The sequence below is a fragment of the Macrobrachium rosenbergii genome, chromosome 40 (genome assembly GCF_040412425.1).
Source record: "Macrobrachium rosenbergii isolate ZJJX-2024 chromosome 40, ASM4041242v1, whole genome shotgun sequence".
Taxonomy (NCBI): domain Eukaryota; kingdom Metazoa; phylum Arthropoda; class Malacostraca; order Decapoda; family Palaemonidae; genus Macrobrachium; species Macrobrachium rosenbergii.
In genome coordinates, this window is record NC_089780.1 from 26318737 (window position 1) to 26390825 (window position 72089).

At 38.7% G+C, this 72089-nt stretch overlaps 4 long non-coding RNA genes across 4 annotated transcripts; 3 read left to right on the plus strand and 1 right to left on the minus strand.

Moving 5' to 3' along the window:
* Nucleotides 1–11453: 11453 nt before the first annotated feature.
* Nucleotides 11454–13368, plus strand: LOC136826270 (uncharacterized). The gene is made up of 7 exons (XR_010849575.1): nt 11454–11813; nt 11948–12040; nt 12180–12432; nt 12558–12649; nt 12766–12848; nt 12943–13009; nt 13133–13368. It is a non-coding gene; the product is annotated as an uncharacterized lncRNA (long non-coding RNA).
* A 6771-nt stretch (nt 13369–20139) lies between these two features.
* Nucleotides 20140–41786, minus strand: LOC136826272 (uncharacterized). Its single transcript, XR_010849577.1, has 2 exons — nt 41558–41786; nt 20140–20531 (listed from the first exon to the last, which is right to left on the minus strand). It is a non-coding gene; the product is annotated as an uncharacterized lncRNA (long non-coding RNA).
* LOC136826271 (uncharacterized) lies at nt 25523–33122 on the plus strand. Its single transcript, XR_010849576.1, has 2 exons — nt 25523–25696; nt 32227–33122. It is a non-coding gene; the product is annotated as an uncharacterized lncRNA (long non-coding RNA).
* Nucleotides 41787–62415: 20629 nt separating the features above from the next.
* On the plus strand, nt 62416–68746 carry LOC136826273 (uncharacterized). Its single transcript, XR_010849578.1, has 2 exons — nt 62416–63078; nt 67598–68746. It is a non-coding gene; the product is annotated as an uncharacterized lncRNA (long non-coding RNA).
* Nucleotides 68747–72089: the final 3343 nt, after the last annotated feature.

Here is a 72089-nt window from a genome sequence, read left to right on the forward strand (position 1 = left end):
TACATTTAACAATTTAAATGTCATTGAAAATAACAATTTATTGAAAAAAAAGGGGGAGGGGGGCTCAAGTGAAACCTCTCCACCCAAAATCTCAAGACATTTCAGGCGATAACCATACTTTCTCTCACTGCTTGTAAATTTGGAGCAGGGTGCCACAATAAGCACTCACTGGCACACGGTTACCAACTTTAAGAATTATGAGAGAGGTATCATTAGCCAGGTTGAAACAACTTCAACCTTTCGGTTGTAATGAAAAATTGAAGGCCAGAGGCTAATATTATCCCTAATTCCTTTATATTTATAACTGGCAAGAAGATGGAAGAGCCATCAATCTGACCACTAACTTGAAGTGTATGTCCTAATTGGTCATTATATTCCCACATGGGGGAGAGTTTACCTTGCATAAACGTCATTTAAGGTGGACTCTTTCACTTCCCTGCCTGCTACCTCATTACCACAATCTCTCCCATGAGAGGAAACCCAGAAGTTTTGTGCCCACAAAAACAAGCTTTTTTAACTGAAGGTTGGAAACTTTCAGAAAATGAAGTTTTCATAATAAAACTAATATTGTAATGCTTACCTGAACACCTGAATTAGCCCTGGTCACCTACCAGCCCGAACTACATGCCCATAACTGTCAGCGTTACCAACGCTTACAGGAAAATCTTGTCAAATGAGTTCCTAGCATACCGCTGGCAACGCTGCTGCAAGTCCCAGCCAAGTGTGGCCGAGATCCCCAATTGCGTTATTCACTATTCAAATTGAAGTGGGGAAGAGGGTGGGAATCATTCAGGTGTTCAGGTAAGTATTAGAATATTAGTTTTATTATGAAAACTTAATATTGCAATACACTCCCTGAACATCTGAATTAACCTGATTAACAAAATTTAGTGGAGGTGGGATCAATCTAAGTCAGTCTGACCTACCAACAAGGAAAGCAGGTAACTCATTATTCGCCTACTATTATATAGAAATGAATCCTCACCTGGTTATCCACTCAGCAGGTGGGGATGCCTATAGAGAGAGAGTACCCTCGACATCAGTCTCATGTCACGGTACTTTCTGAGTCGAGCTACCTCTCATGAGGTATTCAAAAAACCCTCCCATGGATGGACAGAAGACAAACTCCCATGTGGCTAATCAGAGCCTCCCATGTAGTGAAGAATGACGAACCTCCCATGTGGCTATTCATAGCCTCTCGTATGGAGGAGTACAATGAACCTCTCATGTATGGAGGATAAGTTGCGTGTGCAGTCTCTTCTAGTTCATCGCTGTCCGTTGTCACCGATGGTTGTGCAGAATGGGTTGAATAAATTGAATCTGAAACCTAGATTTGCCTAAATCCACCGTACTAATGTCAAACTTTATACTCCCAATATGGATCCTGATCAACTAATAGTTCTACTTTCCTATACTATATTGCCTAAACATCGCCCTCCCCCTCCCTAACTTTACCCTTAATTATAGAATTGAGTTGGCCGCCACAAAAGGACCCAGCGAGTAACCCTTCTCCAACGAAAACTGGATGTCCCTAAGGTAGAATGACGTGAAAACAGAAACTGACTTCCAAGTGGCTGCTTCTAAGATTGCTGACACCGAAAAATTCCTGAGGAATGCCGAAGATGTCGCCACTCCCCTAATACTATGTGCCCTTGGACACTCAAAGGAGCTCGATAGTTCCGAAAGAGATGAATTCTCCGATGCTTGCTCAATCACTTCTCGTAGAAAGAAACTAATTGCATTCCTAGGGATAGAACGCGAGGGACATTTAGGGGAAACGAATAGTGTTCTCAGGCGAGGTAAAAGCTTTTCTGTACACGACAAATAAACCTTCCAAAGACGCAACTTTAAACGCTCTGGGGAGAGGATTCGTTTCTGATTTTGCCACAAATTCCGGCAGGTAGGAAAGAAAAATATCTTTTGCCGAGAACGATACAGTCCTCGAAACACCTCGAATTTCTCCTACTCTTTCAGCTGTGGCCAGCGCAACTAAAAACAATAACTTTTCATCAAATGCCTTAGTGACAGTGATTCTAAGGGTTCGTATGCTGATGATCTTAGGAGACCTAACACAGCTGCTAAATCCCACGAAGGGGCCCGAAGCGGAAGAACTGGGCGTTCTATTTTAAAAGACCTTAGAAGATCGTGAAGAATTCTGTTGGTCACCAATTCCGGGAGATGGAAACGGAACGTACTACTAAGCATCGACCTGTAACCTGTGATCGTAGAGTAGGATAGTTTCTTTTCCCTCCTTAGGAAGTCTGCTACCTTCGCCACTGATGGAAGTGAAATACCATGTCCTTGTTTCCGGCACCAACTGCGGTACATCGCCCACCTGGCCTGATACAGTTTCCTGGTTGATCTTCTCAGACAGAAAGATAGTTGTCGAGCCACTGCCTTAGAGAGTCCTGCATGACGTGCTGCTCGCTGGACAGTCTCCACTTAGCTAGCTTCAGCACACGGAGGTTCCGGTGGAAGTAATGGAAGTGTGGCTGTCTGAGAAGATCTTTCCTCTCTGGGAGGAATACCGGGACTTCCGTCAGCAAGTCCAGAAGGTCCGGAAACCAAAGTCTTTGGGGCCAGAAAGGGCAAATCAAAGTCATCTGGGTGTTGTTGGAGTTCCTGAGCTTTACCAACATTTCCTAATCATCCCGAACAGAGGGGATGCATACATTTGCATGTCGTTCCAAGAGTGTAGCATGGCATCCGTCCCGCAAGACATGGGATCTGATACTGGCGAGAAGTAGACTGGGAGGCAAAAATTTAGCCTTGTGGCAAATAGGTCTATTGTTGCTGGCCATCTCTTCAACAGAAGTTGTACCTCCTCCTGAACTAGCGTCCATTCTCCCCCCCGAGAACTTCTTGCGACCGACTCAGAACGTCCGCCAAAACATCGAGTTTTCCTGACACAATTTGGGGAATGAGAGAAACTCTGTGGACTCGCACCAACGGAGAATTCTCTGTGCTATTCCATTTAATTCTTGCAATCTTGTTCCCCCTCCTCTCTTGAGATAGGACACTGCTGTTACATTGTCGCAAAAGAGCGCTACCGCCCTTAACTTCCTGTAGGTTATGGACTCCTTCCGATCCAGATCCCTTCAAAGGCCTTAAACCTGACATTCCTCCAGGGTTGCACCCCAACCCTGATCTGAGGCATCTGTGTACAGATGAACGTCTGGAAGGGGGGAGTCCAATCTTACGCTGATGGTCAGATGATGATGTTCTGACCACCACCGAAGATCCTTCAGGCAAGAATCATCCCAAACTATGAACGCGTTCTCCTACCAAAAGTCCCAGCGATTCCTGAGACATACCTGTAGAGAACGCATCAGGAGACAAGACCCTGGAATTAGAAGTGAGAGGACCCTGGAATTAGAAGTGAGAGGGAGTTTTTCCACAGGCTCACAGGTTGGGCTCTGTCCGACAGAAATGTTTCCAACTGACTCAGAATCGCCAAGACCAACTCCCCCATCAGGAAAGCCCTCAAAGACGCGTCTGAATTGTTATCCCCAAATACGTCTTTGTTTGTGCTGGAATTAGTGAGCTCTTTTCTAAGTTGATTTGAATTCCTAACTCCTGACCTAAGTTCAGTAAGAAAACCCTTGCCTGCAAAACCTTGCCTACCGACGAAGCCTGAACTAACCAATCATCGAGATATCTCCTCATCTGGAAACCCCGACGATGCATTATGTCTGAAACAGGAGACATGACCCTCGTAAATACCTGAGGTGCTGTGGTCAGACCAAAGCAGAGGACTTTGAACTGGAATATTCCAGTTGGACCCGAGAATCGAAGGAACTTCCGAGATTCCTGATGAATCGGAACCTGGAGATATGCGTCCTTGAGGTCCACTGAAATCATCCAATTGTCTCTCCGAACTGACCGCAGCACCGACTGCGAAGGTTCCATATGAAACTTCATCAAGACGACGAACCGGTTGAGACCTGAGAGATCTATGATGGGTCTCCAAGATCCTCCCATCTTTGGGGCTACAAAGATCCGACTGTAAAACCCCGGGGAAGGGGGAGCAGATTCTAATGCTCCCTTCTCTAAAAGGGCTCAGACTTCTGCTGCCAAAGCTATTCCCCTGATGAAGGAAGGGGAATAACTGGGAAGATGAACCAGTGAGCTGGATAGAGGAGGAAGAGAGTGGAAAGGGACTCTGTACCCCTTCCTTAACACTTCCACTACCCAACTCTCTGAGCCCCACTCCTTCCAGATGTTCCAAAAAGGAGCGAGGCAACCTCCTACAGGTGCAGGCAAAGGAATGTCTCCTATTTCCGAAAACCATTCTTAAGGACAGAAGGTTTCCGATCCAATGCAGGGACAGGAGACTTAGATGAGAAACGGACCTTCTTCAGAGACCTAACTGGAGATCTGGAACGTGTACGCTTAGACGGTGATGTCATTCTAGAACCCTTAGGTGATCTGGCACTCTGCGCTGCCACATGAATCATTGCCTGTTGTGACTCGACTGCCGATGAAGAGGAAACAAAATTTACCATGGCCGACACATCTTCCTCCCTAAACAGACTGTTGCCGAGCGCCAATGGAGCCCTCAACAGAACCCTCTTGCTGATGTCCGGATAATGGGGAGGCAGATGATTCAGAAAGAAGTCCCTCCTCTTACCAAAGAAAGTCATACAGCCTGCAGAACTGTTCGCCTGGTAAGCTAGGCCCATTGACACCGAAGTGATGAGGTTGTTGAATAACATCGGATCCGAGGGAGAATACCCATTCTGCTTAAGGAACCCCATTAATCCAGATAACATCCACATCAAATGGGATAAGGCCTCCAACTGACTGCGGAAAGTGTCTTCCAAGATACCCGCCTCTCTAGCCGTGACGAATACCAGGCGATTCGAAGGAACCCTAGATAGGAGAGCTTCCACCGATTCGTTTAGAGGGACCCTGACACCCGCAGAAGGGTTACCCGCAACCTTATAAAATCCCTTCCGAATAGGAAGGAAGGTTGAGTCCTGCTTACCTGACCCTAATAAAGCCGCTACCCTACTGTCCACCTCCCCCAATGCCTGCGCAACACGGCCAAACCAAACTAGATTCTTTGATGATTGCGCAACAACTGGTTTTGTCGCAAACAACAACTCGAACATTGCCTGATTCGGTTGAATAAGCTCCTCCGGAGCCTTGGACTGCAGATAAAGCGCATGAATGAAGTCCACCATTCGTCTGTACTCATTCTCATTCGTTGAAGGAGAACTAGCTTCCGGTACCGGATCCTCTTCTTCGCAAGAGTAATCCTTGTCAGACAGGTCCGACTGAGTCGAGACTGAAAAAGAGACAGGCTGACTTCCTAGGAAACACTGAATCCGCCAACCCGGAACACAATACACCTGGTTGCGCAAGATAAACACGTGGAGAATCAGCTGCGATCATACTGGAGGCAACCAAAAAGGATTGCATAAACCCTGCACCCTCCAACGACGATGACGCAACGCTTGGGCCAGCCACACCTGAACAAACCACGCCAACTTCTGGAAGCGAAGAAGCCGCAACACCCGAAACACACGGACCCGGATGCACCAGGGCTGCATGCAAATGGGGGACCGGAACAGACGCTCCGCTATTTGAGGAAGAAGAACAAGGGGGGAAAAACCCCTGATAACCTGAAACCAAACCCAATCCTATATAAACCGCCTTAGCTGGAGGAACAGGAAAACCTGTCGGAAAGGCTGAGAAAGAAGGCACCGAAGGAGGGAAGAGAGAAGAAGTCACACTCCGGGTAACCACCGGAGTTCCTGCCGACAACGTCAGGCAGGTGGAGAATGTCCCAGTTGGACCGAAACTCCTTTGAGTTTCGAAGGGAAAGCTACGAGGTACCGAACCCAAAGTGATGGCGGAGGATAAGTTACCAGTCATCCTAGCTACTGGAGCGATTGTGGAGACTAACGGTACCGGAACATTGAACGCAGGGGACAGCCGCACCGCCAACTGCCGCAGCAACTAAATCTGGAGCCTGAGAAGCTATGAGATTCGCCGAAGATTGTCCCAAAGGCAAGTCCGCTAATGGTAAGGAACCCAATGAGTGAGTGAAGAAACCAAAAGTTTCCCCGAAGAGTGACCCGAAAAGGAAGGTTGAGAAGGAGCAATGGAAGAAGATTCAGAAGCCATAGGAGAAAGAGAGCTGTTTGTAGATACAGAAGAGGCCATAGATTTTAAAGAAAGAAAATAGTCTGATTCTGTTCCCCCCTAATAGTCTTGTAAAACATCATTAGTGAATTCCAGGAGATTCTTTAAGACGTGATCATATATGTTAGAAAAACCTAGATTGAAACAATGTCTGACTAATGATCTGTAACCCTTAGGAAGACCCAACAACTCAGCATTATATCCTGCAATATTTAGCAACTGATCGACAGAATTAGCCTCAATGCAGGGCGAAGGTTTGTCCCTGAAGGAAAAGGAATCTTCAAAGAAGAAGAAGGGATATTCTCCAACCTTTCTGAACGTGAAGAACTAGCAACTAAATTTGAATTATCCTCCACCGATCTAGCAACCCTTTGTTGCAGAGAGCCTACTGCCGGAAATAGAATCGCTGCTGGATCTAGCAAGGGAGCCGAAACCTTAACCACACCTGACTCTGAAGCCGACTGCACCTTCAACTTATCTTCCTGACTATCTACTAAGATACTATTCCTACTTGTCTGAGTCAAACCTACATTTGAATTCACCTTAGAACTTATGTTACCAGAAGGAAAGGGGAAATCTGCTGCTAACACTGCCTGCTCTGCAGATCCTACCTTTGAGGTTTGCGGTTCTCCATGACCCCCGGCACCCGTTAGGGCTGGTTCTGGAACAGGCAGGGGAGCTGAAGGAGAACGATTAGATTCTATTTCCCTATTACTACTGTCCTGATCTCTCATTTCCATTAATTTAGACATGAAACTAGAAAATAAACTCGACATATTAGCTGATAATTTATCTTCTAATTTTCTAAACAATTCTAAGGCATCTTTATTAAAACACTGTGTCTCTACCGCTGGTTCCTTACGCTTACTTTTAGAAGCTACAGATCTCCTATGCTTCACATAATCCCCCATTTGCTCTATCGACCATGACCTACATTCGTCACATCTCAAAGTGACATTACATTGAACCTTCCTGCATGCTATGCACAACAAATGTCTGTTATGTTTGAGAGTACTCATCCTTCTCTTGCAGGCTGTGCATGAACGATGGGCTGCAGTGTCTCCAGCAGTAGAGAGCTCGGTCGTAATGGCAGCAGCAGAGGTGGAAGCAGCGGTGTTGTCCGAGGGGGGCGTCTTCGTGTCTAATTTATCCATTTCAATTCTAAAATCCAGGCCAAGTCTAGATGGGAGAGAAGATCCAAAACCAGGCGAAATAGTACAATCCAGGAGAAAGGGGCGAAAATCCAGTCCAGGTCGTTATCCAGAATAAAAAAAAAAAAAAATATATTATGGGGGTTGGGCTGAGAACCCAAAATTTGCCTGATGTAGGACAAGTCCTAGCAGCACAGTGAACAAAAAGCAATTGGGGATCTCGGCCACACTTGGCCGGGACTTGCAGCAGCATTGCCAGCAGTACCCTAGGTAACTCATTTGACAAGATTTTCCTGTAAGCGTTGGTAACGCTGAAGTTAATTACCCACCTAGTGGGTAATGAGTTATGAGGATGTAGTTTGGGCTGGTAGGTGACCAGGGCTAATTCAGGTGTTCAGGGAGTGTATTGCAATCCCTAATGTATTGTTGCAGTTTCTGACAAAGCATTTTCCATTATGATCTAGAAGTACTGTACCGTAGTTCCACAACCTTAACTAAGTATTCAAATCTGCAGTGAATGTGACCTGTGGCTTCAAGTTTATAGTATTTCTATTATAGTATTTAAATTGGGATTTATCAATCATGAGAAAATTTAAAAAATAGTGTGCAAACATTATGACTGCATCTATTTTATATGAAACAAGCCAAAAATAACAAATTTTTTAGTAATTTGTATTACCCCTAAGTACACTAACCAGAGCCTTTTACATAGGCTAGTATTCCTCAGCATGAGGTGGAAATTGTTGTTGAACTTGGTAACAAGGTGGTAACAGGTGGTTAAGGGGAATGAATGGGGGAATAGCCCTCACTCATCTGCAATACCAAGCATCTTTAAAACTGAGCATAAAGACTTGATGCTTGATCATGTAGTTACAAGCATCTTGGTAAAATCTGCCAGGTTCTCACCCTCAGTTGTTGCTTTGCATATGACAAATAGAAAGAAAGGAGAGAGACCAGTCACTCCTCATTCAACCCCAGAATTACACAAGACAAGTATTTTGGTGAGGTAGTTTCCTGTCCAACTGGAGCTGGGTTTCTACACAACTTGTTGAGCAGCCACTACTGGTACCAAGGAAAAGGTGTCCAGGGAATTGTGGGTGACATCTCTCAGGTAGAATGAGGTAAAGGTTGTCAAGGGTCTACTGACCCCACTCAATTACCTGAAATGCTGAGAAGTTCCTCCAGAAGATAGGGACAGTCCCATGCCCCTGACTCTGTCAGCTCTTGCTCATACTAAGACTTGTCCTCACCAAATGAGTCATAAGCTCATTTAATTACATTGCAAAGCCAGAAAGAAGGATGTTCCTGGAGACCAACCTCTTGGTGACAGCTAGTGAAAGAGGAGTATCTCTTTATTGTCACCCCTTGACCACCACTTACCAACCTTGTCATCAACTTCAACAACTGTTTCCAGCTTGTGCTGAAGAATACTACATTAAAGTCAACTGTTTGTATTCCCATAAGAACGATATCTGAAACACCTTGACATTCTCAGATGCTCATATGTATTCTGCAGAATAAGCATCACATACTAACCCTAAAAATAATGCACATCAAAGGCATTAGCTGAAGTTCTATTTTTCCCATTCCACTGAAAGATGGCTGATCTTCCAGTTAAATGATGTTCAAAATCACTCTCTTCATCACTGCATAAATAGAAAAAACACCTTCAAATAATGTTGCCTAGAAGATTCCTAAGATTCTACTGACAATCAGACAAAGTGATTTTCCAACATAATTATAATAAATCCCTCATGAGTATTGTTTACAGTGTATGACTGCAGGCTCCTTCAGCCAGTAACCACTCATGTAAACAAGATTCTAACAGAAATGAATAAGTACAAGGGTATTTGTAGCTGAAATTATCTCACACATTATTCTGAGACTTGGAAGCTAACCTCCACTTCATGGTGACTAAAACTAAAAGGTCTGGCTTGGAATTCCCCCTGACTGTCCTGTTTCAGATTTGTCAAAGATCAAGCACCATAATAATGGCCCAAAATTAATTTATTTGTTAATGCATATATGTATCAAATATAATTATAGGCGGTCCCCGGCTTACGACGGTTCCGCTTACGACGGTTCCGGCTTACGACGTTCGAGTTTACGACGGTTTTTCAGATATATTCATTAAAAATCCAGGCCGCTTACGACGTTTGTTTCGAGTTTCTGACGCAGCCCGTTCTGACGCAGCCTGTTTACGACGCTTTTCAATTACGTATATTTATAAAAATCCGTTTCTGGTTTAACAGTAATCATCAAAAATCAGTTTCTGGTTACAATTATTAAAATACATTGCAAGGTTATGACTTTTTTTCGGCGCTTTTTACGCCGCTTTGTAAGCGGAACTAGTTTCGTGAGCGTAGCTGCGCTCTGTATGTAACTGCATTGGTACTGTACAGTAGTTGACCGGACAACGACCTTCCTGGGTCGATCACGCAGGCGCGTAACAATACCAAACAACCCTTTCCTCACTCACGTGTTTGCCTCCGCAGAGTTAGGTACGTTGCCTCATTGTTGCTTTTCTTTAGCTGCAGTTTTTTCGTGAATTGTGCCTTCACTATGGCTCCAAAACGGCAGAATTTATCATCTGATGCTAGTGCATCCAGAAGCCGAGGAAGAGCATCACCATGGAAGTCAAGCACGGCGTAATTAAGCGTTCGGAGAAGGGTGAAAGTAACACCGAGATAGGCCGTGCCTTGGGCCTTAGCAGAACGACGGTTGTTACCATAGTGAAGGACAAGCAGCGTATTCTGAAACATGTGCAAGACGCTGCACCAATGAAGGCAACGGTGATTAACGTGAAGCAACGTAGCCAGAACGTAGTGGAGATGGAGAAGTTATTGTTGATCTGGCTGGAAGACCAGAACCAACGGCATGTTCCAGTGAGCCTGAGTGTGATTCAAGAGAAGGCTAGGGAGCTGCATGCGGCAGTGGTGAAGAGTGGGGAAGGCAGTGCTAGTGAAGAATTTTCCGCCAGTAGGGGTTGGTTTAACCGCTTCAAGGCTCGTGCAAATTTGCACAATGTGAAGTTGCAAGGTGAAGCTGCTAGCGCTGATGACGTAGCAGCAGAAAGTTTCCCTAGTGGTTTGGCTGAGATAATTAGGGAAGGTGGTTACACTGCTGACCAGGTATTTAATGTAGATGAGACAGGGTTATTTTGGAAAAGAATGCCAAATCGTACATACATTTCCAAGGAGGAGAGGTCAGCACCAGGCCATAAAGCTGGTAAGGAGAGGCTGACTTTACTCTTTGGGGCCAATGCTAGTGGCGATTTGAAGCTTAAGCCCTTGCTAGTGTACTTGGCAGAAAATCCCAGGGCTTTTAAGGGCATTTTCAAGAGTCAACTCCCCGTCATTTGGAAGTCCAATAAGAAAGCAGGTTACCTTGATGGTCTTTGAGGACTGGTTCAATGACCACTTTGTGCCCGCAGTGGAAAGGTATTGTGCCTCAGAAGGGTCTGCCTTTTAAGGTCCTGCTTGTCTTAGACAATGCCCCTGGTCACCCGGCTAATCTTAGTAATATGAACCTAATGTGAAGGTGGTGTATCTACCACCAAATACTACATCCCTCATACAGCCGATGGACCAGGGAGTCATTGCTAACTTCAAGGCATACTACCTGAGGAGGACAATACGCGCTGCTTTACGGGCCGTTGAAGGTAACAAGGAGTTGACTCTGAAAGATTTTTGGAAGGGCTACAACATTGCAGATGCTGTGACGAACATCGCACGTGCTTGGGACGAAGTAAAGGTGTCGACTCTGAATGGTGCGTGGAAGAAACTGTATCCACAGTTTGTGAATAGTTTTAAGGGGTTTGAGCAGGCAGAAGATGTTGAGGCTGTGACAAGGAAAATTGTTGGGCTAAGCAAGAGGCTGAAACTGGACTTGGAAGCTGAGGATGTCACCGAGCTGCTGGCATCCCACGGAGAGGAATTGTCATCGGAGGACCTCATTGAGCTGGAGAAGCAGATGATCGAGGAGGAGGAAGAGGCACCACAACCAAAGGTCAAGGAATTAACAATCAAGGGCTTGACAGAGGTTTTGCTCACCTGGAGAAATGTTTGGCAGCATTTGAGGTGAGGACCCTAACATTGCCAGGTTTGAGAGGATTCGCAGAGGAATGCTGGATCTTACACGATGCTACAGGGAGGCGCTGAAGGAGAAGCAGCTGAAGAAGAAAGTGCAGTCTAGGCTAGACTCTTTCTTCGTGAAGAAGTCTTCAGCACCACCTGCCACTCCTAGTCTAGGTAAGGATTTCTCAACTTTATTTTTATTAACTGCTGTAATATAAATTGTTATAACTTGTAATAATATTTATAAAAATGTTACTGCAATTTATATTTACATACTGTAGATACACAGCATAACCCAATAAATTTTATCATTTGTATCATTGCAGAAGTGACTCCTAATCCAGATTCCCAGAACCTCTACCTGGCTATGAATCAGAACCTGAGCCTGAACCTGTACCTGCAGTAACCTCCCCAGCAGCTTTTCCAGCTCTATCAGGTAAGGAATTCCTAAGTGTTTAATTTTTATAATTTTCATGCATGAAATCATTTGTAATACAGTACTGTACATATGGTACAAATTTTATATTTACTATCGCATAACCTAATTTATTTCATTATGTGCCATTCCAGATCTCTTTGGTAGTGATGACAGTCCTGACCCCCCTGAAGAATTCCAGGGTTTTGAAGTTACGGGACCTCCTGTCTCCTCTCCAACTTCACCAGGTAAGGAATTCTTAATGTTTTTTTTAATGTTTTATAAATTTTTATAAATGTTACAAAAAGTGTACTGCACTTCACCCACTGTACAGTACACTATTGCTTTAGTATTTGCTGTAACTTTACATAATCATTATCATTCCAGATCCACATGTTACAGCCTCCTCCCGGCCCAACTCAGCTGACCTTATCCCTCTCCAGCCCCATCAGGTAAGGATTTCATGACTTTTTTTCTTTCAAATCACTTTATAAAACTGTATACAGTACAGTAGCTTATTGCATACATACCCCTGTGTGGTAATTTCTATCTTTTATCATTCCACAAATGACAGGTGTCCCCTGCTCAACTCCAAATTCACCTGCACCAGTAGCACCTGCACCCATTTCATGTCCACCAGGTAAGGAATTCTTCACTTTTTAGAAATTTCTATTAGCCTACATTGTTTTAAATTGTGTTATTATACTTATACAGTACAGTACAGTACTGCTGTGTACAGTATCATTTCTATCTTTTTCATTGCAGACTCCCAAGCACCTGCAGATGCCACACCATAGCCCCCCTGTTCTCATCTACCATATGCCCATCCCAGTAAGCAAGCCAACCACTAGAATTTGGTAAGAACACTTTCTGTTTTATAAATTGTTATACATTTTATAAAAATTAGTGTACTGTTTATGAAATCCACAGAAGTACTTTATTCTAATCTTTATCATGTACATTATCATTCCAGACTGACATGCACCTTTAACCTGACCTCTACTGGAACTGTACAAAACCTTCCTCATGTAGCCTACATCTTTCAAATCACTCAAGGTATTGAATTCTTCACTGTTTTTAATGTTATAAATGGTCATATGTACAGTACATTTGATAAATATAAAGTAACGTCTTCATTCTAATATTCCAGACTGCCCAGCACCTTTACTAGAGCTCCCTCATCCTCGCCTCCATCTTCTAAAAATCACTGAAATTAGGTAAGGCATTCATATTTTTATTTTGTACTGTTGAACATAGGTTTGTGAAATACCTGAACTGATACAGAACAGTGTAACACATACAGTACAAACTCTGCAGCAATTTTATCCTTATCATTGCAGGCTCCCCACGCATACAATCTCCATCTCCCCAACCTAGCCTGCGGTTGTAACAGCTTTGACAATCACTGAATGAGGTAAGGAATTCCTAACTCTTTATAATTTTTATATATTTATTATTCTACTGTAAAATACTGACTGTTCTGTATTTATACAGTACAGTACTGTACTTTGTTGCATGCAGGACTACTGTACAGTATTATACGTACACTAATACTAAATTTTACATTCCAGAATCCCCTGAATCATGAGGCCACACCATTTTTCCAGGGTTAAGAAGCACGGGGTTTCCAAAATAAAAGTAAGGAATTCACTTTTTTTTTTATCTTTTATAAACTCTTTGGTATAAATTACAGTACAGTACAGTGTACTGTACACCTGTGTTACTGTATAACATGTTGTATTTTACTTTTGTGCAGTATATGTACAGTACTCTATACTTTACTGCATACAGGATTTACTGTACAGTACTGTACTTTGTAGTAAATTGTAAATTTTTACATTCCAGAACCACCAGTTTTGGATACACACCACATCAAAATGTAGGTAAAACATCAAGAAACAACATGCAGTATACCCAAAGGTTAAAAGTAAGGCTTTCATAACTTTTGTTTCAAATTTTTATACAATTTTCTGGCGTCGTATGCCATCGTTCCGCTTTACTGACGATTTTTCGGGTTCTGACGCTGCGCAAGAACGGAACCACCGTCGTAAACCGGGGACTGCCTGTATAATATATATATATATATATATATATATATATATATATATATATATATATATATATATATATATATATATATATATATATATATATATTCATTTATAATAGAAGTAAATATTGTAATAAGCAAATATTTTGTAAAACATCAATGTACCTGAAATAATGATTTTTTTGTTTTTACTGATTATGTCACTCACCAGATTGCCTACGCACTAATTTATTGACAAAGAGTGAAATGGTCATCTTGGAAATTTTTCTTGTGCCTGCTGGTACTAACAAAAATCACTACTACTCAGGCCCAAGACACCAAATCTTAGGCAGAAAATACTGTACCACAAAATTTTCACAGGGCACAAAACATCTTGTCTTGGTTATCGTCAATAAAACCACCAAGTGAAGAGACTAAAAATCCCTTTTCTTTCATCAGGAATGAGCAAGTTCCAAGTTTTCACCACAAAATAAAGAATGAAAAAGAAACGTCTACAGCATCCAGGTGAGACTCCAGAGAACAGGTGTCACATCCAGCTCCAGAACCCCAGGTTTGCATGGTGGGCATGACTGTCCAAATCTAAGCATGAGCATGGAGACCTGAGCATACGCCCAAAGAGCCATGTCCTTCAAAAGAAAGGTCTGGTGAAGAGCTAGGCAATAGCACTTTACCACAGGTATAGAGTAAAGAGTTGAGGAAGTCTAAGACTTGCTGAATAGACTCTGGAGGGAGACCATTATCACAGCAAACATGACAGATAACCCACTTCCTAGGAACACACAAGTTAGGGAACATTAGATGTTACTTAACATAGTGTTCTCTCTCTCTCTCTCTCTCTCTCTCTCTCTCTCTCTCTCTCTCTCTCTCTCTCTCTCTCTCTCTCTCTCTCTCTCTCTCTCTCTCTCTCTCTCACTTCCCAGGTACACTTTATAATACATAGCCTACATGTATTTCATTAGTTTTTGTATCCCCCATTCCCACCACCATACACCAGAACCATAATTTCCTACTGTGAGTCTCATGCCTTATGTAATGGATTAACCAAGCATTCTAAGCTGTAATAATATAAAATAAAAATGTCAAAATTACATCAAATAACATGTGCATAAAATATGTACAGTATTATATGTGTTGGAAAGTAAAATTTACCTGGGGTGTTCTTTCCCTTTATAAGTCAATTGATAAAAGTTTATTACACTTAGGAAGACTAAAATAAGGTGGGTGGATGCCTTCTTGTTTTCTACTGTTTCCTTTCCACTATTCTGATTCAATCAAATCAAATACTTTAACTGTATTTAATTCTGATGGAAAGTGATTTTAATAAAACAAGGTTTCTCAGGTAGCTTTCGGTGAAAGTTTGATGAATTTAACAATTCTAAAATGTTTGATTAATTTGTTACAACTTAGCCCCCTCATTGATAAAAAAAAAAAAATCATGGGGGACTGCAATTGGGCCCAGTCTTAGTGTGGGTATGTTAGGAGGAGGCCAGGGACCAACATTCCCTATGGGGATGGTGGCAGAAAGAACTATGAAAGTTTTTCAGCTAACAAACATTGTTTACAACTTATGGTAACTCTTAAGTTAGGTTAGGCTGCCTCATTAATTTCACATTATAATGTAAGATATCTCAGGTCAGGTTAGGCATGCTAGTCCAGTTCAGGTGGCAGCCAACAACCTAGGTCTGGTTAGGTTAGTAGGCATACCTTCATTCACTAGTTTTTTTTTTGTATTTTCCAAAAAGAATGAGTATTTATACAGTATTTAAATTATCAAACTACAAAATACTGTACATAATTGACATCTGTACTATATTCGCAACTTAAAAAGTTAAGTATACCTTAGTTTAACCAGACCACTGAGCTGATTAACAGCTCTCCTAGGGCTGGCCCAAAGGATTATAATTATTTTACATGGCTAAAAACCAATTGGTTACCTAGCAACGGGACCTACAGCTTATTGTGGAATCGAACCACATTACAGCGAGAAATGAATTCCTATCACCAGAAATAAATTCCTCTAATTCTTCACTGGCCGGCCGGAGAATCGAACACAGGCCTAGGAGAGTGTTAGCCGAGTACAATATCGGCCCATCCAATGAGGAACTTTCCTTACTTAAAATAACCTTCATCAAGGGGGGGGGAGGAGTCTTCCCTCCTCCTTATATATTTCGTAGTATACCCATCACAAGATGGGTATAAGAAAGGTGGTTGCATCTGGAGCAGAAGAAAATTGACTAGTTGGCATCTCGTCTCAGCCCTGCCTTGGCCACAGGCCCTTTACACCGGGGCTGTGCATTGATGGAAATTCATCTGTTAAACAGATGATGACGTCATATTACGGACATGACATCACCTGTGGAAATATTTCTGTAATGAGCATATTTTGTGTAGAATTCCCTCAGATGAATAAATAATAAAATTGAAAACTAGATGAGTGTTTCCTATTAGTTTGCCCTTCACAATAAATACATTAGGTGAATATGATTACTTTAGGAACGGTTTTAAAACCAAATACATACGCGTCCTTCACTGTAATCCTACGGAAAAAAGTCAGACTAGTCAGTCTGGTGACAGTTTACAAGTCAGGCGGCAGCAAAATGATTGCTTATGGTCGCATACAATTTATTCTTCCCCATTTACTATTATTATCTAAGTAAGTACTGTGTATATTAATAACAGTATTGTTTAAAAAACAAATTATACAAGTCCGACCATAAATAACTGGTCTTTTCTTACTATTTTTGTATTCTTTTTTCATAGAAAATGCTGGTGACTTAGTTAGACTGAAGAGATATGTAAATACAGAAAATATATTATAATTATTATTATTTTTCGGGGGGGAGTCTATCACACTCATCCTAATCGACTAGGTGGTTTTTATAGTGTGGGGTTCCGGGTTGCATCCTGCCTCCTTAGGAGTCCATCATTTTTTTCACTATGTGTGCTGTTTCTAGTAGCACACTTTTCTGCACGAGTCCTGGAGCTACTTCGGCATCTAGTTTTTCCAGATTCCTTTTCAGGAATCTTGGGATCGTGCCTAGTGTTCCTATGATTACGGGTACATTTTCCAATGGTATATTCCATGTCCTTCTTATTTCGATTTTCAGGTCTTGATACTTATTAATTTTTTCTCTTTCTTTCCCATCTACTCTGGTTTCCCATAGCATTGCGACATCAATGAGTGATACTTTCTTCTTGATTCTGTCAATCAACATCACGTCTGGTCTACTGGCGGGCATCACCCTATCTGTTCTGATACCATAGTCCCAGAGGATCTTTGCCTGATCGTTTTCTATCACTCCCTCTGGTTGGTGTTTGTACCACTTATTACTGCAGGCTAGCTGGTGTTTCTTGCACAGGCTCCAATGGAGGGCTTTTGCTACTGAATCATGCCTCTTTTTGTACTGGTTCTGTGCAAGTGCCAGGCATTCGCTTGCTACATGGTTTATGGCCTCGTCTTTCATATTGCACTTCCTGCATATGGGTGAGATGTTACTTCCATCTATTGTTCTTCGGACATATCTGGTTCTTAGGGCCTGATCTTGTGCTGCTGTTAGCATTCCTTCTGTTTCCTTCTTGAGTTCTCCCCTCTGTAGCCATTGCCATGTTTCATTGCTGGCCAGTTCTTTTGTCTGTCTACTATTAATTATTATTATTATTATTATTATTATTATTATTATTATTATTATTATTATTATTATTATTATTATTCAATGCCAGTTAAAAAGATCGCCTTCCTGCTTCAAAATGACAACTGACAGATGACAAGCATGGTATAAATGGGGCGGAGCTTAGTGACATCATAGCTATCCAATCATGTCAAAGAAGTCTTCAATTATGGCTTGTTTTTTATTATTTTTCATTTTTTAATCATTGTCAGTATCAATATCAGGAGTGCAACAAAAATCTACACTTTCCTTTAAGCTTGTGAAGCTATTTTTGTTATAGTGAAATTTAAAAAAGAAAAGGGTAAAAATTATATTTTGGTTTGCATTACAACACTTCTCAATGTGGACGATGCTACCTCTTTCTCTAGATACCCTGATCCATCACACTTCAGTAGGACAAAAAAGTAACAAGTGTGTTCCCTTGTTTTTGCTTCATATCCTCACCATAAATTTAAGGCAACCAATTTAAACTATCAACAACTACGATTTACCCATCCAATATTTGATTATTAATTTGGAAGTAAAATTATTGTAAAAATGAAACACGCTTTACATAATTTTTTTTTTTTTGTCATCTGGATGAATCTGATGGTAGAAGGAGCCAGACTTAGGGTCAGGGTAGGTTGGAAGGAGCCAAGGACTGGCATTCCCTTCGGGGGTAGAACTACAGGGTAGCTCCGCGTTGCCAATGGCACTATAACTTGACTTTTTCTACAGTCTTTTGGTTGCTAATTATGAATTTATCTTTCATTTTTGGCGCTCAAGTCTAATTAACCTATAATTAACTCCCGAAGTCCATCCAACAAGGGGTTTCCATACGCGATCCTCACAAGAAAGAGCACAGGTACGTCTGTTTCGAACGGTTCATATCCCGTCCAGCAAGCGCAATAACTTGTTAATGTATGGGTAAACCCCCCCCCCGGGACCAGTACTAAACACGGCGAAGAGACATTCCATTTGGCCGACAACAAACAGATGCACCGCCAGTATCAGAACCCCTAACAGTGTAGAAAAAACCAACTGAAAAGGTAAAAACAGGCACGGAATTAGCCCTCCGGGGATTGTTACAAAAAGGGCAACAAATAACCTATGTACACAAACAAGCAAATCTTTCTCTTTGATTTACAGTGACCTTGGTTAGGTTCAGTGGAAGAGTTCAAGCCTGGTACTAGGCCTATCCAATGGTCTAGGTTAGGTTAACATGCATCCCAGGCATTTCAATCTAAAATTTAAGGTAGTCTAGGCTATGTCTGGTTGGATGGATGGGGGTTTCAGGTCATGTATTATTTGACACTCGAGGCTGGATTACCCCAAGTGAGGGTATGTTTTCCACCCTGGTGTTGGGTTAACCAAGTTGCTTATTTCCGACGAAATGAATAATAAAATCCAACAAAAACTGTTAAGAAATACCCGACTAGACCGGGCATACTACAAGGTCTCTTACTATACTCTAGGTCAATTTGTTATGAACATAATAAATGCACTTACTGTTATAGCCTTCTGGCGAAGAAATTTGTCAAAAGCCAATTCTATTAGGATATACTTTTGCTTATTGGCATATAACCATTCGCAATTTCTATGGAAAGCATCTCTTCAAAGATGTATCATCTTTTTCGTGGTCCTTTGCAACAGTAAATTCTACTGAAACACTAGAAATGAGGCAGTATGTCACTATGACACAAATACACCGGACTCTCAAATCAAGCATTCGAAAGACTGCTCAACCAATCCTCCTGGCCTCCAACGCCCGAATGTTAAGTCATGACTTCATTCCCCCCCGACCTTTCCTTTTTATTAGAAATGGAAGAAGCGGTGATAATAATTGATTATGAAAAACTGCAACATTAAAGAGTATACTTGTCAAAAATTATATCAAACATTTATACGCAAAAAAGGGCAATGTTCAAGGAACAAATACTAAAATTTGTGAAGTCCTAAAGAAAGTAAAGGTAAAGACGATTAAAATACTTCGAAGAGTCAAGGTAAACTTCGAAAAGAGTCAAGGTAATTAACAATACGGAAGAGTATCAAAGTGTTTCAAGTTAAATTAGCTCTGCATCGAACTCGAACTGTAGAGTACCCAAGAGAGTGTTTGTGGAGTGCGCGCCTAGGAACCAGGAACCTTGACCTTCAGTTCATGTCAGGATATGTATATGTTGGTTGTCTGTAAGAAAAATCCAGTAACTGACTAAATATAGTTTTTATACGTCGGAAAACATTTACACCAAACTTGAATTTGAGTCGCATTGGTTTACTAGCAACAAAAATAATTAAAGAAAATTGATGGTTAATAAGAGGAATTTAAAGTTCATAGTAAACAGGAAAAGTCTGACTTTTCAATTTTAGTTATTTAATTTTTATCATTTAAAATGTTAAATCAGTCATGTGAAACAAACTATTAACATGCAGAGTACGCTTACGAGAGCAAAGATAGTTAAATCAACAAGCAGGAAAATATGCAAACAGAACGTTTCCAAGTACTCATAATATCGCAGCATCTTCAATAACCCCGTTAAAATGTCGTTCTGTAGTTCTGAAGTAATGGTAGTGAAAGAAGTATGGCTTTTTTTGTCCTGGTGTCTGTTTGCCCTGTAAGGTCTTGAAGCCAGAAAGGAAAATAAAAGTATAATTAAGAAATACTTTTAATGGTTATAACGTTTTCAAATAAAAAAGCTACATCTATGCTTTATGAAGAGCTGATTGCCTTCCAAAAGAGAAGGACGAAAAGCTGTACTTAACTTTCCATGAAATACTGCATGCAAACTATGAAGGTAAACAAAACTTCTGCATTTATTTCGTTTACAGAGATGAGTTACTTACCCAGAAAAAACACAAGAATATATTTCTACACCGTAAAGAAATTATCTTGGATTTTCTACTACGAACATAAGCCAAGCTTACGATGAAGAGTCCAATCGGTTTGTCACACTGGCAAGATCGTCAGCTTCCCAGTTGGGAGTTAATTGTCGGCAACTCCTATGCTAAGCTTTCAGATGAACCTGCCTATTGTCTGCCGCATTCCTGTAAATTAAATTAAATAAAGTACAGATATGTTAGTTTTCATCAACAAAAAAGAATCTCAAGAAAGTAGAATTACTTCCCGGTGAACTCTTTGAAAAACGAGTTGAAAGTGAAATGTAATTCCTCTGTAATTACAATAGAAAGACTGCATGAAATTAGATGTGAATCTTTTCTTATAGCTGATGTTCCAAACAATTTTCAGTTGGAAGCTACACAGAAAAGATGGTTTAGCTACGTGACCCAAATGCAACGACAGGGAACAGAATGAGAGACAGTGTTGTGGGTAGATGTGGAGTTCCTGAAGTAAATAATAATGAGGAGAATCTTCTGAAATGTCTGGAAGGGGTCTTGATGCTTGAAGCACTTAGTTCCCAAGGCAAGAAAAATTGTGGTAGATTATGTATTGGTTTGGAAATGATGGATAAGGAAGTTGATGGATGTAATGCCGAGAAGAACAACTGATAAGTGGAAGACTAAGTGGGCGGGAATTGAACCTGAAAAAGTAATTAAATTTGAAGAAGTATATGAAGGTTATGCAAAATTCAAGGATATGGTTATCGGATCAGTAGAAGTTTTTGTGGTAAGGAAGGTGGGAAAAGGCATTAATAATAGTGAGTGGTAGGATGAGGCAATGAGAAGTTTGGTGAAAGAAAAATAGAATATTATGCGAGACTCAACTGAAAGACAGAAGGGAGGGAGGGAGTGCATTCATAAATACAAGAGGATGCTGAAAGGGTATAAGAGGAAGGGTGAGAGAAAAAAGAATGTATGTATAAAACAAAGGTGAGCAGGGGTTTTAGGAAAATAGATGCTCTACAGCGAAGTAAATAGAGAAAGAACAGTTGATGAGCAAAGTGATCTCAGAGTAAAATATGCAAATGGAGATAAACTGTCTAGCAGTTTAGGTTCATTGAGTGAGTATTTGGAGGATTTGTCTAATATACATCATGCAGAAGTGGATGGGGTGAGGGAATCTTTGTGGAAAGTGACTGTAGTGGATGGAAGATTGGCTGTTAATAGTCTCTTAAGTGAAAAGACACCAGTTGTTGGGACTGCGTGAGACCTTGCGGAACGATGGTGAAACTGTGATTGAGTGGCTGACCAGGGTGTGTGAGAGACGGATGAATAAGGGAAAGTCTCCAGAGGATTGTGTGAGAGGTTTAAGGATAACGGTAACAGAAGACACTGTAAGAATTATATATACAATAGTGTATGCTATCTTAAACGCTTGGAAATTTATGTTTGCATATGCACAGTTGTATAGACACTTGGTTTTCCATAAGCATGTTAAATATACATATCCAATATATCATAATGTAACCTTATACCTACTCAGCCATAGAAAGCTTCGTGATGAGAATGTGGCTCCACCTTTCATCCACTGACCATCCAGACACTGTCTATTTAGGTCTGAAGGTCATGTCTTGTTAAACACACACACACACACACACACACACACACACACACACACACACACACACATATATATATATATATATATATATATATATATATATATATATATATATATATATATATATATATATATATATATAATATATATATATATAATGATGTTGTTGTTGTTGTTTTAGATTTAGCTGGTCTTATGCCAGCAAGGGCTCTTGCTCCAGGGGTAGCAAGAAGGTCAGTAATCACCTATCACCTTGGAGGGTGTGATTCTAGTTTCGGCAAGTCTTATGGGTGGTTACTGTTCCCAAACATTTTCCACCATGGCTGTGACCCATCCCAGTCTAATAACAAACAAGAACATATTTCACTGCGCTGGTCAACAGAGGCTCGTTGCTTTTTTTTTAATGAAACGGTTCCAAGTCGTTTCACCTACAAATATCTGATAACTCTAAGAAACATGGTAGTCTACCCGTCACCAAAGATAACACAACAACAGAAAACATCCTCTTTCTTCACTATTAAGCATCGGCACTTGATTCACTATAAAACTAAAAATATCTGGCGTGGCAATCTCCCAATAGCCTGAACTGTTCACGAAAACTAGGTTATAACGGATGTAATAGTCCATATGTGATCTTAATTCCTACTGCACATCTCAAGACTAAATCTATGCTTTCGCGGTAACAAACTTTCGTTAACAACCACTCACAGTTTACAACTTTACAGGAACATCGCGCTCTGCTCGAATGAACAGCATTTGTATCACGAGTATCCCCATTTACCAAAACGTTGCCTCATGGTATCTCTTGCCCTTCGATCGAGCGCTGTGGTGGCCTAGTTTCTCTCTCTCTCTCTCTCTCTTCCCTGCACACTAAAAAGCTGTTCTGCTGAGTAATATCTGAGAAATGACTGCGTATTGACATCCGGATACTTTAGAAATTAAGATATCTTATTTAGGGTTCAAACACGCCCGTTATTCCAATAGTAGTAGTGAGATTTAAATGACAGCGTACATATTGGGCCATTCTATCTCGTTTTTAATTTCATAATGATGTTTTCTTTTTTAATGAAGCAGGCCTATAAGGGTAGCCTATATTTCAAGGTTTCTTAGTAACTAAGAAAAGATTTTAAGTGTGAGGATGCTAGCCACAGGACCCCTTTTTTTTAACCTCAGCAAATGCTGGTACTCATTTATATTTATGTATGTGTGTGTATATGCACGCGCTCGCACATAGTTGGGATGTAGAGAGAGAGGATGAGGAAATAGGTCAATGTAAAGTAGGTTGATAGCTGGGAATTTTGTGGAAATAGCAAGAATTAATTCAATTATTACTAATGATCAGACGATTGATGGCCTTGATAACTTGGGTGACTTTTGTTGCAAGTGTATGACACTTGCGCCTGGTCGTTCAATTTCTCCAAAGATCCGTTGGGCAGGGGTTCTTGGTAGTGGTTGAGGGGGAGTCGGTGGGTCCGAAGAGAGCTTAACGCTTTCCATCCTAGCTGTAATAAATCCAAATCTAATTTTCTTTAGCAGTGGCTAGGACGCTGGATTCATCAGCGAGAGGGCCTAGGTCCAAATTGCGTACTCTTTAGTTGGTCAGCTGTAGTGAGTAGGAGAGAAGAGAGCGTATTTTTCGTTTTCATACCTTTATGAAGTCCTCCTTACCCTCAGGTGCCAACACGGCTGGGTCTCGAAGCAAAATCTTACTCCATAAAGCAAATACTGATAACTTTAATTCATAAAATTCAAAAGATGACTGCGCATTGACATTTGGATACATTAAACATTAAGACATATTATTTAGGGTTCAAACAATCCCAGTACACTAGGCTATTCCAGAAGAAGTGAGACTTAGATGGTAGCGCACATATTACTCTGTTGGCGTATATAAGGGTGTACCTTTACGGTTTCGTAGCAAACCTTTAGGTGTGAGGTTGCTAGAATTATTTAAGTACAGTAAATACTGGTACTTATTCATAGTAAGTGTTATGAGTGAAAGTGTATGCACATGCGCGAGCTAACCCGCCCCCCTCCCCAAAACCACCCACACACTAGTTGGGCTGTGGAAAGAGAAAATAGGTTAATGTTAAGTGGGATATAATTCGAGAATTTGTGGAAAGAACAATTAAATGGTTACTACAGATCCGACTGCTAATGGCTGGATAACCTGGATGACTTTGTTGCAAGTGCATAGCACTCTTGTGTCTGGTCGCTAGATTTTTCCGCAAAAATTCGTTGGGCGGCGTTTGGGGAAGGGACGTTTGGGTCCGAAGAGAGCATGACTTTTTTTGTCGTTGCTGTACTGTAAATAAAAATAACTCCACATTTAACTTTCTTTAGCAGTGGCAAGGACGGTGGTTTCAACACCGAGAGCGCCTTGGTCCTAATTAAATACTTTTTAGTTAGTCAGCCGTAGTGAGTAGGAAAAGAGAGGAAACTTATTATTTGTTTCGACATTTTCATGCATTCCTCCTCTCCCTTAATTATGAATACGGCTACCTCGAAGCAAAATCTCTGACTCCATGAAGTGAAAATCAGTAAATGCCGTTGACTTTAATTCACAAGATTTCTATAGAATCAGCTTTTTTGTCCAAGCATTTGTGGCTTTTCCAGTAATGCTTTTGCTTTTGCTTTCAGCCGTCTCAGTCAATGGTCGCAGAAAAAAAATATATAAAGTATTACCACTGATAATCGAATTGTTTACAGAAATGGGAAAAGTAAGAGGTTATCCATAGTCCTATAGCTCTTTTAGTAACTGGAAAGTTACCAGAATACACAACGGGATTATCCTTCTTTCTTCGTTGTGGATTTATCTCACCTTTCGATACTGAAAAGTGACAAGACGTTCGAGCATGTTTAAACTTACCGCGCTTCATCGTGCAATTGTACAGTATTTAGTAATGTCTTCAGTGCAAGTACTCTGCAATATTTTATGTATATATTGTATATATAAAATTAGTGGTATTCCGGAAAATGACTTACAAACTGATTCATGAAATTTGACTGACTCATAATTCAACGAGGATGAAAACGACTTATGCAATTGGTTTACGTAAGATACTTGCATAGTATTTTTATGATTTTTTCGTCTGTTTATTTTAGATACATGACAGATATTTCGTTATAGTCATGTAATAACCTCAATAAAAGAGAAGAAATAATTTTCAATGTCGATAAAACTTTACGCAACACCTAGTATTTCGTTTCGCTCCAGGTTTTCTCTGGAAAGGCCAGCCAATCAAAGGCGAGGTTTCAAGGACCGCCCATTAAACTCGACCAATGGTGAGCGGTTTTAGAAAGTCGTCCCCAGATTCCGCTTTGCATTCATCCCTGTCGCGCGTGGACCGCAGAGCCAACGTTAGCACGTCCATTCACCTCTTGTTTAAAAGTGAGTATTTTAACAGAAACTTGTGTGAAAATATTCTGTCTTTTAGTCCCAAATGGTGCCTTAGTATTACCTGCATGCATTTATGTCCAGAAAACTAATGGGAGAAGGGGCTAGACGTCCTAAAGGAACGTGATCTGTCACAAGGTCGATGTGGACGATGATGGGAGTGATGACGAAATCTTGTGATCAGCTGTAGTCCGGTGGTACGCTTCTTGAAAATCAATACGCTCTTATATGGGTCACTTATAAGGAAGTCTTTGAGTGGTCTTTATCTCGCCCTGTGCATTTGTCTTGCAGCCACAGGTCTGGGAAGTTCTGGGCAGGGTAGTCCTCAGCTGAAAACCGACGTTAAATAACGAGGTGAGGTGCAATCGATAGTGAAAGGCAATGGAGGTGACGTAGGGGTGTACCGAGACACGATTCCCCGTAGGAAAATGAATACCGTATTCTAAATTTCGAATAAGTTCGTGTGATGCACTTCGCGGCTTTATTGTGAAAGGAAAACGTTTATTTGGTGATGTGTATGAATAAGAAAAACGGGTTTGCGTCAGCTAGCCTAATGCAATATGAATTTTCCCACTGCAAGCCGGCTTCGTACCTCTGGACTGCAGTGTGAAAATGGAAGTTGAAACCGTAAACATACTAATGAACTTATAACTTTTAGCCCATAATCGAATTGCATCTATCATCTTTCGTCAGTTAAGTCTCATAATTGCGGTTTAGTAAGGTTAGTCTGGTTGCGTAGCCATAGTAGCCTACCCACAGAACAGGTTTGACGTAATAGCTACCAGGCATCTGTCAATTTGGATTTTTATATAATATATATTTATATATATAATATATATTAGACCTTTTTGGCCGGCTCATTTTCGTTTTATTTATTGGAAATGTAGTATGGTTGAGAGAGAATGAAAAATATGGTGTGGATTAAGGACACTCAAGTTTTACTATATTTTGAGAATGCAAAGCAGTGTGTTTATTTCTCTTTTACCGTATTTTTAGAAGTGATTAACATTAATCGGTTAATATCATTTCACGATATCATGTTCTTTGAGATGTTATAACTTAGAGGTTAGAAATTACTGAACTGGTGGTGCATAATAAACGTTTTGTATAATCCCCATTGGCCTAGGGTACCAAAATCGAATTTTTGAGGTAATTAGATTTTTGTGTGCAAGATAGGTGTTGGATTTTCAAAAAATCTTTGTTCATTGTGTATATCTATAGAGGGGTATGTTTTTCAGTATATTTGTAGCTCCTTGCTGTATGAAATGATTTTCATAAGTGCAGATATTGGTTGTAGTTGCTAAATACTTTTGTTTCTGGCTAGCCTTCACCGTGCACTTCAAGAAAAGTGTGTAACTGCACTTTTCATTCCTTATGGCAAGGCTCGATGATTTTCATTTTTTTTTTCTAAGTGGACTAGGATTAAGATGTTAAAGACCAAAGCTCTTATACACTGAGGGTAGTTTAGGCTGTGTGTGTGTGTGTGTGTGTGTGTGTGTGTGTGTGTGTGTGTGTGTGTGTGTGTGTGTGTGTGTGTGTGTGTGTGTGTGTGCAGAATGCTATCCAGTGGTAACTAATGAGGTATTTATCATTTTGGGATATCTATTCTGTAAGGAAAAATAACCTTTTATCATTTCTGCATATCTTATGTGTGTGTGTGTGAATTATATATATATATATATATATATATATATATATATATATATATATATATATATATATATATATATATATATATATATAACTACATTAGGCCATTTTTCCATTTAGAAGTGGTTCCAGAGAAAGGAAAAACTCAACAGCCATTGCTGCATACAAATATTACTTGCTGTGCAGGAAACTGCAAGATTTTAGAAGGTTCAGAAGCAGTTTATTGAATTCCCTTGTAGAGTACACTCAGGCATTTTGGATACCAAGGCAATTCCTTTTCAGTGCCTCTTTCTATTATATCACTGAACTGGAGAAGATATTGATGCTTATAGACTCTATTGAAAAGTACAGTGCTTATGAATTAGTTTAAATGTCTAGATGATATTTAAATCCTGTTCCTAATACCTAAGTTGTCTTAGCAGTTCCTGTATCATGTCATAGTACAGTGTCATACTTTTCTTTGAAATATGGCTCTGCTGTGTAGAGATAGGTTAGGTTATTAATAATGATGCTCTAAATATTATTGTGATCATCTTGAGCAGCTGTTCAGTAGCCAGAGTAGCCGTAACATGCTAAGACACCTTTCGCAGAAGATTCCCATGTGTAAAAAAAAAAAAAAATATATATATAACTGATACACGAGTTGTATTTTTGTGGTTAAGTTTTGTGACCAGATAATTGATAATTCGGGGAATTCAGGCAATGCAGTATATTTAATATCACCATGTAATATTTTTTTATAACGTTTGGCAGTAATGAACACAAAGGAACCTCCTCCCCCACAGAGTTTTTAACACAGTGATAAGATTATAAAGACCACCACGGTTGCAACGTAAATAGTCTGAGTTTAGTTTTTTTTTTTTATCTTTCACATCATCATTGCTGTAATGTATGTAAAGTGATTGTGTGATTTAATGCCCTCCTCGAGGTGACTGATAACATCAGTATTAAATTTTTGTGAATTATGCGAAAGTGTGAGTGAACTATTTTGGGATGCCGTATAGTCTTTCAGCAGGCATTGTTTGAGGGCTGGGGAGTAGTGCTAACGATGAAATAATAAGTCTTATGTTAGGAAGCTGTTGCCCAGGGAACCATAGACCCTGTGTCACTGAGCTTGGTCGGGGTTTGACGGTTCCAAACCTTCAAGTACAGAATAGCATGACTTGGTATGCATTTATGCATGCAGAATGTACATGCTTATGTACACGCCTTTCCTAGTATACACACACATATATGTATGTATAGAAATATACATTATATATATATATATATATATATATATATATATATATATATATATAGGAAAGTGTGTTGTATGCTAATATCCATTTTAAATCAGCCAATATCCATTGTAAATCTGCCAGTTCTTGTTTAAAGGGGAAAATTTGTATTCAGTCTGCCGGTTCTCAGTAACGCCTTGTAAGAATATCCAGGAAAATTTGGTCTGAACTGAGTTCGTAGGAATTTATGGAGATAGGCAACTACGTCACAGCATGACGCAAGGCAGGATTTTCCAGTGAAAACCGGATGTCTAGAACGCCTTCTTAGAACAGTAGTATCACTGCTGAGTAATATGACAGTTTCTGATGTGATGCTTTTCTTTTGTATATAATGATTACTGTCAATGGGATTAATATCTATTTTTCTTAAAAGTTACTACTCCAGTTTGGCATCGTATGGCATTCATGAATTCGGCTCATGACGTCAGAACGAAAGCGAGAGTAGTTCGTTCGTGCACCGGTTCATTGGCTGGGCATGAGACTATAGTCACCAAAGGGTCGTAACCGGCTGCTGCATATCTTATCACAGTGTTTGCGAGAAAGTGAGTACCAAAGGATTGGATGCCAAAGTTGCAATCTGTATTCATATCAGGATTAATATGTTGCAATTAGCATGCGTACAGTGTCCCCAGACGGGGTTGTATGTTCTTGTTTAATCTGGTGATAACTTTATAAGAGCGGCTTGAAATAGTTTGTTTTACTTATCGGTTTTAATTTTCACCTAAATGAAAGTTGACATGGGCTCTCCTTACCAGGCTAATGCTAGAGTACACAGTTTTTAGGTCATGGCCGATCTCGTCAGACAGATGCCGGGGTAGGTTGCCAATGCGTAATGTCAAAAGTTGCCAAAAGGTTTCTTGTTTCGGTGGAATTTGGATTCCATTCAAGGTATACTACTCATTTCTGCCTCGATATATTTATTTAAGTGCAGTAATTTAGTTTTTCCCAAGTAACGTTTAAACACCTCGCGTGCGAACGTGTGCGTGTGTGTGTGTACGAGTAGTCATGTAGATTATTTTCTGGCCCCTTTAAATGAACGCTAAATTGATAACGTTTGGATTTCTCTTAAGAGTTGTAGTCTTGCGTAATTTGTTAAAGATTAAATAGGAAAATTAAGAAATATATCGATGAATAACATTAAAAGCATGCTAGAGGGTTACAGTATGTTTTCGTAGCGATTCAAAACATGACAAACGGAAAACTAAAATAATAAAATTGAACGGGACGATTGATAATTTTTACACTTGTAATTTGGGAATATGTAGACTATGTAGAATGCTATTTGGTGTAATAGAGTTGTAACCAGAAATCACCAGTCTCTCTCTCTCTCTCTCTCTCTCTCTCTCTCTCTCTCTCTCTCTCTCTCTCTCTCTCTCTCTCTCTCTCTAGTAGTAGTAGTAGTAGTAATGGTATTTCTCTTAATATCTGTTTAATTTCGTGCAATTAGACTATCATCATATTCGATTCCGTATCTCATTTCAATTTGCAATCTAAGTTCCTGTAAAACACAAATACGCTAAGGACGGATTTACGAGTATTGATTACCGCATTGCATGTACCTCAACAAGGGATTCGTGCATTGCAAAACAAGGAGAATCTCCTCCCAACTTTCTCAAGCCAGTGTCGGCCTAATATTCTAGGAAAATTACCAGGTTGCACAGAGGGGACTGGCTGGCGTTGCACCATCGGACCTGTTGGCTGAACCTCAGTAGAAAATGGGAGCTTAGGATGTACCGCGTTAAGAAAGATTGACGTTACCGCCGTTTGTCTTTCATTTGCAACGTGCACGTGATTCTTTCTAGTCTACTGTGCCACAGTAGGTTTTATGGGAAATCAGTATTTTTACTTCCATCATCTTGCATACCGAGCAACTCTTCAGAATGCATTCACTTCATTCTGGAGTCCTCACTAGTTTGTCTGTGTGCATTTACTCCTTTACGGAGTAGCAGTTTCTCCCTAAAATTCTCGTTCGTCTTTTCAGCCCTGGCCAGTAAGTGCTGTGCTTTTGTTAATAATGCTGTAAACTTACGGAAAACAGGTTTATCCATTTACAATATTTGCGAGAAGAAAAGAAAGACAAGCAAGTAAAGCATGTAGGCTATTTGAACCTAGAACAAATTGTAAGTCAAGATAGAGAGCATTTGCACACTGCGCACCAAGACTATACAACAAAATACCACATGAAGTGAAGAGCATACAAGAAGAATGCAAATTTAAAAAGGAACTAAAGACCCTCCTACTCTGCAGGAGCTACGACACTGACGAGAAAACAATGAAAGACAGTTATAAAATTTAAGAAACTCCTTATTTTGAAAACGCACAAGGGCCCGCCAGAGAGGGAATTATCCCTGTGGAGGGCTGTACAAAAAAACAAACAAAGTGAAAGTGAAGGAAAAGAAAAGAGAGTAGATGGGTTGTCTTTTGTAAAGGCATTATGCAGGAGCTATTCGTCTTTGTTGCCTACGTTTTCGTCCGTTTGCTCAAGGCATTGTTGTCAAGGCAGTCTTGCGTCCACTATCTTTTCTTTATTGTCTGTGACGGAAATGTAACTTTCGGTCATTTATTTGTGCATACAGAGTACCAGAAAGATTCATAAAGGTAGAGATGGTACTTGGCCATAACACTAGATTAAGAGTAAGTACAATATAGCAATTATACCAGGAAAAACAGTGAGAATAACTTTGGAGTCCAACAGGGATCAGTGCTGACCCCTTTGCTCTTTATCATATCGGATAAGCTACAGAGAAGTGCAAAAACAAAAAGTTACTTCTGGGAGCTATTAAATTGCAGATGACTTGGTGTTAATAGCAGAATATGACAAAAAGGTGATGGAAGCGTTAAAAGGTGGAAGAGTGGAATGGAGAGAAGATAAAAAATATCTGCAAGCAAAACAAAGCTGGGAAACTAGCAAAGAAAAGTGTAGTCACGAAATTGGCCGTTCAACAATACAAACTTTACTTGGAATAAGAGATTTTGGATACCCAAAATGCATTACAAGGGCAAATGAAGAAGGGATGAGTTGAAAACCCTGTTGTGGTACATGAGCAGGTCTCAAAATAAGTAGATGATTTCTGTCACCATTTGGAGTTGGGGGGCGGGGGAGGGCTGGACTGTAAAGTAGGAGTTGAGAGAACAGTAAGAAAGGGTGAGGCTACAGCAAGTATAAAGTAGCAAATAAAAATAACCCACAGTAGAGAGAACATAGACTTGCACAGTAGAGAGAACATAGACTTGCTACGGGTTCTGAGTCTTGTACGACAAGAGAAATGACAAAGGAGGGGAAAGGTAGTTACCATAAAATGATGAACTTCATGACTGGAGTGTGGTGTGATAAAAGACTGGAGATTTCAGAGTTAGATAGTTTGGACATGTTATGAGAAGGAAAGAACAACAGGTGATCAATTGAGCAGATGTTGAAGTAACAGGATGAAGACCTGTAGGAAAGTCCATGAGATGGTGGGAGCTCGGGCATAAAGGGCAAAGAGAAGAGAAGACTGTAATGACTGGAGAGTGTTTGCACATTAATGAAAGGTTTTTGTAGGAAGCTGAACTACCTTAGTGTCAATAAATGGTTGAACGCGGGATACGTAATTTTCATGGGCGTGCAATCTATGGTACTTATTGATTGGTTCTAGCTAATTCTCTATAGTTGTGACCAAAATATTTGGCTTCTCAAATCTTCGTTGTCTGCTCATGCTGCCCATTGATTATTATACGGTATTCCTAGGTCTGGCCCCTGTACTAATTGCGGTATTCATGTTGAACACGACGGACTGTTTATTGGATATATTGTTTGAAACTTCTGTAAAAACAAGTAAATCACATTTATTAATACATGTATGCTATTAAGTGTTAAAATATTTAATGGAAAAAAAATATTAATTTGGAGTCGGGTATTTTCACAGTGCTCTCAAAGTAATAAGTCAAACTAATGCTCTTTTTCTCCGATTTCAGAATCCACAACATGGGTGACGTAGAGAAGGGCAAGAAGATCTTTGTGCAGAGATGTGCTCAGTGCCACACTGTGGAAGCAGGCGGCAAACACAAGACAGGCCCCAACCTTAACGGTCTGTTCGGAAGACAGACTGGCAAGGCCCCTGGCTACGTCTACACAGATGCTAACAAGTCCAAGGGCATTGTTTGGGGAGCCGACACTTTAGACGTCTACCTGACCAATCCTAAAAAGTATATTCCCGGAACTAAAATGGTCTTCGCCGGTTTAAAGAAGAAGAAGGAAAGAGCCGATTTGATAGCCTACCTTGAGGAATCTACAAAGTAAATCGTCTCTGTGTATTTTTATTCCAATAGAAAATTAGAAGGTTCTAAAAAAAATGAGAAAAAAGATGAAAAGCTAACAGTTTAAGGAGTCGTTATTTATTTTAGGTTGTACTGTACATAGTTTTAAAAATGTCTGACCCCATGTTCCAGAAAATACTGTACGCAATAACAAATCATCTCGTTCAATATTTTGGGACACCCTGTGCTTTCGTCATGGTTTCCCTCACCTAAGTTATCCCAAGATTCAGTTCAATTGTTAAAATTGATTTTAACTTAATATTGGTAGTACTGTTAACAGGGTAAAGAAAATTTAGTCTTGTGTGTAAATAGCCGCTTTCAGTACCAGTCAGGGTGCAGAGAAGAGGCCCTTTCGGTGCAATTTGTGGATAAAATGTTGTCTCATCTTCATGGATGAATGAAGGTTTTTGGTGATAATCATTCCACCTTTTTATTAACTAATTAAGTTTTGAGTTTACAACCAAAGATTGTTTGAAACGAGCATTTGGTCCTGACTGGAGAATTCATTCCACTCTTGTAATTTTGTTTTTCAACAAAATAAACAGAAAAGCTCCTGCTCTTGTTTTGCTAATCCCACATTTGTTATTTAGGAATTAATAAAAAACAGCTTTCTGAATTTACCAAGGACTGATATGTTAAGAGTAAATTATTTATTTCCCAACAAGTGTGTTGGGTGGATTGTCATTTATATTACAAGAGCAAGTAATTTATTTACCAAAGGTGAGTTGTTACTGTATGGTATATAGTAAATGGTTTATGTTCCTACAATACTACAAACCACCTTGTATGTCGGATTATCCTTCAGCACAAGCTGGGTCGGCTGTTGAACTTAATAAAAAAGGTAGGGGTGGGGAGGGGGATACCCCTTACTCGCCTTCCATCAGCTACCGGATAGTGCAGACATGCTTTGCTTTGCTTGACTGTTTATCCTGAATTATTACTGAAAACTTGGATAAGTAGCATGCTACCCTCTTTGCCTGCTTGTTTGTCTGTTTTGTTCTTTTTTTTTTTTGCAATACAGAGAAAAGTAACACTATTTGGGAGGGAACGATTCATGTCACCAAACGGTTGAGCCACATTAGTATTGTTTCTTTTGTTTGGAGGAAAGTCATGTAAACATGTATCCCCTCTTAAGGAGTGTGATTGTGGGAAAAGTTTGGCAAGCAGCTGGCATCTCTGATGGGGGGATATGCCATCAAATCCTTCCAGTGCCTTTCTTTTGCCTTCTACCATCCCTATACCACTGACTGGCAGTGCTAACCCTTTTAGGAGGGAAAGTACCAGGGATACAAAGCCTGACCTTGCCTTCTCCACCAAAGATGTAGTTGTTAGTTACTCCTTTAGCAACTGACTCTCCCCCAATCTCGCCGACTGTTGTTTCAAGTACCCTTAAGACATCACTGAAGTACTTGCAGAAAATATTGCCCTAAATGAATATTACAGAAGGGCTTAATGCCTGTCCCACCTTCATAAAGTCTGCAACTGCCTCAGTATTTCTACCAGGAGCAGATCCCATGATTGGTGTATCATTTTTGGTTCTGGCCTTGACCACCCCTTCAGTGCAGAAGGCAATTAAGACTTGTGAGATGATAGGGAATGAGCTTGCTCGGCGCTCCTCGCTGCAGTGTTCATCACCATTGTCGTCCTTGCACACAGACTCTCTTCCATTACGTAGGTAGAAGGGGAAGTACTAAGGCCTCATGTAAGTCGTCCAGGTAGACCCCTCGCATGAATGCTTCTCGTTTCAAGAACAGCACGATCATCCTCAGTGAATTCTCGGGTTCACAACTGGAAAAGCCTCTTGCTTGGTCGCATAGCTGCCCTAAACGACCCATCTACATGCGCCTCAAGGGAGTTGCTGAGAGAGGGCCATGCGCAACCCATTTGAACTGCATGTGCTTGGTCTAAATTGTGGTCATTCTGGCGACAGGGAAAGTTCCCACTCTTCATTTGTAGTGTGTAGGGAAGAGCCACCACCAGCACCTCACTTGGCACATGCACATTCTTTGGAACACACACAGTCCAAGCACTCCAACTCGGGAGGGGTCAACTTTGGTCTCTGCCACTATTCATGCACAGGTGCAGGGGATGGTGGTGTGCGTGACCATTCTCCCTTTGTTAAAGTTTGGTGGTTAGTATAGGAGCAGGGGGTTGGCAACGTCCAAGTATGAACTCTGTTCTGACAACTCCACTGGGACTCTTGTGCCTTCTCTGGTGAGAGGCTCATCTGGTATGTAACAAGACCAAGAGCAGGCCAGGGATCAGAGATCTGGCAAGACACCTTTGCCTGGAGAAGGTGAAGCTTGTGCCCCAGGTGATCTGATGGGTCCTGAGGGTCGCTCTCCTTGGGAACCCCAGCAGGCAGAGCTGGAGTAGCCCTTTGGAGAAGTTATTTTGTGAGTGGAATAGCCTTGGGGAGGCGAACTCTTGCTTCATACCTGCCAACAGTCATGTCAGTGGAGCTTCACTCAGGGAATGCTCCTGAGGTGTGACCCATGATCAGGTTGCCTTGGTCATAGCTCATGGTGTTTTGAAGAAGATAATGCCCTTACCTGTGGGTCTGGAATTCCCTTACCTCCAGCAGACTGAGCAAACTTCCCCCCCAACCCCAACACTGCTTTAACGTAAGATGTAGAGGCTACTTCTCTACAGCTGGACTCATCAGTCTGCTGATTGACAAACAACCTCCCTCTGGAGAGACTCCATCAGGAGGGTCATTCGTTCTTTGCTTCAGAAGAGAATGCTTTGGAGTCTTTCTCCTTGCCTTCTCCCCAAGCTGACTCATGGCTAGACCTACAGCTGAACACGTTGACAGACTTTGCCATGACGGGTATCTTGTCCCATGATGTAGTGATCTTTGGCGGGTTGTCAGAGTCCAGAGATGAGGCCCTTACCTTCCTGGCTCACCAGTGGGCAAACCTTGTTCGAAGAAGAAGAAACATGACAGACTCTTCACTGGTCAGTTATCTCACTGAAAGTGGCCTCTTGCTGGAGACCAGTTCATTGCTGGGAGCATCACTAATCTTTCCGATTGTGGAGGTTTAGGAGGTCAAAGCTCCAAGACTCATCATCCACGAGGCATTCAAACCCACCTCAACCGCCCCGCACTGTTCCTGCAACTAAAGAAGTGACAAGTGATGGAAGGTGGGTGGTAATCCCCTACTCACCCTACACCACCACCAGCTAACTGCCTAGATACCAAGTTCAATAACTAATCTAAAGGATCTGGTTTGTATCCCCTGGGAAAATACAAATTTAGTTTTTAATTTGTTGTATTTACTAAGGGCTGTTTTGATTCTGTTTCTGATATTTTGAACTGCAAAGTAAATTATATCTAGACTTTTTACTGCATATGTGGGTGGAATATGTTTTTACTGTTGAGACCTCAATAAATGTCAATGTCCAGGTTCACCGAGACCAACAAAATACCGTGAACTTGCCAATAATAACTCATTTTCCTGAAGTATTTCTAATTCTTGCTGGAGTCCACACACACACATGAATGGGGAATTTATAGAAGTGACAACAATATTGTATGGTAGTGGAAGGCAATGAAACCCCTTCAGGAAGTGGAGTACAAAACAAATGAATGGATTTTTTGGAATTTGGAGGTAACTCTCCAAATACTACAGATTATAAATCCAAGTGGACTCCAAAGGGAAATCAGCCTGCAGAGAGAGGCAAGTTAAGGAAAAGGTGATAAATAACTAAATATGAGGGACAGAATATAAACCGATACAAATATGAGGGAACAGAATATAAAACCGATACAACTAAATTGTAGAGACGTCAGCAGAAAGCAGGAATGAATTTGCTCATTGCCTGAACAGTTGGAGATCGGAAGACTCCACATCTTCCTTAGGCAAACTGTTTCACACTTTAGTTGCAGCCAAAATAAAACTCCTAGCAAACTGGATAGTACTAAACCTGATACTAGAAAACGAAACAGTTTGCGAAAACAGGCAGCCTTGTGTTGCAAGCAAATATAGCTAGGTCAGGTAAAGAAAGAATATACAATCTAGGCCGATGACCAAGCGCTGGGGCCTATAAGGTCATTCAGCGCTGAAAGTGACATTAAAATAAAAGTTTTCAAAGGTGTAACGGGAGGAAAACCTCGCAGTTGCAAAATGAAAGAACTTAAAGAAGGTACAGTAAAAAATGAATGAAAGGGATTGCAGCTAGGGGCCGAAGGGACGCAGCAAAGAACCTAAGTAATGCCTACAGTGCACCGCGTGGGATGCACTGATGGCACTACAACCCTACGGGAATCAGTTAAAGAAGAGCCCAAAGGATGTTTGTCACAGTGAACTCACTTTACGTCTGTGCCACAAGTCAGCATTAAGAGACGGCAAAATTAATTCGACTTATGACAAAACTATTCCAGAGTTTGAGATGGGAGTCAGCACACGATCGCCACAAATACACATCTAATCAATACACCTCTTTACTTTTAAGAAATGCTGGTATGTCTTTTAATCTTTCTCCCTAGTTCGCTGTGCATCTGTGTAAGAAATTTCGTATTTCTAATAATCCTTTACAACCAAATCTTCCCAGATTAGATTCATCTACGGGATCAGGAAGCTCGTTCCACAGTTTGGTCACAATAGGAATAAACCTTATACAGTAGAAAACTGTGGGGTAGCATACTGGGCGTCCCAGAAAAAAAGGCTCGATTGCTAGACTCAACTACATATTTGGTACTAAGTGATGAATGGTATAATCTGGAAAGGTCTGAATGCAAGGGACCATCAGAATTATGAAATGTCTTACACAGCATGCACAATGAGCTGACTGAACAACGGCGCTATAATATTACTAAGATCGGGGATAAAAAAAAAAAATTAACTCAAGTTTTTTGTATAGAAATTCAAGATGGAGTCCGCTGCTGAAGAATACAAAAGTTAGGCCAGAGACCAAGCGCTGGGACCTATGAGGTCATTCAGCGCTGAAACGGAAATTGAGAATAGAAAGGTCTGAAAGGGACAAGGTGGATAGTAAAACGGAAGAGAATATGAATGGAGGTACAGTAAAATGAATGAAAGGGGTCGCAGCTTTAGTGCCAAAGGAACGCTGCAAAGAACCTAAAGTAATGCCTACAGTGCATAGACGGCACTAGCCTCCTACGGGGAAAAATGACTATTCACCCATAAGCCATTCGACGTCTGTGAACAATACTATCGTGGCATGTATTTACAAGATTTGAGCAGAAAAAGCTGTCCCTCCTACACATGCAATCTGAAACTACTTTTAATTTAGTGCAGCACCAAATTGAGGAATCACTGTCCAGAATATATCAAGGACAAATAACACAACTTTGTGCAAATGCTCATTTGTTCAACAAACCGACAAGAGCCTCGTTTCATAGTTTGTTATTCATCTTGTTTATTTTGCTTTGTTATTTATCCCAGTTATAATTTTCTTTTGCTTTTTCTATAATTAAGTTTACTTCCCTGTTGGTATCCCTTGTGCTTATAGCATTCTGGAGCAACGAATTATAATTTCTTATTTATTCAATTATCGATTTTTTTTTTACAGAATGCAGTTTACTGATTTTTATTCACATTGTTTCATTAAAGACAAGCTTAATGAGATCAATTATTATTTTTGTCTGAGTTTCCTTGTTAAACCACATAGTTGGAGTTGCAATATGCTAAAATCAAAGACCCCATAGACACAGGAGTGCAATACAGAAAAAGATTGAAAAGTAAATAAATTATACAATAGAAATAACAAAGAAATGTAGACAAGATCAATGAAATAAAAATAAGGAAAACGTTGACGTTAGATCAATGTCAGCCAGCTTGGAAATTAATATAAATTAAAGTTCCAACGCTTCGATAAAACTTCTAGAAAACTGTACTGACCTTCTCATAAGACAAGGTCAAAGGTGTTAGAAGTTACAGGGTATTTAGTACTATACGGTGGGAAGATTTTCATACAAATGATGGTAAGAATTATGACAAATTTTAAACGGCATGACCAATGAGCTAATTGAACGGCGGCACCAAAGATTAATGCTGTGATCATGGATAATTTGGTCACGGCTGGAACAAAACTTCCAGAAAACTGCGTGATACTGAACCTTACAAAAGTATAGATAAGACACAGCATTAACTGCATAATGGTCTAATGCAGTGCTATGTGGTAGATGGTATAATGAAAAGGCGGGAGTGAGGTTGATAGGAGCGTGTTGGCTGTCGGATGCCCAAGACTTACTGGCAATTATGCTTGGAGTTTTGTTGAGATTGCGAGCGCCCGGACACGCACACACACACAGACACACACACACACATTATATATATATATATATATATATATATATATATATATATATATATATATATATATATATATATATATATATATATATATATATATATATCTTAACAGAAAGGAAGCCTGAGACTGAGCGCACGGCAGGAATGAATGGTAGCGTATGTGGGGGTGTTTTGACACACTGGCTGCTATGGAGCCCTCTCCTTAGTTATGTAAGTCTGCTAATATTGTGGAAGTTTACACTAAAGGGAATTCATCCACAATCCAGAGGTTAAAGTATGAATGTGGCACTGACTGCTGTGCTGTCTTTACTTTGACGCCGCTCCTGGAGAGGGAAATGGAGTCATATTTCGGTGGTAGAGCATGAGACGATTTCGTGTGCAACGTCTGTGGTTTGATTCCCAACTTGTAGTTCTCAAGTTAACTCGGATGTGAATGGGTATTTATATTTGTCGAGGTCAAAAACAACAGGGAAAATGCACCTGATGAAAAGGCGTATGCAACCGGTGTGTTCCTAATATGCATCACTAATCTCTTGTCTTATTTTGACAAAATGCACTGCCTCTTTCCTTTTACTGCCCTGTTGAGCTTACGATGTTATTGGCATTCATCAAATTCTTGACTTACATCCCTTTCCCCTAATTTATTCTCTTCCATTTTGTCTATGATGATGATTTGTCATTATTCTAACTCCACATATCCCCTGCGGAAAATGTATTTTAAGTTAACCCACTTTTCACTAACATAATAAACAATCGCTCTTCACTTACATTAGGAAAAGTTTAGTCAAAAACCCCTCCATGCAAAGTATGTCTATCTTGTCCATTTCCATCTTTGGTGCTTCGCCGACGATTCTCATTTTCTTTCATTTTTCCGTGTCAGTAAGATTTGCACTGGATACCTGTATGAGTCTACAACTTTGCTCTACAATCCTTGTAACCATTTATTTGAGATTCTGGCTATTTCACAGGTCTCTGAAATTTTTCATTGCCATCATAAATAGGCACTGAATTATATGAAAATATCATCTAACCAACATTCCATTCACAAGTCCCCTCTTGTCCCATAAAGTCCTATCTAATCCTGCTCTACGTAACTTTCCTTAGTAATAAGTCCATTTTTAGAGATTAGCCAACTAGATGCACCATGTTTTATGCCTTAACCCCACACCTTTCCAGCTATATATTTGGTAAATTTTCACAAATACACCCGTCTGCCCGTAGAGGTGAAGTTTGTTTTTCTCTTGTTTTTTTTTTATGTTTTGAATCAATGTGACCTTCAAAACCATAGAAAATTATTCGTTTTTTAGTTAACCCCTCCCTCCCGCCCAGCCGTCAGTCTAGGGGCGCCAAGGTGGTTTCTCAGAATTCTCTGTAGGGGGAACCAAATCATACATGTAATTTACGACAGTTTTGATAATCAGATTCAATCAAAACACCCCAAAAACCTTCGGTAAACATAAATTTCAACTTCAAAATTCTAGCAAAACCCATCAACTAATGGTAAATGATTACTTTACACCAAAATTGACTTCCAGAGTTAAAATTATGATTTCCTGTTTTAATGTATGTTCTGAACATTTCTAACGTTCATTTCTTTTGCAAATGGGTTGATTTAGAGGTACTGGAACCCCTTCCTTATATCCCACAACTATGAGGGGAAAATGGTAGGAAAACTGGGTTTCTGAGTGGAGGACTACACAAAATGAGCAAACTAAAAGGTTGTATCTAACCTACCCTAACCTAAGAAACCAGTCCCTTACCTGGCCATGGGCGGGGTGGGGGTAGGGGATTTGTCGATCACCCTGAATCCCACACCTAACCTAATCTAGGGCATTGTAAATTGAAAAAATAGGGTTGTGACCTTGCATAACCTAATTTAACTTGGAGTACTGGGTCCTTCACCATCCCCTGGACATCCCCATCTCACCTAACCTAGAGCATTGTGAATAAAGACGAATACTGTTGCGACCTAACATAACCTAACCTAACTAAATCTGTGACGCTAAGTCCTTACCTGACCAGGGGGCTTAGCTCCCCCTAGGCTTCGCACCTTACCTAACCTGGGGCACTGTAAATCAAAATAAAAATAGGACTAATCCGACTTTCAAAACCAACGCAAATAGCTTGTTTTTTGCGGCCCCATTTCCGGTTCCCACCAGGGTGCTTCAGATCGATGGTTGGTGTTGGGGGCGATGGGAAGTTTAACTAAAAAAAAACTAAATGGTTCCTGATGTTTTTGAAGGGCAGATTCGTTCAAAACACACCAAACACACTAATTTCACTTCCAAAAGACGACGGGTTTAATAAAAAAAATATACCAATATATTCTTGAATACGCCTTCGCGAAATAATCTTTGGCTCAAGTATTGAGAGTACGTTGTATACTATGCTGTAAACAATTCAGTTACACTTAGGCCTACGTAAAACAAAATCACTTGGTAACCCCCCGGGGTTCCTTGCACCACACCACAAGATCAACACAAGATAAACACTGATATATATATATATATATATATATATATATATATATATATATATATATATATATATATATATATATATATATATATATGTGTGTGTGTGTGTGTTACATGTAGCCTACGTACAATTCCCAGTAGGCCTAGTTTGTAAGGGAAGTTACGTAACTTTTATATCATTAGCCATTTGGGTTAATTCATTTTACCTTAGAAACATTTCAACTAAGAACTCACCTAAAAGTACAATGGAGTCTTGCCGTTGTCGAGTTTAGGTTACGCGAGCTTATGATGGCTTTGAACAAGTTCCTGCACAGAACTACTACGAACTGAATTACTAAACGAGTTTCCGTCAGACGCGGAGTCACATGGTCTGAGGACTTCTAAAATGTTGGCCAGTGGCCAGACACAGTCACAGGCGTGTTATAAGGTTCTTGAATTAGCTAAAGCTCTCACGTGATGTTCCTTCCCTCACCTACGTTATAATTAGATTTGGTTTGAATAATGCAGTCCGGCTAAATTCTTACATAAATCTTAATTTTGATTTCAAATAATGTTTTTTTAAAAACAGAACTCTTTTTTGCCAAACAAGGCCTGGCAATCATTCATTTATTTTGCGGTCAGAATATCTTTTTATTTATCCATATCTTATGTAAAGCAAAATATATCTGTTTAAGTAAAATGAAACGTCAAATAATGTTGTTACAAATATACAACACAACCCATTCATTCTATTTAGACGAATATGTCAAGATACTTCGTTAAATTTTAATCAAAGACGAACACTTAATTTTCCTGCTCTTCAATTTTTTTCACTTCAACTTTAGATCACACGATGTTCTTTTAATTCATGTTTTACTTTTCTTATATCTTAATTTTTTTATTCCTTAGATTTGCAGTTAGGCCATCTTACGTCTGAGTGTAGAAATTTAAATTCGATAACCTACATAAATGTTACACACGTTTTTGTTAGAATGTTTGTGACACCTAAAGAACCAGTTGCATTATTCAGTCTACGACGTCCTCATCTGGCCTTAACCTACATACTGTAGAGTGACACCGTCCACCACTCATACAAGCTCGCACAGAATAAAATGACGATATACAGTATATCAGCCGCTTAGAAAGAAAAAATAAAAAAATTTTAAACATGCTTTTATTAAAATGCACTAAAAAGTAAAAAATAATTTTTTGAGACAACAGGATTTTCTTACAATTAATGTTTACAAAAATAAAAGCGTGGGCCCCAAAACATGGAAGGAAATGCCACAAGAAAAGAAAAGATTTTTTTATTTCTTGTAGCATTTCCTTCAATGTTTGACGCCCAAGCTTTTATTTTTGTAGGCAAGATTAATTTTAAGAAAATCCTGTGTGTCAAAAAATTATTTTTTACTTTTTAGTGTATTTTAATAAAATCATGTTTAAAAATTTTTATTGTAACCGATATATGATTGCAGTTAACGAAACTAATATCCGTTTACGGGGAGGGGAAGAGAGGGAAGGGGAGTAGGAAGGTGAGGGGAAGGGGAAATGGGAGGGGAGGGGGAAGGAAGAGGGAAGATGAGGAAAGGGGGAAGGGAAGTGGAAGGAAAGGAGGAGAGGGGAGAGAGAGGGGGGGGGGGGGATGGGAAGAGGAGGGAAGATGGATGGTGAGGTGGAGAAGAGGAGAGAGGAGGATAGGGGAAGGGGAGGAGGAAAATGAGAAGGGATGTAGGAGAAAGAGGGGGGGGGTGGAGGAGGAAGGTGGAGAGGAAGTGGGAGAGGGAAGTGGAGGGGATGGAAGAGAGAAAGGGGAATAGGGGAGGGGAGGGGAGGAAACAGCAAAATTAACATTTGATCCTGAGCTCCGGAAGAGGGGAGGGAGGGGAGAGTGGAAGGGGGAGGGGGGAAGGAGGAGGATGGAAGTGGAAGGGATGGAAGAGGGAAGGGAAGGGGAAAGGTTAAAGTTAAGGTGATGGAAGAGGAAAGGGAGGGGAGGGGATGACACAGCTAAATTAACACTTGGGATGCTCCGGAAGGGGGAGTGGGAGGGGAGGGGAAGGGGATGGAAGAGAGGGAAGGGAGGGGAAGGACACAGCTAAATTAACACTTGGTCTGTGCCTCCGGAAGGGGCGGGGGAGGGGGAGGAAGGGAAGGGAAAGAAGATGGGAGGGAGGGAGAGGAAGGGAAGATGGAAGGAGGGAGGAGGGGAGGGAAGGGAAGAGGAGAAAGGGGGAGGGGGGGATGGGAGGAAAATGAGAATGGGGGTGGAGGGGAAAGAGGAGGAGGAGGGGTAGGAGAGGAAAAGGGGTGGGGGAAGAGAGGGGAGAGGGAAGGAGAGGCGGAAGTGGAGGGAAAGGGAGGGAAGAGGTAAGGGGAAGGAATAGGGAAGGGGAGAAGGAGGACACAGCCAAATTAACACTAGATCGTGTACTCCGGAAGGGGAGGGGGAAGATAGGGAGAGGATGGAGAGGGGATGGAAGGGGAAAGGGGATGGGAGATGGGAGGAGGGGAATGGGGGGAGGAGGGGGAGGGAGGGGATGGAAGAGGGAGGGAGAGGAGGGGGCACAGCTAAATTAACATTTGATCACATGATCAGGGAGGGGAGGGGGAAGGTAGGGGAAGGGGATGAAAGAGGGAAGGTGAGGGAGGACACAGCTAAATTAACATTTGATTATGTGCTCCAGATGAGGGAGGGGGAAGGGAGGATGGGAGGGAGAGGAGGAGGGGATGGAAGGGGAGGACACAGCTAAATTAACACTTGATCGTATGCACTGTAAGGGGTAGGGGATGGAAGAGGGAAGGGAAGGGGAGGACACAGCTAAATTAACACTTGGTGAGTGCTTTTGAAGGGGGAGGAGGGGAGGGCGATGGGTCAGGAAGGGGAGTGAAGAGGAAGGGGAGGGGAGGACACAGCTAAATTAACACTTGATCGTGTGATGGGGGAGGGGATGGAAAATGGAAGGGGAAGGGGAGGGGTCATGTAGAAAACAGATTCTACCGAGTCAAAGAAGTTTTGAAAAATCTATAGAGTTTCATACAAATCCTGACATAGTGGGCGAGGTCACTGTAGGGTCACTAGAGGTCACTGCTGACCTACTGATCACGTAAGGTTGTATTGTCACCGGGATTGAGTGCCCACGCAAAATTTGAAGTCCACCGTTGGAAGGGAACAGGTCGAAAATTGAGTTACAAGATTTGAGGACAGACAGACAGACGCAGAAGTCAAGTTAAATAAAAGCATGTAAGAAGCATTGATACTGAGGGATTATACGCTATATCAACCCGTCTGGCTAATTATTATTGCAGATAGCAAATTAGGATAAAATATAACTTTGGAAGAGATTAATAAAAAACGATCTCATAAGTCGAATGAGGTACATTTCTGTCTTTCCAAATTTCTCACGTGTGATGACCAGCGATCAAGTGAAAGGTTTGTGACGTCAATGACCCGTACTCAGGAACCACATGTAAATCATGTGATCAGAAAACACATGGCTTAGCTCCAGCAGCCCCGTTCTTTAAGGTACTTAATATTCTCTGGGCCGCACTCACGTGCATTCCAAATTGCTACCATCTGTATTCATGTCAGTTATTCAGTCCAAATAAGTGTGATGTCACACGCTCACATTTTCTGGTATCTTATGGTAGCTTTCTGCTACACACAGCACGGCTAGACAAGTTATTTGTGGTAAAATACATCCACTTTGGGACGTACGGTACTAAAATATGCGAGAAAACGCTCTTGTGTGTGACAGTCTCAGCATTCGAGCAGCGAGCTCGGAATAGGTCTTGGTTTGAGAGATGATACCCCCCGGTTAACAGGTCAGACTTGGACTGATAATAACTGCCTTGGCTCGGTCTTTTCTGTCAGCGATCGTGGGTGGACAGCCGGATTGTTCTAGAGAAAAAAAAGGTTGATTAACCTTACATAAGTTTTACTTCTATTGTGAAATGGTTTGCTTATGCGAATAACCTCTGGATGACATGATGGATACGTGGAATAATCTACGTTCACAAATTCCTAACGATTCACTTCGGCCCTTTTGCCCTGTCATGTTATGCCATGGACTCTGGCAGGGGAGTCAAAAATCTCAACCACAGTCAAATTGGCAAGACATTGCCAGTAGGTTCTAAATCGCTGTGAAAAGTCTTTGAATAGATTCATATAAATGCATAGGCGTAGGAAGTGGGATTTATTTGGCAAGGGGAACACCAAATTTGCCGGAATTTTCAAATTTTCAAACTGCCATATATCTGTGTAATGAACACCAAACAGCTGTTAAATTATGTATAGTAGGTACGAATTTAAAGAAGTTTAGCAAAACCAAGTAGCTACTATTCTATTCTTCATTCAGTGTCCATGCATATATCTTACGTGTGTTTTTGTAATCGAATGGGGATATTCTAAAGTAAATGATAAATTGATAATCATAATTATGTGCAATTATTTATTACCTGGTTAACTTATAAATCCAAGTTTATCATCATTTTTATTCTTATTCTTGTTATTTTTCAAATTACAGAATTTTTTTCTTCCTCCGAATGCCCGAAAATCCCAACCAATTTGCCCGAATTTTAGCAGATTCCAAATCCGGAGGGCCGGGGAGGGGGTGTGTGGGCGAGCCCCCAACCTCCGCCTCCTACGCCTATGCATAAATGTAACGGAAGGAGCTACAACTGTGAATGCATATCAGCGAAACTGGTCATTTGTGACGATCCGTAATCCGATGAAAAGAGCATCAGTCTACGTGCGCACGCATACACACACGGTTATTCTTCAGATAATGTAGACTGAAATATTAAGTTCTCAGTTTACGCTTACCGCTGTCATCGCATCATCTTGAAAAATGAAAGGGATTTAGTGAAAGTATTATCGAACAAGATACGCAGTATTCGGTTAGAACTGAAACCGCCATTTCCACTGGCTCAGGGGCGACTGCCTGATATGTAATAGTTTATACAAATCCATAAGGTGATGTGTTACAGAACAACACCAGAACCTACGGGGAAAGGAGGATGTTACCTAACTAAATAGAAAAAGTGACTGAGTGAAGAAAAGTTGGACACGAGCCAACAACTATAACCTACCTCAATAGCTGTGCTGGTGGCACACTTAGGATAGGGCTACGAACCTTAAGGTACTGGTCCCGGATGAAGGTACTAAAATAACCAAGCCTGTAAGATATAACGATAGAAAGCCTCCTGATATTTTAAAATAAAGATCTAATTCAATATGACAAAAAGGGTGTAAATTAACACATATACTAGTATAGGAGCGACAAAAAAATGCTATACTACATTGTATGGCAATATGGTACTACAAAAATATAACTTAAAAAAAATGTTTGCTATGCCTGTAATGGAGTTTTCCGAGACCCAAAGTACTTAACCTGTGTTGAATGATTCAGATACTCTATTATTACTGTATATTGGTATTTTTAAACAAAGTAAAGCCTCTTCATTATCTCAATTGATATATACTATATATATATATTATATATATATATATATATATATATATATATATATATATATATATATATATATATATATTATATATATATATATATATACATACATTTTAGGGCATAGTTTTTCTCTTATACAACTTTCGTTAAAAGCAATTGCCTTAGTGGCAAGAAACTTATTGTTGCCACCAAGCCAACTGCTTTTAACAAAAATATATATTTTACAGCCATCTTTAGCCCATTATGGAATTCACTCATCTTTCTACATTTCTTCGCTCACATCCAGAGGTCAAGCCCGTTTTTCCTAAGTTCGAAAAAGAACTGAACAGATTACACCGATTGAAGAATCAAAAATACTTCTTAGAAGAATGTCTGAAGGAACAAGTCCTTCCGAAAATGTACGGATTCGCGAGATGGTCCCTGCAATCTGACCACTTCCCTCTCTCACACAAGATATTCCTGGAAGAAAATTGAATATACAAAGTGCGAGATCTTTGTACTACAAAGAGTGATACGTGGAACCCAGTCCTTCGTCTCCTCACAATGGACCACAGGTACAGGTATCTGGTTTCATTTTGTTCTGACATTGCTGCCTATAATAGTGCGACTCATTCCAACAGACTTTCCCATAAGTTAAATAACATAATAAATAATAGCACTTGGAACAATCTTGAGCAACAAGATAAAGTTTTAAATTTGTCAACCCCCCAACCCGCCTCACCATTAACCAACACTTAGTTTTGAACCTTGGTTTATCCCTTGCCCTCATGCCAGACTGGAAAAATAACCTAGAGTTCATTGTTGCTTTTGACAAATTCATACCTGATAAAAGTTACAGCCGAGAAGAGATATGTTTAAAAGGCATCTTACTAATGCAATAGCTGACCTTAATAAGAAATACGCTGTCCCCCGTAGATTTATGAAAGCCATCCGCTCGCTACAAAAACTAGATGTTGTAATAAGTAGATCCGACAAAGACGGCAAAATCGTGATTATGGACAAAGGCTTTTACCTCGACAAAATCGACCAACTCCTTAGTGACATAACACTTATGACAAATTAACGAAAAATCTCCTCCAAAACGTCAGCACAGAATTTTTTTAGAAAAGTAAGATTAATTGGCAAAGACAAAAAGAACATTGAACTACTGGAGAAAATTAAAGTCATTAAGCCAAAACTACTTACTTTTATGGCCTTCCAAAAACTCATAAAGATAATCTTCCATTCAGACCTATCATCTCATGTGCCGGAGCTTTCAATTATAAAACTTCTAAGTGGTTAGCCGGCCTCCTTTCCCCTTTCTTAGGCACATTTTCTCCCAGTCACATTAAACATTCTGAAAATTTCTGTCACAAATTCAAAGAAGCACATATACCACTTCACAATTTAAAACTTGTAGTCTAGATGTGGATTCCTTATTCACAAAAGTACCAGTACAGGACGTTCTACAGTTTTTGATGGAAAAATTAGCCCCTATTTAGATCATTTCCCACTAGCCCTAGATAAAATAATAAAGTTAGTTGAATTATGTGTATCAAATAACATCCTTTCATTCGGGGAGTCATTCTATAAACAAAAATTCGGGGGCAGCATGGGCAGCCCTTTAAGTCCTGTTTTAGCCAATCTATACATGGAATATTTTGAAACTGTAATAATAAACGAAATAAAACCTAAAGACATGCTATGGATGAGATATGTAGATGATATCCTAACATTTTGGGATAATAAGTGGGGCAATTTCAATGAATTTCTTTCAAAATTAAATGCATTAGTGCCTAGCATCACATTCAAAGTTGAATGGGAAACAGACAACAAAACTCCTTTTCTCGACGTTTTAATAATCAGAGGCACGACAGAATACAAATTTACCATATACAGAAAACCAACTTTCTCTCAGTCATACCTCCATTTTTATAGCTATCATGACATCTCAATCAAAACTGGCGTAGCCAGCAATTTATTCTTAAGAACCTTACGGATTTGCTCCCCGGATCTCCTGGAAAAGGAAATTGAGCTAATCCGTCAGTAGCTGTCATCTTTAAAGTACCCCGACCATTTAACTGAGAAATCGATCCACAAAGCAAACACTATTTTCTACCGTCACCACCCCCCCATAACAAGACCAGAGAGACCCACAACAATAAAATAAAAATTCCACACCTGGACACGATTAAGACGACCCTTTTGTTTTTACCTACCCAAATACCTTAGCAAAATCCCTGATTAACGTCCAACAAAAACCAGTCCCCGAAGACACAGGAGTTTACGAAATCCCTTGCCTCGACTGTGACCAATCTTATATCGATTTCACAGGTAAATCACTCCCCCAAAGATTAATACAGCATAAATTTAATGTCCAGTTAGGCACGGACAACAGAGCTCAGCTATTTTTAACCACATAAATAACCATAACCACAGAATAAACTGGAATACGTTTATTTATAGCAGCAATTGTCGGTTCAAAAGACAGATGGTGGAATCAACCTTGATTAAACAGAGAAATGCAATGAATCTCTCAAGAGGTGCCTAGGCTTCAGATATTATAGATAAAATCTTCCTCCAACCAGCGATCAAGAAGATTAAAGAGAAATTGTCAACTGGAGTGACTTAATGGCAGACCTATGGAACTTCTGGTATAAATACTGCTTTTCTGTAACTTTTTCTCATTCACTATTTGCCTGAGGAGAGAGAGAGTTTATTTTCCACATTTTGGCGTTTCTATGGGCTTTCTTATATTTGATGGAATTCTGTTTTAACAGAAAATATTTCACAGTCATATATATATATATATATATATATATATATATATATATATATATATATATATATATATATATATATATATATATATATATATATACACATATCAGTTATTGACACATTTACCTATTAACCAATGCATCAAAAGGTGAAATACTTATCGAGGAACCTCTGTAAACAGTTCCACACATCAACAGGCCATAAAGCCTCTGACATACAGCGCTCCTGTCACCTCTGTCTTGCATGTAATCCTGGATCACCTATTGTTAGAATTTCTAAGTTCTTGCTATTTCAACAGCCACGTTTCACTCCTGAAAAGGAGAGTTGGCTCAACAGCCCCTTTTAAACATTTCTGAGACAATTTTCTTCGGTCACCTATATGATTGATCTTTTCTGTCATTATATTAATTTGCTTTTATTGTTTAATTATTTTAAGATTTTTGTAACTTAAGAAATAGATTGCCCATCGTCTAAACATATTTGGTGAATCGCCTTATATATTGCACACACACACACACACACACACACACACACACACAGAGAGAGAGAGAGAGAGAGAGAGAGAGAGAGAGAGAGAGAGAGAGATTAAATTTCTGCAATATAAACCTGAATACTGGTATTTCTCTTACCTTTTACTATTCTATCGAAGAAAGACATCCCATCCGTTCATGGAACTCACTAACCACATTGCCCTCGTTTTCTTTGAAAAAAAAAAAAAACAAACATTCGAAGGTTGACTAACATCTATCATACTAATAAAAAAATGGATCATGTCAAGATTAGCGAACCCACTCGCAGCAGAGTTCGCTATTCTTTACAAGAAGACTATTGGGTCCGTTATTCTTTACATGTGAATAATCGGGTTCGCTGTTCTAGACATGAACACTTCGGTACCAGACATTTGATCCCCCAGGGGCTAGTACCAAACAAGGAGAAATACATTTGACCCTCGACCCCGGGGGCTAGTACTAAACACGGCGAAACAGTTCACTTTGATCGCTTTGTTTGGTTTTATGTACAGCCCTCCACAGGGATAATTCTCTCTCTGGCGGGCCCTTGTACGTTTTCAAAATAAAGCGCTTCTTATATTTTGTAATTGTCTTTCAGTGTTTTCTCGTCAGTATCGTAGCTCCTGCAGAATAGGAAAGTCTTTACTTCATTTTTAAATCTGGATTCCTCCTGTATGCTCTTCACTTCAGGCGGTATTTTGTTGTATAGTCTTGGTGCGCAGTGTACAAATGCTCTCTCGTCTGACTTACACTTTGTTCTAGGTTCAAATAGCTACATGCTTCACTTGCATGTTTGATTACAGCATTCATTTCGGATCTAAAGAAGCTTAAGCAGTTTCTCAGATATGTTGGTTCATCATATTTTAGTGCTTTAAAGAGTGTAAGTAGTATTTTACATTCTATTCTAGCTTTTACTAAGAGCCAATGTAACTCAATTAGTGGATGAATCACTGTTTCGCTGTGTTTAGTACTAGCCCTCACGTGGAATTGGAGTTCGGAACGGAAAGGGTTGGCTATTCTTTACCTGGGGATCATTGGGTTCGCTGTGGAGATGTTGGGTTCGCTACTCTTGACATGATCCAAAATAATTATTGCGCTTTCAACATAATGCTTGACAGAGTTTGACTTCTGCAATGACTATCGTGACACTGTTATTCCTTAGTGAATGAAGTGTGTATGTGTAGAATGTTGTACCCAGAGCGGGCACGAGTCCAGGGTTACCTCCAAAAGATGCATTGTATGACCTTGACCCTTTAGCCTTCCGATTACGAGGATCTCTGGTCACCTGAGATGGGTCGCCACTTCCAGTCTGAATCTGGGTGTGTTATAATTCGGCCAGTTCTTCAACCAGATAATGTTACTCAAGTCTTGCAAAAGGGATTATACACACACACACACACACACATATATATATATATACATATATATATGCATATATATTATATATATATGTATTTATACATACATATATATACACTTTATATATATTTATATATATAAATATACATATATATCTAATATATATGTGTGTGTATGTATGTATGTGTGTATGTATATAAGGCACGAGCTCAATTGTGCAAGATGCATGTTTCTTCAAACCTCACTGTCATTTAATCCTTTGCCTCCCTCTTGACCTTCTCCCCCTAACAGGTTCCGCCCAAGCCCTCTTCACTCCTTCCTCACTCATTCTTACCACAAGCCCATACCATCTCAGTCTCGATTCTGTTTGCATATCAGTCATCTTTACCACCATGGAATTTTTTATTGCTTTATTTTTCAGCCTCTCACTGAGCAATATCCTCAGAATCAACCTGAGCACTCTTCTTAATGCCTTTGATAATTTACTAATTTTTTCTATTTATCTATTAATGTTAATTTCTTTTTTTTAATAAGTGATCTCTTTCTGTATTTTCCATTGCCTTTTGTTACTCCTTTCTAATGAACACCATATTCTTTGGAAGCTTGAATTTCAAGTCAATGGCCCCTGTGGGCTTGTTCCATATGAATGCAGTTAATCTTATAAATAACAATAATTATAATGTTTCTGAACCACACAGCATCACTGGTCTGATTACAGTGCGGTAGATCTTTATTTTCAGTTTATTTGACAATATTTTATCACTCTCTACGCCTACCACCTCTCTCCATTTTCCCCAAGATGATTTTAGCTTACTTTTAACCTAAGCTTCACGCCCTCCCTCCTGGCTTAAAGTGGATCGTAAAGTATTTGAAATAATCTACCTGTTTTAAATCAAGGGCTCCTCTTCTTGTTCAAATAAGCAATCCTCTCCCTGCTTGTTGGACATCAGAACCTCACCTTAAAACCACTGTTACCTTCATGCTACCCAATTCAACAGATTCTTGCCATTCTCTTACTCTTCCTCTCAAATCTTTTCCAGTCTTTGTCGTAATCACAAAATCATCTGCATATAACGATTCCCATAGATTTTCAGTCCTAGTCCCATCACTCAGTACAAATATAATTGCGGCAAGTGCACAACCTTGATGAAAACCAACTCTAACTTCAAATATTTCCTTTTGCCACAGGCTGTTACTGTTACTACTAATGTCCTTGTTCTTTTCTACATCATTTCAACCAACCTGTCTGTCATTTTCCTCTTGCTAAAACACCAAATACACTACGTCTCTTAATATTCTATTACACATAGCACTCTTGTATTTTCCATATATTACTAACTGTCAGCTTCACACAAGTCACTTTCGCCGAAATAGCAACTACTGTACACCTGACCCCTTCACTCACTAACAGGACACTAATGGTACCGAAGTGTCGTGAAACTTACTTTCTAATGACATCACGCTGACTTGCAAAAAATATTCCAGGATTTATTTGTCTCTTTCTTTTTCAGTGATTCTGGAGGCTCTTGAAATATGCATTACGAAATAGTTGTGCACTTTATAACTGTCCAGGTCCCTAAAAACCAGAGGATAACTAGAGTAAAATTGGTAATTCTTCACTAATACAAACGCGTTGTAATTAGATGTTGGCTTGGTTCATTTCACGTGTAGCTTTTAGAATTACCTCTGTTATATAAACGGATACTTTTCAGAGTAGAATATGCTAAACTGATTTGTTTAAAACTTCATCTTTTACTTGCGTAATCGTTTCCAACTACATGAAAATTCAGATTTAAAAATTCGGTCATAATTTGGTGATGGAGTGAGAATATGGGAAGTTCAAATAATTCTCCAATAAAAATTCACGATTTCATGACTAAAGCTAAGGGTTAATAATTTTAATCTTTTAGGAAATAAAAAAAAGTACATTTCGGATGAGGTTCCAAGACTCATGACCTCCAAACTAAGTGAAACCAACTACACACAACAGTCGATTGAATACGAGATACATATAACAAATCCCGCCTCAAACATATACTATTTAAAAGCCCTGTGCACAGGTGAGCCAACGCAAAGGTTACAATGGCTGATCGAAGAAAAAAAAAATCTGCCGGGGTTCCACGTCTTTACTACCTCGATCTACGTTAACAAGTTGTGTCAAACGCTAAAGGTATTAGTATTGAGGACATCACGTAGACGAGAAGAGCCTAGACTATTATTAGGTGTGACTGCGGTGGAATTTGTACCTGAGGGGAACGAGCAAGCACGTGCTTGATTTCGTCATAGAACGATTGCTTGCTTGTTTCTTCTTCTTCTTCTTCTTAATATTATCATTTATCATCAGGAAAACTGTATATTAACGCATCATCAAATGCGTTTCAGTAGATATAAGTTAATAATATGATAGTGAATGAAATTCAAGGTCAAGAGCTCCTAAACTTAGGTGTTCGTACCCAAAGGTACGCGAAGGCCTTTACTGGGGTACATGACTTAGTTCTAAAATTTAGCAATTTTAATTTATACATTTTTCATACCTTCATTATAATTTAGGTATTAATATATCTATTGAGTGTGATGACTTTATTAATACATATTTATGAAAGCACATCTTACAGTACACAAGCACAGGAATTTGTCAGGTAATGTTTTCCTATAACATGACTGTTGGGCTTTTTTTCCCTAGAAACTATAGTGCCTAAAAGTGAATATCATACTATAATGGTAAAAACTGTATAGTAAATTTACGAACTTCTTATGTGTTAAGCAATAATTGCCACCAATGCCAAAGGGTACGTGGTTTATAACACAACCTCGAGGGCACAGTGTGACGAAATTTGGAAAACATTAGTCTTGAGGGGTCCTGAAGAAAAAATTAAACAAAAGCCATTTTAGCCTATATCTGACGACATGCAGATGTCACAGCAGTCTTTGGCAGTAGCCTGAAAGGCAGTGATAAATGAATGAGAGAGAGAGAGAGAGAGAGAGCACAAAACATTTATATAATTACGTTTTTTGACTGGCAAATAATTGCTGGCTGTCATATGATGAAGGTAACATAAAAAAAAAACTTTGAGCAATATACAGTACAATATAACAACTATTTAAATACGTAAGATGACTGCAGCTGTAAGTAACATGTTATATTTTTTAACATTAACCCTTTGTGTTGGAAATACTAATTGTTTTATTGTTATACTCCTTTTCCAGCATGAATGATGATTTGTTATATCTTCATAACATCAAGGAGCACAGACAAAACTTGTAGAAGATAAGAGTCTGCCCGTCTAGTTTAGTTTGTTAAAGTTCAGAGGTTCACATTAGCACTATCAGTCACTTCCATAATATACCATCACTTACGGCGCCCAGGTGTCCAAGAACTTATGGTGGCATAAAGACATTAATTCATGGCTCAGTTAGTGAGTCCTGGTTTAGTCTGAAAAAAAAACCAACCCTTAAGACTTTGTTCATTAACGCTCAAAATGAACAGGATCTGCTTCGTTGCTAGTGTCAGAGTTCCTCTCTGATGGTACAGCAGGTTCCATAAGTTAAGTTAAGTATACCTTAGTTTTACCAGACCACTGAGCTGATTAACAGCTCTCCTAGGGCTGACCCGAAGGATTAGATTTATTTTAGGTGGCTAAGAACCAATTGGTACCTAGCAACGGGACCTACAGCTTATTGTGGAATCCGGACCACATTATGACGAGAAATGAATTTCTATCACCAGAAATAAATTTCTCTAATTCTTCATTAGCCGGTCGGAGACTCGAACGCTGGGCCAGTAGAGTGCTAGCCGAGAACGGTAACCACCCGTCCAATGAGGAACTAGCAAGTTCCATAGCTGGCAAAAATTTACTCTTGTGTGTCAGAGGATACGACACTTATGAAGTCTACAAATATAGTGGTCCACCTATGTTTGGAATATCTTACTTTACGTGAATATTTACAAAAAAACTGTAATAATTTGAATGGCGGGGAAAAGGAACCCAAAGAAATGGGACAGTCATATTCCAGTATTTCCTGTTTTATCAAACCCTACGAGGTACTTAGCGAAAGTCGAACTTGTGAGTGAGGCCGTCATTTTTCTGGCCTCAAGCAAATTCAGAGATGGGGTAAGACGGTACCCAATTTGAGTGATATACCTGTGCTCAAATCGGATTTTAATCCCAAATGAAACAAGGCTCTGTTGGAGACCCTGGCTCCAGACCTTGTCAGCAAACGTCATTAGTTGCTATTCTCAAGAGGCCTAGTTAAAACATTTTTTATTTCGACAAAAACTTACATATGGGAGGGAGGGTTTAGAGCATGCCTGTCTTATGCCAGCAACAGGCCTCATCAAATAGGTGGCGAAGAGGCTTTGCATAGACCTCTGGACTCATACAACTAACCAAGACAACAGTTACTGTTTTCCCTCTTTTGACTAGCTGATGATTTTTGCTATTACTGTACATAGCAATGAATCACACATGAGGAACACGAAAGGCGCTAAACATCAGTACAAAGAATTCCTATGTAACAGCAGTGCCTTCATTGAAAGAAGACAGCTTCTATTGTACAGCAGAGACTCGCAGAAGGAGATCGAAATTAACTTACCACCAAGACACAAAATATTCATCTGTAGCAGAGGTGCCTCTACTGAAAGAATGCTGAATTGACATGCCATTGATGCCTTAAAAAGAGACTTAAGTGCAGTAAAACTACTCACGAGAAAGTGACACCGAATTTCCCTTTCGCAGATATGCCGTTCCCTTAAAAAAAAAATGGAACTTCCTAGCACTAATGCCTTGATACAATTGCTTTTTCTTTGACAAAAGTAAATTTTATAAAAAATTCTAAAAATTAAAAAAAAATTATTGTGAAAAATACAGCTTTTGCCCATGTACATAATTGTGGGTTTTCCGGTCACAGTTTGGTGATGGACTAGAATATAAAATCTAGGCCAAAGACCAAGCGCTGGGACCTATGAGGTCATTCAGCCCTGACAGGAAAATTAAAAGTAAAAGATTTTGAGGATGTAACAGGAGGAAAACCTCGCAGTTGCACTTTGAAACAATTGTTAGGAGAAGGTGGAAAGTAAGGTGGAAGAAAGAGAATATGAACAGAGGTACAGTAGAGGGACTGAAAGGGGTTGGAGCTAGGGGCCAAAAGGAAGCAGCAAAGATCCTTGAGTAATGCCTACAGTGCATTACGTGAGGTGCACTAACGGCAGTACCTCCCTGCGGGGATAGTATATAGTGATGAACCATAGATAATTATTATTATTATTATTATTATTATTATTATTATTATTATTATTATTATTATTATTATTATTATTATTATTATTATTTACGAGGAAATTTATCTTGCCGTCGTGCTCTTGATAAAATAAACTTTCTTTATTGTTGCCTTACATATCTATAGGCATTTGCGTTACAGTGGGGCGATGAACTGTGTTTTTTTGTATATTCGCTTTTTTGGAATTGTTAGACTAAGTAGGTAATGTGTTGAGTAAGAGCTTTGAACACGTCGGCTTCCTCTTGTATCACACCAGTGTTTACCTCCCAGATTTTGTAAAAAAAAAAAAAAAACGCACAAGTCGAATTAGTATCCCCTGACCCATATAAATAAAGCCACAAATTACTTGGACTTTACAAAAAAGGACATTCAAGTGCCTTTTAACTGCATGGTCAGTTTGGACGTTGTATTGTTATCCACGTTAGATTACAGTAGCCTTACGTCAGCCCGGACTCCTGCCCTTAGAGCAGCCCGTAACACGCGATATTCACCATTCGCCCTCTTGAGAAAGTATTAGATTTCATTAGTTATAAGATGGAGAATAGTGATAATTACAGGACTTATTAAATCACTTTTCACCTTTGCTTCACATTGCTGAACTTAGGCGTAACAACGGGGTGATCCTTTCGCCCACTGTGGCCATTGTTCACGAAAAAATTTTCCTAACTTCTGGAGTTTCGTCACACAATGATTAATACAGTTATCATCAATGATCACGCAATTCTTTAAAGCACGCCAAATTACCATGGACTCTTGCAAGTAAACACAGGTATGACCGTCTATCTACTAATAAAGAAACTGCCAGGGTAAGGAAAATGCGATAAAAACCAAATAATCAATAGCACAATTTACCATCACACACTTAACTTCTATAATTCATAAGTTAATAAAAAAAAAAACAGATAATCGTGGAAAGAAAAATACGCTTCATGAGTTTATTTGACGGGTAAACTTAAATCTCAAGAAACTACGGTACACCCTGTGACACCTGGAATACCTCAGCTTCGACAAAGAGCAGTTATGTTTCTCTAGTCAACGAAATCTACAGCATCTTGAAGAAAGTCGAAAACAGAAAGAATAGGGTTTATTTATTAGTTAACTAAATTGGCGCCAAACATCATAGGTCACCGACGTAAACAGTTTGAAAAAGGAAGAACTGGCAAGCACTGAATTCCTTGTTTACTTTCAACTATTTTTGAACTGATTCAAATATCACGTTTTCGGTTTTCTCCCGACAACTCAAGAAGCTAAACTCTGCTGATATGAAGTATATTTACTTCAAAGTATTTGTTACTTATTTGCTTTATCCGCGACATTTATTCATTTCGTCGTAAATTTAACTCGTAAATGTAAATTCCTTACGTACATTAATCTCCATTACGTCAAACACGTCAAATCGCCTGTTAAAATAATTAAGGTTTCAGATTAATTGGCAATCCACAAGAACAGACACTATTTTCTTCTCTCTCTCTCTCTCTCTCTCTCTCTCTCTCTCTCTCTCTCTCTCTCTCTCTCTCTCTCCTATCTCTTGAATCACCGAACCTGCCTCTTCGAAACGAGCGTTTCCCAATGACTTACTTGTGTCGTACGTTTCTTGATTTCATCCCATGACAAGGCTTCATCAACGGAATCCTAAGATACTTTCATTATACGCTCCAGTATCATCACAGACAAATAACACACACATTCATATAGCACAGTACAAACACGGAGTCTCTGTTGACGTCAGCGGTGAATTTGGTACTTAGTTTACTCGAAAAATTAACATTTATTGACATTTGGTCATGGCAACACCGTGGGATGCGCTTTCTCAGACAGGGGATGAAAGAAGAATGGTGGATGAAGGTCGCGAGAGAGAATAACAAACGAATGCTTATGAGAGAGACGAGAGAAAGAAACAAAGAAATGCAAAGAGAGAGAGAAAATAACAAACGAATGGAGAGGGAGAAAGAGACACAACGGCGATCTCATTGCCTTGAAACATTGTATTATAGGACTAGGCCTAGACTTTTTATTCAAACTGTTAATTAATTGATGAAATGCAGTACTTTCAATACAAAAATATTAACATTAAATAACATCCCCAACACTTTCATAAGTTAATGCTCACCGAAAAGTGTGTAAGATTCTGAGTTTGGTTGTTGAGCTTTCCCTCATCAGTTATCAATCCTTTGTTAATTGTTACCCGGTTCGAGTTATAATCGGCACACCGTAGACCACATCTATAATTGCGCCTCCAGTAATACGTTTTTTTTTTTTTATTTCTATTATTTGAATTAACAAATACTTTTCAATGATGTTAAGCTTTTGCTGAATTTAGTAACAGGGAAGGATGAATGCATTCTTATACGTTGGCCTGTGCTGATTTCACGTTACACTAGCCTTGCCTACTCATAATATCTATCAGTGTCAACAAAATAATAGACCGATAGGCTACTTGAAGTCACAGCCCGACGATGTTTATAATTTAGTAGCCAATGAATTGCTGAATGTGAGAAAAGGCAAAAACGTATTTCAAAAACCATCAGAAATAAGGTGCTTCTTTCAGCGTCACTGGGTAAGCATTTTGAATGCTTAGCTTCTTTGGGGTCATATAGGATAAGCACATTGACAATACATCATTTTTCATTTTCAATCAGTCTTTTTGTAATAAACTAATGATTTTCATAAAATACAGCCAGGCTTGGTTAACAGCAAGGTCTATGAAGTTCTCCCAGCAGAATTTTAGAGCTACTGAAGCATTACCCTCCCCTCCCAATGCTCTGTATGTCTATCAGTTTTATTCTTATGACAATTTCATACAACAAACAATAAATGGAAAGTTAGTATTGAGATCAGCATGAGAGAAGGTATGCAAAATTCGGACTAGAAGGGAATTATATGAATTGTGACCGAAATAGTCGTGTATATTTTACGATTTTATTCATGACTTAACGAATTTTAACTGTTAAAGAAAAATTTAAGTTTCCTATTATATTATCTGTCAGTTATAAAATGCTTATAACAATCGCTGTTGAAAAAGACATTATATAGACGAGTCATTTGGCATATTTACAACAATTTCATGCATTTTAAATAGTGCTTCCGTAATATATATTGTTTATTAAAAACAAGAAATTTTGCATCAAATTAGTGCAGGTTGTTACAGTGAAATAAAAGCGATAGCAGTTCAGTTTCAGCTGAGGCCCTGAATCCGAAAGTTAGGCTAGATAATTTCCCGCGGCCCTCGTCTTTCTCTAGTTGTTCGTACACGTTCATCCATATATTTATTTCTGGCGCTTAGGATTTTATATTATTATGGCAGTGGTATATAAGTAGTAACTCAAAAAAACATATTTATCATTCAAGTGTTCGCATTTTTTGTCCAATCCCGTGTCTTCCATACAAATAAGTGCTTTGGTAGGAATTCAAAGTCTATTTGATTACATTCGAATAAAATTGAATTATGCCAATCAGGAGTCGATATCATCAACAGTGATGCCATGACAAACTGTTAATGAAAACAATATTCTAATGACAGATCAGCTGACACCGACTTTATAGTTGAAAGTGGTAGGTCGACCCAGGCCGGAGAATTTAGGACTGTAAGAATAGATGGATGAAAGAAAAGAAGCTAGCCCTAAAAATCAGGCAAAGTTTTTGTTGCTCTAACCATATTTAACCTTTACGTTTCTGAACAACTGATCAATGAAAGAGCTACTGGCTTTCCACTCACGCACGTTCGGTTGCCTTCGTAGCTGTACCAAATGACATGTAATTGGAAGCAATGAAGTCACAGGCATGCAAGCAAGGTCACAAAAGGGTGTCACGTGTAAGCATAAGGTCTAGGTAGAGTCGCCTGCCAAACTTTGACAGATACAAAGACACGAAAACGCGAGGAACACCATAGATTATTAATAGGTTTTTACACTAACGGAGTTTATATCAGTGAACACGAGACTTGTAATAAAGGATTTTAGCAAATTGATATTACTGTATATAATGTATTTTACCTAATATTATATGTTTGCTGAATGTATGAAATATTAGAAATATGAACCAAGAATTATGGGTATTATCCCTGCCGGCTAAACATTATTTGACTAGCTGGCAAAATTTTACTCATTGTTTTTACTTGATCCTATTTTTGTCGCATTAACGTCTGTCATCAAACTAATGATTATTTGTCTAAGTTATTTGCTTAATTATCATCCTATAATGTGACACCATGGCATATGAATTCACTAGCAGTCTGGCCACAGGCTTATATATCAGTTGGTACCTTTAATGATATTTAACCATGAAAAAACACGGGTCAGATCAGTTATCTCCACTGACGTTCATCGGCAGAAATTATGAGGCCTATAAGCTGACTTAGTGATATTTCTCTATATATCTATGAATTTTTTCTCTCTGTGTGTTACACCGACAGCCTTCGTTTAGATCATCCACTCACCGAGTGAATACAGTACCGTGGCCCGGACTTAGGACAGTATTTACCGTTCCCCTAGGATCGGAACTTGCCATCTGAACCCTGTATTTTTACATTAATTTTTGACGTTTGACGTTTGGATATATATATATATATATATATATATATATATATATATATATATATATATATATATATATATATATATATATATATATATATATATATATATATATATATATATATATATATATATATATATATATATATATATATAAATATATATATATATATATATATATATATATATATATATATATATATATATATATATATATATATATATATATATATATATATATATATATATATATATAATACTCTTATGTGTGAGAGAGAGAGAGATGGTTAACTTTGTATACTTCTCAAAATACCGGCAGTTAGAACATTAAAAGAGTAATTTCAACAAACATGAGTGGTAATTTCTTTCCACCAGTCTTAGTTGGGGGGTAAGAGTCTGGTGGTTCACACCAGGCAGACTTCCTTACTCCCGCTAGCATCTCACCATAAAGATCCATGCTGGCACAAGGCCGGCTTAATCTACTGTAAATCAAGCAACTAACCCTCTTCCACTCTGTCAGGATGCGAGTAATATCAAACTTCTTTCACTATTGCTTATGCTCTATATGTATTTGTGAGACTATCGGAATTTTTAATAAACCGAGGGTATCTGTAAACACGAGATATTTCTACGCATATAGGGCGCTTTCCTATTGGTATATGAATTACCAGATAACGTTCTGAGACATTAAAGTAATCTTTTTTCTCGTAAGCATCATGTGGTCACATCCGCTCTGGGCGTCTGCTAGTGAAATAAACACCAAAAACTGGTACGTTCTGACGTCAGCGATACGTCATCAGACGATCCCGAGTTTGAGTCCCGTGACCGACTCATATCTTATTCGTACCTGGAATTTTTGAAACCCTATTCTCTGACTGTGCACGAGGTTTTAATTTTCCGTACTGCGTAATGAGGACGCAAGAGAAATGAATAAATTCGTAGCTGATCTCAACGTGGGAATGACTAAATACCTGTCGGGTATCTGACTACTAGTTTCAATGCCTAACTATAAATGTTGACTTTCTATTAATATATAAAATGCATTTTGCTCAAAAACTATGCTGATATACACAACATGAGCAATTATGAGACCATTACCTTAAAGTATAACAAAAAACATAATTCACCTGCACTACAGATTTTAAATGGTTGAGTGGCTTTTAAAATGTCTTACTGAAACTTTGAAGTACCTTATGAAAAGCAGTAAATCAATTTTTGCAGCCTTCGATGAACTTGTAAATGGTTACAGGACAGTGAAGTATGAGGCGTCGTGTAGCTCTTGCTTCACTGTGTCTATTTCTGTCCTAGAGTCAGCGTCCTGGCAAAGGATCGGATAAGACCGGGCATTGCAACATACCTTCTTGCCAAATACTTCTATTTTTCTACGATACAAAACAATTGTCGTTTAGATAAATCTGTATAAAATAAAACTTCGGTCAACGTCCTGGCTACAAAAAATAAGTAATTTATTCATTGGTTAAAACACTGGAGTCAAATTAGATTTCAATCTTAGACTAAATAAAATAAAGAGTTATGGAAGTTAATAGCAAATAATGTCGCCCAGAGTTTGAAGTTTTTCTTCAAAGGCGAAATGAAAGTTCACAGTTACTAAGATACAAATCAGACCTGCAATAAAGTGGTTTCGAATCGATCTTGAAACATTACAAAACAGTTCCCATTGAATAAGGGACAAATTTCGCGCCAGGGGTGAAATTTGGCAGGGGTTAGACACTGGCCCAGTGGCAGGTATATATAATCTTACCCTTGGCTAGAGTGTGCCAAAACTATCAGAGCAACTGTGAGAGCTTTACTCCACCAGTTCATACACAGATCTTGTGCCGGTTACACAGCTTCCCCTTGTGAATTAACAGGTAAGTGGCTTTTAGGCCTAACACAAGATTCGTGTATAATTATTTCTGTACTGAAAGAACGCGCAGTATTTATCTTTGTGCAGGAACTGTAGTGGAGTTTAGTGCAGTTTAGTTTTGGTATGATAAGATACTGTAGTATTTGCCTCACCGGATACATACGTGGACCTTATTTGTGGCTATCAAGAAGCAAATGAAAATCCTAATGCAAGGTTTCAGTATAAGACGGGGTCAGTAATGCATAGGGGTTTCAACTGATTCTCTTGCGGGAGTGTGAGACCACATGGTCGAGATCATTTCAATATTACGTAAATTCGTAGCGAAATCATACACAGGAGTATTTTGAGCAGTCGTAAAAGGTGGATCATTTTAGTTACAAATCAGGACCATTTCATAAAGCAAAAATAGTGTTAGTCTATTAACTGAAGTAAAAACTGATACACTTCGGCGCTGGCACTGGTCCACAGAATTATGTACAGACACGCAAGCGATGTGAAGGTACACAAATAAGTACTTTTCCAAAGGCTTTTTAATACCTGTCTCAATACAACGTTTATACCCAGCCACAAATTCGAGTCACCGTAACACCTCAACGGTCTTATAGCATAAGATGAACTTCTGGGTCGATCTACCTACTTACTACTGTAGGACAACGCGTAACGGCAGCTCTGCAGCTCTTTTAGCCTAAATTATATAACACGAAATGTCAATAGTTTAAAAGTATGATTATTATTCGAAGGGGGATAAAAATGATTTGAAAATGTAATTATTTAAGATTCTTATGCTGAGACTGTTAAGTCACCGTGAAATTATTTTTAGAATATTATCAGAAATGGTTCAAGCCTAACTTTTGTAGTAGCAGCAGCGTAAAAGCAACAGTAGCTCGGTCGCATCAAAACCGTTATTTTCTTGTCAGTCAAATGCAGTCATATTGCATCGCACATATTGACGTGCACTGAATGGAAAACTGCGTTTAAAGCACTGGGTTTTCTTTCTTAGTCTAGGGTTGAGGTTGATGATAACAAATCAGTATTGAAATTGCAAACTTAAACAAATTTTGTGGTCTTTTTCTTTGGTTGAGCAGCTGGCAGAATTATTTCTTTGAGTGAAACAACTTGACCTTTTGCGTACTGCAATGTGCAAATAATTTTCGCCAAAAACTAACGGAGAGGTAATATAATTTTTATCTTGATATACTTTCACTGGCCAGTTCTGTTAATGGGTAGACAAAATCAGGTTCTCTACTCTTATTATGACACACACACACACACACACACACACACACACACACACACACACATATATATATATATATATATATATATATATATATATATATATATATATATATATTATATATATATATATATATATATATATATATATATATATAGATATATATATATATATATATATATATATATATATATTAACTTTATCACTTACACCATTGTTCTGTGCATTAATGCAATTACTAACAGGACCTGTTATTATATATATATATATATATATATATATATATATATATATATATATATATATATATATATATATTTATATATATATATATATATATATATACATATATTAACATATATATAATTTATATACATACTGTCCATTACATACATAAATAACATACAGTATATACATGTACATATATATATATATATATATATATATATATATATATATATATATATATATATATATATATATATATATATATATATATATATATATATATATATATATATATATATATATATATATATGGGGATAATAGAAACAGGGAAATTGATACGGGAAAAGGTTCAACAGAACAAAATAATAATAATAATAATAATAATAATAATAATAATAATAATAATAATAACAATAATAATAATAATAATAATAATAATAATAATAATATAATAATAATAATAATAATGACCAGCAGAGCCATTATGCTAGCAAACAACGCTCATAAAGGATAACATATAAGACACTAATTCAAACGTTTCCGAAACCACTACTGTAGTTCCCTATTTCTTTGGTTAATGCAGGTCATATATCTGGAATGGGTTTCCTTTGCCATATCGCTCCATAACAGGTAGTCTCAAGCAGGGCCGGATTAAGGGGGTGGGGAGCCATGGGCCTGGGCCCCGGCCACCCACCAAGAGGGGGCCTCCCACCAATAAAAAGAATACATTTTAATCTAATCAGAAATTAATCCTGACTATACATATAACTCCATAAGAAAGAATGAGCTATTATAATTATATGTGTTAGTTACATTATTATTTTTATATAAATAATTAATAAAAGCGGTCCCGGTTTAACGGGGTTCCGTTCTGGCGTCGTAACCCGAAAATCGTCGTAAACCGGAAAATCGTCGAAAATCGTCAAAATCATAAGAAAACCTTACTTTTAATGCTCTGGGTGCATTGAAAAGGACGTAAACTGCATTATTATTGAGTTTTACATAAAAAAACCTTCAAATTATGATTATTCTGCCGTTTTGGGGCCAAATTTCTTCCGTCGGATGTACGCGTCGTAACCCGAACATGCGCCGTAAGCGGGAAATAATTTCTGATGAATATATTTGAAAAGCGTTAACCGAAATATAAATAAATTGGGACTGACTGTATGTGTAAAAATATGGTAAGAACAACTTATGCTTATTTTATTTTGTGTTTATGCATATTAATAACATCAGAAGAATAGTCCCATTGTAGTATTTCCTAAATAAAACTGTCCTACTAATATATTAGTATTACTGTATTTTGGCTACTAGATTAATTAGACTATAGTTTGTAGTGTATGCAATAGGAATTGGAAAGGGGGCCTCCCACCAGAGTGGGTCCCAGGCCTCCCACCAGCTTAATCCGGCCCTGGTCTCAAGGTTCTCGCTTTTGTTCAGTGATCCTCCATTGTCCGATGAACATCTTGTAATTCGCCGGAAACGTATAAATTACAACGGCATATCATGGCACTGGCTTGAATGCATTCAGATTCGTCACTGAGTAATGCTTAGCAAGAGATTTGTCATATTTGTAAGTCAGAAATATTCTATCGGTCTATTGCTAATACATTTTTTTCTAATGTTGAAGCATCGTCAAGCTTCGAGTCTAGAAAATAGAGAAGGACGTGTGTTTAAATAACACAGTTGTCTATACCTTTACCATTACGTGACAGATTATTTAGACTATTATACTAATTACTGATATAATACCTTATTAGAATATCTATGTAGAATATACATATAACTACGCGACTTCATACAGTATGATTTACTCCTTCCTAGACTCAGACATAATGGGCCGGTGCCGGCGGTGAGAGAGAGAGCGCACGGGTGTGACTAGACTATGACTCATCACAACCCCTGCTAGACATGTAACATCATAGCCTGAGTCTGTACCATAGACCAAATTATAGTGAAATGTCATTCAATTCCTCTGGCCAAAGATCGAGAAGTGCTAAATAAAGAGAATTCAATTTCCAACATAAATAAATAAAAGCTCTCTTGAGATGCCCCAGGAACAGGAGCCTGTGGTGACTTATGGCCAGCTCACGCAACGAAAAATAATGATTGGATCATTGGTTCAGCGTTCTTCTACGAAAAAGGAAGGTATCGGTAATCATTATGCATTACGACAGAAATGAACTTCTGGCAACATTCTTGCTTGCTCTGTATGAGTGACCCTGAAAGGTCCGCCAGTATTGGCAGCAATATCAGCTGCTCAAGATCGCACCCAGACATATCTCCGTTTGTTTGTACCAAGGAGACTTCTTTATAGGGATAGACAAAATGGTCCGGTATTTGCAACGATCTAAAATGGTTCCTTTATAAAAATTTAAAGTAAATTAACTAACATAAAATTGCAACAATTATGTAATAAACTCATCTAAATATATTTCTGAAAAATAGATTCGTAGTAAATTCGTTGAATTTAGATAAAAATCCAAGTAATCTCCACAAAACTAGTAATGTTGTTGAAAATAATCACATTCGTCTTCACCTGAGTGCGTTAGAGAAGACATGACACCTCAAGTTTTCACAGTTCCTGGACTATTAACTATTTTCATCCACTACCCTCCTCACAGCCAAGGCAACTATACAGGCACTACAAGACAGCCATTCAGAAAACGTTAAGCCAATTGGATATGATTAATTTTAAGACCGGACAGATCGTTTCTTGGCACGATACTGCCCGCTACGAAAGAGCCCACCTAGTCATTTCCAGTATTTTCTGGGCACTGTCAACTTAACCGTGTCCTAAAAGATATTTATTATTATTATTATTATTATTATTATTATTATTATTATTATTATTATTATTATTATTACAGGATAATTGAATGGATCGTTCTTGCCTGCACAAAACTGACAATAATGAAGTAGCATTTTACGAAAGTTTTTCACGTATGCAGTCGTTAAATGACCTTTTAATCAAAGCAATAGTTGTGTTAGTAATCTTTTTAAGATGGTGTACACGCGCATGACATTTTAGATTTCAACTCCCTTTTTTTTCCTCAGATCCAGGACATGGGTGACGTAGAAAAGGGCAAGAAGATCTTTGTGCAGAGGTGCGCTCAGTGTCACACAGTCGAGGCAGGCGGCAAACACAAGACTGGACCCAACCTCAACGGCCTCTTTGGACGTCAGACTGGACAGGCCTCTGGCTATGTCTACACTGACGCTAACAAGGCAAAGGGCATCATCTGGGAAGCTGACACCTTAGATGTTTACCTCACCAACCCTAAGAAGTATATTCCCGGAACTAAAATGGTCTTCGCTGGATTAAAGAAGAAGAATGAGCGGGCCGACCTCATCGCTTACCTAAGGGATTCTTGCGCATAGATTGTGGAAAAAGATTACCGTTTTAAGAACTAAGTTAATGACACCGCGGAGCATGTGGCAAGCCAGAGGAAGCATTTGCTGAATATCTACACCTCGCTCGTACCCTAGAACATTCAACGATTAACAAAAGACAGCAGTACTCTCTTTCTGCACAGCGGTGCACCTCTTGCTTACTGTCCTGCAGTCCAGTCATTTGTAATCTACTCAGCTCAATGACTAACGAACTTTCGTCAATTCAGTATAGGACCAACGATGACTGCATGTCCTTCCAGCAGCTGAGGAAGGATATCTAGTCGTTATTCACTGAAATAGAAGGGCAGGTACTTGCCCCCCTGAGAAATTTCTCTCATACTATTTGCTATAATTGATGTTTCCCCGGTATTATTTGAATGTGAAATTCAAGAACATGGTTGCCTAGACTAAATGCATTAGAATCTAAAACACTTTATTAGCTACTTGAACCACCATTAAAAAAACAAGAACGGAAAATTCAACCTAACCTATAATAGTTTTTATGAAATCTGCGTTCTCTTGAAGAATACGTTGATTTTAATCCGTCAAACCAGTCTTTCAAGTATCATTGGCAACCAGATTCCCGTTTTCTTTAACATTCATCCATTTTCTTCGGAAATTTTCCCCACATAAACACCAGGAGAGGACAGAGGAACATCTCAGGGCGAATAGCACTTGTCTCTTCGGTCTGAAAATAATCATTTCTCATCATTTGTGTATAAGTCATAGCGTGTTTGTTCATCATTGGCCCATCCGGATGGGTTTTTGAATCTGTATTCATCATAATGAAGGAAAATATATATATATTTAGCACTACTGGTTTCATTTGACAAGACTCTTATCATTTTTGTTGATAGCTTTATCATGATATTATTATTATTATTATTATTATTATTATTATTATTATTATTATTATTATTATTATTATTCCAGCAAATGAACGATTGACAAGTTAAAAAAATAAAAACAGACTAAATAAAAGTGAGGTATAGCAACATGCAAATAAAAAACAAACAAATAAAGAAAACAAATAAGTGAAAAAACTATTTGCATAAACAAACGGCGACAAAGAAATAAACAAGAAAAATTAAGGTACAGCTGATGCATCACTAACATTAAAAACTCATTTGGGAAAATATCATTCTGCAGGTATCTAATCATTGAGAAAATAGGTATAGGCTTAAGAGGAAGCAAATTTATGAGATTTTTCCAATTCCAACAGTGACAGATCTTTCGAGATTTCTGAAAGGTCCAGTTATCACTTTTTACCCATTTTTGCAACAGAGTTTGAACTGTCCATATTTTGACAGTTTCGATTGAATTTTTTTTTCCTATTATTGATTTAAGCTATATCTCTCAAAATCCACTACTGTAGGTTTCTTTGAAAAAAATAAATAAATAAGAAATAATAAGCCATAATCGGTGTAATTAAAACAAAACATTTTTCACTCGCTGCCTTAATAATTAAATTTACCCAAAAATGGTATATATAATTTCTTTATTCCAAACCAACGAACACGAGTCACAAAGATGAAGTATATTTTACAATGAATCAAAAAACGTTCTCTCTACTCAGGGTTTTATATAATCACGATAACAGTAACAGTAGCAATGACAGTATCTTTATGTCTGTAATTTCTTTAGTTTTTCGCAAATACAAGAAAGAAAACAAGAAAATGGGATGGAATGAAATATAGAATTTTGGCCATAGGCCAAGTGCTGGTGGGACTTATGAGGTCATTCACCGCTGAGAGGAAAATTGAGAATAGAAAGGTTTGAAAGGTGTATCAGAAGGAAAACATCGCAGTTGCACTATGAAATGATTGTTAGGAGAGGGTGGAAAGTACGATGGAAGAAGGAGAATATTAACGGAGGTACTGTAAAAGGAATGAAAGGGGTTGCAGCTAGGGGCCGAAGGGACGCTGCAAAGAACCTTAAATAATGCCTACAGTGCACTGCATGAGGTGCACTAATGGCTGTACCCTTCCTACGGAGAGTAAACAAGAAAAGAAAAAAATGTGAAATAGATGATCATAAATAATTATCGAATCTAATTACGCTACTATTATCAATCTTCAGACTTGGTTAAGATAAAAGAAATACATTTAAAAATACAAAACAAGATAATCTCCCTGATTAAAGTATCTTATCGATGACGAGACGTTCGAGAAATTTGGAGTCAAAATAAAAAAAAAATCTTGATGTTTTGAAATCGGACTTTGGACTGCTAAAACAAGTGCAGTTGCCTTTCTCTATATTTTTTCATTTATTTATTTTGTATCATAATCTGGCGTCGTAATGAAAATTATTAATCTCCTTCTCTTTAATAACATTAAATTTCACGATATGAGAAAATGACAAGATGTTATGTTTTTCGATGATAGTAATTGTTACTGAAGGTCTCGTACCGTACTCATCGTTCGGAAACATTTTCTACCTTCTTACGTCAGAATAATCACCAGACAAGACCTTTTACCTTTATATTAGAAATTATATTAAAACATTTCATACACAAACACAAATTAAATAAATAAATAAATAATATATATATATATATATATATATATATATATATATATATATATATAATATATATATATATATATATATATATATATATATATATATATCACCCGTTTTTCCTATTAGAGGGTGGAGGTCCGTCTGTTTTCCAACTGGTATTTTAGGAAGTTGACTAGTTGCCATAGACCTACTTCACGGCTGAGGTCAGCATAACAGATTATGCACAATGGATTCTAACAGCTGCTCTTGTGAATGAAACGAGTGCTTAAACCGTGTTGCTTAAACTTTTTTTGGCAGTGACCCAAAATCTTGTCTAAATTAACCATTTTCTTTTTATATAATTATGCTTATGAAAACGTGTTACAGAAACAATAATTATGCTTATGAAAACCTGTTACAGAAACAATAATTATGCTTATGAAAACGTGTTACAGAAACAAAAATTACATGTAAGAGATTTTTATCAATGTAAGTAGCACATCTGCATAACAGATCCACGAGAAACAATATATTAACTAGCATAAAAAACAAAATGTTTTTGTTTCATGATATAAAATTAAATGCATAATTAGGCTATGATTTACCACTGTGGAGGAAGAAAAGCAAAATTATCCATACAAGCCTACTTAACATGTAGTAGGCTACTATTACAATCACTATGAACCTTGACACTGGACTGTTTTGACCGGCTCCTCAAATCTGGGTGATTTTGATGATAGAGCATCTTAGGTCAACCTCTGGTTGCAGGCAGTTTCTGTACTTTGTCGTTGTGACTGTGAGGGTTGATAATCCTGCTTCACACAAGAAAGTTGTAGTGTCTATGTTGGGAAGATTTCCGACCTCAATTAAATGTTCTATGTCTCTATAATGTTCTGCTTAGATATTAATGAATTATGTATTTCTAAGACAATATTTTCTCTAATAATAATAATTTTAATACGAATATTGGGGACCCACTGAAATGGTTTGGCGACCTAACTTTGGGTCGCGACCCTGGGGTTAAGAACCAATCGACTTCAAAGCATCCTCTCTCTCTCTCTCTCTCTCTCTCTCTCTCTCTCTCTCTCTCTCTCTCTCTCTCTCTCTCTCTCTCTCTATATATATATATATATATATATATATATATATATATATATATATATATATATATATATATATATATATATAACGTTAATAGGTCTCCCGTCTAAATCTCATATTCTATTCTAAACTAAAGTGAAATTCAAGTCACGTCATTCTTCATTCTGAGACCTCTAGTTGGAGCCGGAGTCCAGAGAATAAGACTATTCTCTAATTTAGGTTGAAACCAACCGATAGTAAGATAATCAAGTAAAATTATCTTTCAAACTAAAAATTTAGATATTCTTTATCTTAATGAGTGTATATTAGATTGAATAGACGATCAAAGCGCTGCTAAAGTATGAGATCTTGCGAAAGCAGTTTAGCAGCTCACCTGGCGGCCTAACTTGTAACTGATCTTTTTTTCACCTCATAAAAATTAATTAATTTTTTTACAATTTCACCTGGTACAGATACGTTGCATCACATAGTAAACATCACGCTATATATGTGAAACTCTCATGAATTTAATAATTGCCATTCATTCCTATAATTATAAAACAATATTGGTTTC